We start from the raw sequence: 72,089 nt of genomic DNA on the forward strand, positions 1-72,089 counted from the left end.
CATAATACAATGTGTCTCATCCTTAAATAAAAAAGTTAGCTCCTCTATCCCTTTGCTATTATTTTGATTGTACCATTACAAATCACATGTAAACAACTATCACCATAACAAGATAAACTGGAAACATCAAGCATAGAACCTCCATGAGCTTTTATCATTTCTTCTAAAGGATATTTTTCCACGTATAAGCCAATAAAAAGTGATAACATGATTTAAAAATTACATGAGATTTTTTTTTGGCTTACATGTTTCCAATTACTATCTTTGATCACCATTAGTTATAGAGTTGAGATTTGACTCTACTAGTTAGCCAAGAGGCTCTTTAGTCACATAAAGGACCCCAAATTTGTGAGGGACCAAATTTTTTTGAAATTAATTCACCTTGAAACTCAGGTAATATTAAATTTCCAAAACAATTTGGTGGTTTATTATTTGATTAACTAAAGTTAAAATAAAATTTAATTGTCAATTTGAACTTGGTTATTAATGTGATACATAATACTTGTAATGAAAATGTAACCAATTTAAAATTCCACATGAAATCATATGGTAACTATTTGCAATATATTGTTTCAACATTGACTAGAAAAAAAAGAGATCCACATTTGGTGGAAATATTTGGATGGGCAGGTCCTTCCAAACCAAGTCCAAAGATGAATTTGGTGGGATTGTGTTTCATAGATTTGGCTTTAGAAATTTTATTTTCCATGGTTGGGCCATCAGGTTACCCAAGACTTCTTGATGTACCTCATTTGGTTAGTTTTTTTTCCCTTTCTAGATAGGGTTCCATTATCTCTGATCAATGTGCTCCAAAAGAATTATTTATAGTAGTATCATAATTCACAATAATGAAGACTTCCCACGATCATCCTCTTCTCCATAACACACTTGGGACATCTTTCATGGTTTCTTCTATTCCTACAATTTTTAAGGAATGCATTCAAATTTCTGAAAAAGGGGGCTCATCAAAATTGAGTTAGCTAGGTGTATGCTTGCATCTCATTGTTTGTTACTTTACAATGGATCCTATCTGGAAAACAAATGCTTGCCTCTTACATGATTTCTCAACCAGAACCAGTTATGTTAGCTAGGGGTATCAACCTCCTTTTAATCCCTCATTTCTAAATAATATTCCTTTAATGATCTTTTTCTATGATCTATTGTAGGTAAGAGATAGCTTGTAACTTATTCTTGTTTTATCAAATATTTCAATCTTCACTCCACCCATATAGATTAGTTGTTTTATAAAATATCTTCATCTTGGTTGTAGGAATTTGTAGTTTGTGTTTTACTAAATTCTTCCTCTTAACAAGATTTTCATACTCTTGAAATAACCTTGTTATACATTAAAAGGGGGTAGAGAGAGAGTAGGTAGAGGAGATATTTCCACATGATAATTAGGGGAAAAGAGATATGATAGAGAAAATCATAGAAGAGGGTGAGAGTGAGATGTATGAGGTTAGAGATAGAGGGTCAATAGGGAGAACTAATGGTGAGAGGAGGGAGGGTAGAGACTGAAAGAGATTAACTAGAGTGACAAAGATAAGAGGAAAAATGGGGATGGGAAGATAGATAGGGTATATGTTGAGTTGTCATTTTGCATGATGCTTAACAACAGGAATCCTTTCGAACTCCTCTCTTGAAAAGCTAATCCGAGGATCAATTCTAAGGTCCTGGGTGATCTTATGACCTACTAGAATCCATTCAATTGTAGATAAATGTGTTTGTTCATAAGGAGGCCTTTGTTGGTTTGTTTTATTTTGGATGAGATGTAGAATCTACAAGCTACTTCAAAACAAACACACAAAAAAGAACTATGTTTTTGTATTTTTTATATTTTTCCAATGAATGCAATCTAACAATGCAACTAATATGAATTCCTAATCTAACAAGGGCTTAGTAAAGTAAATAACAAGAACTTTAAAGAAAATAACATGAAATCAAAATCCTAAAGGACATAAGCTACAAGAAATAACACATATATGAGTTTAGCTTTCAAAGAAATCGGTGGGTAACCAATGAAAACCAGAGAAACACTTCTTCAATTCCACTAATGCAATCATCAATGGGAAACTTGATAACCATGTGATGTTTCACTCTTCATCAAATTGAAAGGCCATAGAAAGTGTACTCATGCGAAACAAGGAGTTATGCAAACAAAATTTGATGATTTCTCCTCAAGCTAGATACATTAGTGGCATTTGTTAAAATTGTACCAAACACCAGAACTAAAAGATTGCACAACCAGAAAAAAAGCAATAAAATTTTGGCTCAATCACAATTCCATGAACATAAATTCCCAAAACAATGACACATTTAGGAAAGAATCACTACACTCCAAAAGCGAGCACCAAAAGCATAATTTTATTGCAAAATAATGATGGCCCCAATTACATATTACAATGGAGTATTTATAAGAAATCATCTCCTCAAATTGTGTTGAGAGTGAGAGATATATTCATGCAATAATATGCTTTTAATTTAATAAAACAAACTAATTATATATAAACTAAGAATCTAACTGGTGCTTAGTAGGACTCCATCCATTTTGTATTCATTAATTGGATGCATGAGCCTTTACATGCAATAGAACAAAGAATTCATGAGAGAAAAAAGAACAAGATAGCCTTCAGACAAAGTAGAAGTGTTTGGAAGTGTCAAAAATAGAAGCCAATCCTTCATTGGGCATCTGTCAGAGTTAAAATTCTATCAAAATGTGTTTTTGATGCATGGAAAGCTCTAAATTTGGAACTAATAGTTAACTATCGGTGCTCCTTCAAAAAAGTGCACTAGCTCACCTACATACCTATGCACCTACGTACCTATGTACTTGTGTACCTACTCACTTGTGCACCTTAAAAGGTCCAATATCAAAAATTTTTACTGAGTCACAATGGAACTTCTCCTCCTTTCGTGCTCAATGGCTCTTGTTACCCATGTTCATTTCTACAATGGAACATCTTCCTCTTCTTCTTTCTCCCCTTCCAGAATGGGTTTTAGGATAGACGGGAAAGTAACCATCCTTCTAAACACCCTTTGCCTCTTCTTCATGGGGGTTTTGATCTACTGTAGTTTCTTAGAGGTAGAGGGGATGTTGGTTCTACCTATAAAGGATGAGAGCTTTTTGTGGTCTCCATTTCTATCTGATTAGGTGTAGTGGTTGGTGGCAATAGTGGGTCTTCCCAAACTTCTTGTGCCCTAGTGTCCTCTGGCCCTTGCACATTTTCTTGTTGTTGTGGAGGTGCCAAAATTTCACCCTCCTCTGATTTGGCTCTTTGAGGAGAACTCCTCTTTCTTTTTTCATTTCCTTTTTTCTCCGAAGGGTGATAGTATCCAACTAGTTGGTCAAGTTGGTATGTTGTTTTCAATCTTATTGATGACTAAGCTGCAAAGGTAGGGATGGTTATCTTCTTCCCTCTACCTTTAGCTAGGTGAGCTTGTGCATGGAAGACCACTGTCTTAGGTATTGGATCAAGTCTGAATGGTTTCTTGATCTAATCCTATGTCATCTTGATGATGTGCCTTTCTCGATGATTGATCTAATCATTTTCTTCCTTGTCATCCTCAACGTTCATTATGGGCCTTTCTCTAATTTCATTTGTGTTGAATAGAGGTTCTAGTAGCTCCCTTGAGTCCTGTTGCAATATCTCCTTAGGAATGTTTATATTTAGAGCCTTCTTAGCCAAATACAAAGTCATCTTACAATAATCCCTGATATAGACATCATAGTCGTTTGTAGCATTCATCCAATGATCTTCAATAGCTTCTTCATGCTGAAATTTTTTTCCTGCTAGACTCTAGACTTTCCCAATGTTGTCAAAGCAAGACCTGGGAGAATTGTACTTCTCAAGGGATATTGATCCCATTCCCATTCAAAAGAAGGAATATCCTACTTTTGCTTGGCTTGATATGGTCCTATGACTAGAGGTCATGTTCAACATGGCCTACATTGTTTCTTGACTCTATCATATGTGCATTCAATTTGTCATGTAATCTCCAATAGAATAAGGCTATCACTAGGATATCTTGGGAGCTTCTTTGGATTGACAATGGCACCAACTACCCTTAGGTATGTAAATGTTTTAAACTAAATGTAATAAGCCCCAAGTGTTGTTATCTGTGCCACTACATCATTAGATAATCTTTTTTCATAATCTCCCTCTATGAATTGGATGATAGAAAATATGAACGCATCATTCATGATTTTGTACTCCTTACTTTTCTCTGAGAGTTTCTTCCTTACCAACTGAGTGTAGACAATATATGATGAAGCATTAGGTTCTTGGATGCTACCTCTTTTGTATAACCTAGGATAATTTGTCACCCTTATAGCTAAAAGATACACCAAATACAAAGTCATGTAGAACTTCCTTTTTTTCTTCACTTCCTCCAATTGTTCACATATATTTTCACTCAATGTGGTGGTCTAGTCAAGTGGCATTCTTGCTATTTTGATAGTCTCGATGAAGCTTATCATGAAAGCATTCAAGTGTCCAACCAATAACAGACCCATTACTCTACTCAAAAGAATGGAGTATCCAATATCTTCTTTCATGTATCCTCTTATCATATCCAACTTTCCTATTATCTTCCCTAGAGGAGTCTTCTCAATAAGATAAGAGGACTAGATGATCTTAGTAGCCTCATTTAGGTGTTCTCTGTACCACCTTTTTGCTGCCTCATAGGTTAATTTGATGAATTGATCCACCTCAGGGAGATGAAATACCCCTTAATGTTTTTGGGTCAGTGGTCAAGGAAAACTTCTCCAATCACACTCTTCACTATCCTTTCCTTGGGAACAAAGTGTTATGCAAGTGTCATTATGAGTTCCAAGGCTTGTACTGACATTGGGTGTGAAGTTGTGTTCACCAATCCTGATCGAATTAAAGTGAAAACCATAGTAGATATCTTAGTTGGTTTATTGCAAATCCTTAGGAATTCCCTCAAATCAGTGTGTCCCAAGCCTATATCCTTAATCTATATTTAATCATCTTAGAACCTTGATTTGGATGGCATGCCTTGGAATTGGAACACAATAGGCTTTGGTGCCATTTTCTCACTCGATGAAGATGCCATTATATCTGCATGACGAAAAAAGATGTCCATTATTCAAAATCAAGAATAAGAAGATTATGATAATGCTTAGTCCAAAACATAAAAAGTTAAATGTAAGAAAAACACCCTATATCCACCTTTTCTTAAAACAATTTTTTAAATAAATATAAGGTATGCACTAGTGCATTAGATCAGGTGTGAAAGTGCACACCTCATTTTCCTCTTTTAATCTGATTATGGGTGCACACTAGTGCACCAGATCAGGTGTGTGAGTGTGCACCTTATTTGGCATTTTTCTTTAGTTATGGATGTGCACTAGCACACCAAATTAGGTATGCAAGTGCGCACCTCAATTTTTAAAATTTTTTTTCTGTGTATTATGTTTTAAATTGTGCTTTTGGGGGGAATGCTGTTGGAATAATGATACATTTTGTCATTAGTTACAACACTTATTTGATTATGAATGCTTACCAAGTTCATCAATCAGTTTACAGTTCATACCGAGCATTCGTTGGTTACCAAGTATGTTTAGCAGTGTTTATCGAGTCAGGAAGGTAAACGAAGGTTTTAGTGTTTACCGAGTCGGGAAGGTAAACGAAGGATTTAGTTTTTACCGAGTCAGAAAGGTAAACAAAGGATTTAGTGTTTACTGAGTTAGAAAGGTAAAAAAAGGATTTAGTGTTTACCGAGTCAAGAAGGTAAATGAAGGATTTAGTAATTACCAAGACAGAAAGGTAAAAGAAGTATTCAGTTCTTACCAAGTGAATCGAAGGAGTTAGTTTCTACCGAGTGACACAATGTTTACCGAATCACCAGTGGTTACCAAGTTCCAAGCTACTTAGAGTGATTAGTATGGACCGAGCCCCTACCTCTACCGAGTGCATGACGATGCCATGTGATGTAGTGGATACCGAGTGTCAGAAGGTCACCGAGTAAGTTTGAGGAACCTGAGTTTTCTACTATCTGGCCGACTCAGTAATGTTTTGTCCACTTGTGTTTGGCCGACCTTGTTGCTGAAAATATTGGAATGGTATATATGTAATGTATTGTGCCATTTACAAGAGATTAAAAAAAAAGAAAAAAATAGAAGCAGAAGCGAAGCAAGAGCGAAGTAAGAATGCAATTGAGTGAATTGAAAGAGAATTAGCAGCGAAGTATTCAGCAAGGTCATTAAGGAGTAGAAAAGATATATCCATCACATCAAGTGATCAGTACATAAGATCTAATCAGAAAACTAGTTGCAAGAAAATCCACTGCTTCATCCTAACAGGTGAATCAGTTTTGTAAATCCTTTAACAGGGTAGACTTAACAATCTTTTGTAAATCTCCTAACAGAGTGCATACTTCATTGTATGTTTGTAAATCCTCTAACAAGGTGGATCTAGCAGTCCTACTTGCTCCTAACAGGGCAGATCACCAGAAGTGATCATTGTAAGCCTTAACCGGCCAACTTTATACTGCAGTATTGAAGTTTCGTGGGCATCATCCCCACCCCAGTTTTACTTTCAAATTGAAAGGTTTCTGGGTCACCAAATCTGTGTGTTCATTGTTACAAATGTTTATCTTTCATGCATACAATAGATTAAATGGATGAATGGTGAATTTGTTTAAATTTTTCAAGTTACTGATTCACCCCTCCCCTCTCAGTAACATTGTTAGACCTGAATATTTCCAACAAGTGCACAGTAGCACACCAAGTTAGTTCTGCATCTGTGCACCCCTTATAAGTTTTGTGTTTTTTTTTCAATGTTTTTTGGCTTTATGAAGAGGGAGGTATGTAGTAGCATACTTTATTAGGTGCACACCAATACGTCACACCCCTACATTTTTATTTTAAGAGTAGGAGTAAACAGGGTTAGTGCACCTCACTGGGTGTAGATGTGCGAGCAAACTCAATAGATGCAAGGATCTACAAAGCTCATGAATGAAGGAGTTACAGTGTAAAAAAAAAGTGAGGTTTGAAAGGGATGGGGGGGCCTTATAGGCCTCAACTTGGCCATGTGTTGCACAGGTGGTTAGATGTGCACCTGTGTAGCTGTGCATTTGTGCATCAGCATAGGAATTTTCTCCCTTGCTTGGTGTATTAGCACACCCAATTAGGTGCATTGGTGCACCCTTTAATTTTGGCTCTTTTTTGAAATTTTTTACTTTTGTTAGCTAAGCCCTTTTGAGTTAGGACCTGGATAAGAATTAAGACACTAGGTAAGACCTCAAAAATTTCCCTAGATTCCAAATTGGGATTCCAAGATCAAAAAAATAAAATAGGGGCTCCCCATTCCTACAAGGGAATGGGGCATGCATTGTGGAACCACAACAAATAGCCCAGACAAAAGGAAGAAATGACAAAGGCATTTTTTCACTAGCACACATTCTTTCAATGTGTGTCAAACACCAACTAAATCTTGAACATTTCAAGAAAATTTTGAATGAATTCATAGTCAAAACTTTAGGATCCAAAAGCTTCAAGCTCAATCTATGTTTAGTGTATTCATTTCCTTCTATATCTCAGGATACGGACTATCAAAGTTTTCCATCAACTTGGAAACAATATTCCACCCCTCTTGGCTCATTCATCAAGAATCTTTATGGAGGTTGCTTGTCGATCCTTTGCTTGACCAGTTGAGAGAATTAGTTTGAGGGCTCTTAGTGGGGTGCCACTTTTCTTTTAAATTTTGTAGAAAATCCTTTGTATAATTGCTCCATGTAGTTCATAATGTCACTATTTGATCTTTAGATGAAGCAATTTTTGGTATTTAGACAACACACTTTGAAAATGTATATTTTTGCCGCTTTAGATCTTTTAGAATCCTCCAGTCGTAACACCTTTTTTAACCTTTTTAAAAAATTATATATCCTCACTATGCTTAGACCATGTAGCCAGAACATCAGTGTCATTTCTTGGATTTGATCATTTGTGAACATCCCTTGCATTCCTCTTTTAGAACATTTTAGAAACTCTCGTGCCAAACAATGATCTTAGCAATCCTTCGAGAAGACCCCTTCTATTTGAACCAATAGGGTTTGGATTGTCCCCTTCTCTCTTCAACCTTAATTCAACAACACTTGAGACAATCAATTTTTTTAATTTTCAAAGTGTTGAGAACTTATTGGTTTATAACTCTGAATTGAAGACTAAAAGTCCTCTGATTATTGCAAGTAACATCCACTCTCTAGTTGATATAAGATACACCATCATCCAAATGTTTTGACAAAGAAATACCTCTTCCTAAAATTAGAACCAAAAGAGTAGTTAGTAAGACATATCAAGATAAAATCCCAAGTGCATCTTACCCCCTTTCGGCTAACACAACTTAAAAATAAAAAAATGACTGAAAGTGAACACACTTGCATAAATAAAAGCTAACTAATTTTTAATTTTTTTTTTGCATTTTTTGGGCTTCAAAATAATGTTTTAGAAATTTCCCATTGACTCGAAATAGAAGAAATTTCCCCTGTAAGGAACTAAGCTTGAAAGTATTTTCTTCAAGAACCTTCACAATCTGATAAGGGCCAGTCCACAAGCATTGAAACTTGGTATGACTACCTATCTTTTCTTTCGCCTTATCCCAAAGTAGAAAAAAGTCAAAAATTCTAAAGGATTTTATCATGGCTCTCTTGTCTAATCACCTCTTTGTGATAGCTTGATGTTTAGCCATGTGATCCAATGTAGCTATTTGTTTCTCATCCATCTCTAAAAAATTCATCAATTTGATTTATACTTTGTCAGCATCTTCAACATACTTGCTCATGAATTTCAAAATAGGAATCCTGAAGTTAAGTGGGAACACTAGCTCTTGTTTGTAGATAAGCAAGTATGGAGAAGTCCCCAAAGCATTTTTTACCCTTACTTGATCTATCCATAGAGCATATTTGAGTTGTGTATGCCAATCTCGAGGGTTATCCTTCAATAATCATCTTATTACTATGATCAAGTTCTTGTTTGTAGATTCAGCTATCCCATTTCCTTTTGGGTAATAGTTTGAAGAAAAATTAATTATAACCTAATTTTCAAATGTCCATTGATTTAAAAATACTATTGTGAAAATAGATCCATTATTAGACACAATGGTGAATGACATTATGAATCTAGTGACAATATGTTCTTCCATGAAGTTCTTCACCACCTTAGCAGTGAAATTTTTGAAAGTTTTTGCTTCCACCTATTGCATACAATAATTAGTGGTTGTGAAATATAAGTGTGTCCAGTTGACAATGGTGGATTGACTGGGCCAGTAAAATCTAGGCCCCACTTTGCGAAGGGGTATACCTTGTATATAGGTTGTAGCGATATTGCCAAGTGTCTTTCTCTATTAGCAATAGTTTGGAAAACATGACAAGAACACACACATTCAAAAGTGTCCTTGAATATTGTTGGCCAAAAATAACTCAATCTTAAAATCATATGAGTAGTTGCTTCTACTAAACCATGTTGTGTACCATACTTGTCATGAAATTGTTCTAGAACTTCCTTTGCTTCCTCATGTCCTAAGCACTTCAAATAATTTCCTTCATAATTCCTATTGTACAACTTTCTATCATGTAGTATATAGGATTCACACTTCATTCTAAGTCCCCTATGCTATGAACTATTCATCCAACTGGGGCACTAATTTTGTAGAAGATAGTAAACAATATCCCTGTACCAAACATCTGTCACTACACCTTGGTCAATATCAACTTGAGATACTATCATAATTTCTTGATCTTGTGAATTTGTTTCACTGTCAAATCTAAACTTCCTTTCATCCCCACCCTAGTTATCAGCTATCATTCTTGGAAATCCTTGACCTCTAACTAATTTCATAGGTTGGATCTCTAGGTGAAACTCTTGAAGTATCACCATCCATTTTACTTGTCTTTTGATAGGTTCATTTCGCATCAATAATGTCTTTATTGTCAGATTAGGAACAATTGCGTACACTTTAATTCTTAGAATATAATGATGGAATTTGTTTATGAATTTGATCAATGTGAAAGACTATTTATCGAGGTTGGAATAATTCAACTTGGCATTCTTCAAAGGGTAACTCATAAAAGAAATTGGTCTTTCATCTTCCTTTTCCCTCTTCTATATTAAGATCCTAGCACATGAATGTTTTGAAGCAAAGGAATATATCTTGGAGGGTAATTCATAATCAGGACTCACTAGTATTGGGGCCATGGAAATGGCCACTTTGATATCCTCAAATGATTTCTTAACTTCTAGACCCCATTTTGTCTTAGCTCCTTTTTTGAGTAAATTGTTAAGGGGATGAACTATTTTTGTAAATCCACTTTTGAATTTTTACAAAAAAATTATCTTCCCAAAGAAAGATTTAATTTCTTTTCGACTATGAGGAGGTGATAGTTTCAAAATAGCTTCAAATCTATTAGGATCAATGGAGATTCTAGCTTCAGAGATAAGATGTCCAAGGCGTTTTCCTTTGGTGACCCCAAATGATCATTTCTTGGGATTGAGAGATATACCATACTTACGACATCTATTGAATACCTACTTTAAATTAGTGATGTGAGTACTTTGATCCTTTGAGAAGACCATAAAATCATCCATGTAGATCACTATGAACTTGTTTATCAATCCCTTAAAAGCTTCATGCATGGCTCGCTAAAATGTAGCTCCTGTATTAATCAATCCGAAAGGCATTCTCCTATAAGCAAAAGTTCCCCATTTAGTTGTAAAAGTTGTCTTTAGTTGATCTTCTTCATCAACCATCACTTGATTATACTTGGAATATCTATCCAAGAATAACATCATCTTTGAACCATTTATGATTTGTAGAACCTCATTTAATGAAGGTAAAGGATAATTGTCCTTTTGAGATGCTAGGTTCAACTTACAAAGATCAACACAAAACTGAATCTCTCCAATCTTCTTCCATATTGGAACCAAATTAGCCACCCATGTGGAATGATGAATAGGAAAAATGATCTTGGAATCTAGTAACTTCTTAACTTTTTTCATTATCAATGGTTCAATGATAGGATTAACATGCCTTGTCTCTATTAGAAAGGTTTGGCACTTGGTTTCAATGGGATATCATGTGCAATAATCTTAGGATCATATGTTTTTAGTTCTTTGTAGCTCCAAGTAATAAAATCCTTGTACTCAGTAAAAAATTTAAGCATGTCTTCCCTTTCTTGTTCATTTCATGCTTTTCCTATATGTACCATTCTTGGATCTTCATCAGTACCCAAGTTGTACAAGTCACATTCCTCAATTCCCTTTTCTTGGGCCATTCTTCTATTAAGTGCCAATTCATCATGATCAAAAGTATATTCTAATTCAACCATCCCTTTTGGAATAGTATTGGTTTTTAGATTAAAGATCCCATCTTCATCTGTAAGCTCATCACTTTGAAGTTTTTCATCCAGTCTGTCATCAATTTCTTGTCCTTTAAAGTGGCCATTGCATATGATACATTTGAGTACATTTTGGTCATCCTGAAAGACTTGAAAGTTTATAATATTGTTAGGAATAGATGGAGCAACAACCAGTTCTACTAAATATCTTTTCAATTTTGTTCTCTCAATTGGTTGTAATGCACTAGCCAAAATTGTGAGAGCATCTGCTACCAAGTTTTTCCTTCTTCATATAGACTTTATATTCAAAGCTTTAACATCATCCAATAAATCCCCATACTCTCTTCCTGTAAGCAACCTTTTATTGTTGTAAGAGTATAATGATTTCCCTATCATATAACCAACTAAAAATCTCCTTTGGTTATGAGAGTTGTGACTCCTTTCTCAAATACAAAGGGAAGTCCTCAGATCAATGCTTCATATTATGTAGCCTTGTTAGTACACTTGAATTGTAATCGATATGCTACATAATAAGGCTTACCTTTTGGGTGGACCAATTCAATACCTGCATCGACTCATAATTTTCATTTGGAACCATCAAAGCAAAGTGTCCAAATTAGATCTTGCTTGGGTTTTCTGACCTTGTGTTTATTTGTCCTTAGCTTCTTTCACTTGGGCTTTAAAGCATTGTTTCTTAGGAAACCATTGTAATTTTTCATGAGGCAGACTTGATGATTCTTAATTGTGAATTCCTGATAGAGGAGGTGTGTACTTTTCTTTTTTGTCTTGAACCCCTATTAGTTCTTTAATTTCTTCAACTTAGGTAGAGGATGAACAACCACTGAAGTTCATCCCTAGCCTTTTATGCACCATCTTCTTCTTTGTACTTTGATCATTTTAGGTGGAGAAGACAAACCTCCACCATTTGAAGAGGTATCACTATATGAAGCATTCAGATCTTCAGTTTCCTCTTCAATCTCTTCAACACCATTGGGTTTGTTTGTAAGACTTTGGTTTTTTGTAGGTTCATTTTGTGGGTCATTGACTTTCTTTACTCCAACCATTTGTGTTAACACCTTAGCAATTTCTTCTTGGCATGATGAACATTCAAACTCTAAATGGTTCACTTTATGTAATTGACAAAATCCTAGAAGAAGGAGGATATTGGGGTCAACTTCTTCTCCTAGACATTGTAAATTAGCCATCATATGATCTATAAATTGTGTTACTGTAGACACTCAAAAATGGTTCGCATCTATGGTTTCATCACTTCCTCATACTAATTCATCCAATTTTCTCATTCTACTAATTTTGATCTTTTGGCCAAATTGATCATATCTCAACAGTGTCTATCATCATCTGTATACTCTTTTACATCAATTTCATATCATTTTGAAATCATTTCATATCAACTCAAGACCATTTCATATCAACTCAAAATCACCCATAATGAACCCAAAATCACCTAAAATCTATCCTAATCATCACGAAACATATCAAACATCCCAAATCAATTATCATTTGTCCAATCCTAGGCATTGTTGTGGCTTTCAATGCCTTGAAAACCTATCAATCTATCAAATCTTATCAATCTAACCTTAGTACTATCATGACTCTCAGTGCTAGGTCAAAATATCATTCATGTCATCCGATCTCTGACATCATTAATTCTTTCAATGTTTGATCATGGCATTGTCAACCATTTTAATAATATTGACTGCATCTATTGACATTACTATGATCAACCCTATCAATCAATCTCGATCTTGTAGCATTTACGATATCGATTAAATGTTACGTATCTTTAATTCATGTCATGTATCCTTGGCATGTTATCAATTTCAATAAATTGATCAATTTGACAAGGGCTTTGGTATAACTGTCATCATCCTATTCAATTCATATTATCATCACATTTTCATCAAAGGATACTATCATACTTATTTAATCAAATTGGACAATCATTAACTAACTCTCCTTATAGGATTAAATAACCCATAATTTAATCCTATGTCATTATCAATTATTCTTCCTAACTAACATCCTCAATTAATTGATATTTTATTAATTAATTGGTTCATCATTCACAAACCATGGAAATTCTTAATTTCCTAAGTCACATTTTCCACCATTAATTCCATTTTACTAATTTTTGTTTTTGTGGAATAATGGATTTTTAATTCAATTATTCTACATAATATTGACATCATCATGACACATGGGTGTGACACCTTGTGGATTCTCCTTTGACACTAGGCTAAGATATGTCATAATCCAATATTCTTATTTCCTTACGCACATCCATATTTGGCTTCCTTTTTCATAGATTCTTGGCTTCAAGTGGGCTTGAGGTGTCACATGATGCATCATAGATTCTCAACCATATTTAGCTTTGTTTGACTTCCAAGTGTTGTAGAATCCTACACTTGGCATTTTGTGTCATATGTGTCATGGATTCTCAAAGTAATCTTGTGCCAAGTCACATATCTAAGGGTGACAAATCCAATTCTCTCACCTTGTGTGTTGATTATAAAATGAGCACTCTTTCTCTCATTTCCAGTCCCTAGTTGCTTGGATTTTTCATTTCTTGCTCTCAGACTAAAATCACATCTTCTAGTATTCTCATAGCACCATCACTATCATAGACTTTTGCTTCATAATTTTGTGCACTATAGGCAATTTTGGAGCTACATCATATGGAGAAGAAAGAAGGACATGGGAGTTACAAATGAAAGAGGGAGTTTTAGATTTTCTTTCTTGTTTTGTCATTTGGCTTTCATGGTAGACTAGAGGGTGTTAACATATGCTTATTGGGTTTGTGATTTTCTCATAGTATGTTAGACATTAGCCCATTTTCTAGGTCCTACATTTTGGTTTAGTTTGCATCCTTTAATATTTGCATTCATTAGGGTTTAGTTTGCATCCTTTAGTCTTTGCATTCATTAGGGTTTAGTTTGCATCCTTTAGTCTTTGCATTTCAACTCACAAAACTTGCCTTTTGCATTGTCCATCTTGTATCTTTGCATACCCAAACCTCATCTTGAAAATTTTAACCATCATTCTAAGTGTTTTAAACATCATTATAAGCCTCCATTATGGTCTTAGCATTGTCCTCTACTATCTAGCTCACTATGACATCAATCTGGAAACCATAGCACCTAAAATTGCCTTAGTTTTAGCCCAGCTTCCCAACTATGCTTTGAAACTACCAACTATGCTCAAACTAGCCCCAAATACACCATAGGTGGAGTTGGTATTTTCTAAGCACACTTGGTAGTCTAAGAACCTAGTTTGGGCTTCCAAACAACATTTTGAGGCTTCAACAGTGTCCTTAGGTACCTGGATAGGCCACTCTATCTCAGCATGCCCTAATTTGCATTTTGCATCTCCTAACCTTCATTTTCTTCACTTAAGACATCATTCCTTAGGTCATAACCTCCATTCTACATCTCCTAACCCATCCTAACATCAACCCTTGCATCCAAGCTTCTTGGCATAGCAACTTGACAACCACCTTGTTCAGAATTAGCAACCCTACAACCCAACTTCCCGACTACGCCCAAACTAGCCCCAACTACAATATAGGCACAATTAGTACTGTTGGAGTGAACTTGGTGCTACTAGGGAATATTTGGGCACCTATATGACCATTTTGGGTCTCCAAACAACATTTGAGGACCCTAAAATTGCATTTAGGGGCCTCTGTAGGTCCTCATTCTGCACATGACCCAAAATTGCATCTTGCGCCCAAAATATTATTTTGCATCTTAGGACCTTTGCATATTTCATATCTAATCAGCATAACCACCATTTTGAGTCCCCTAAATATCATTTTCAACCCCAAAACCTTTGAATTTAGTTAAAAATCTAAACAAATTATGACTCTTAGAGTATCTCCTAGTGTTGATAGATGATGGATCTTGACTAGGCTTTTTATCTCTTCTTATCATTTTCTTTGGTCAATTTTTTTTTGTCTTGATATATTTGATCTTATAATCTTTATCATTTTGATCTTTTTGTGTTTTATCACTTTTTGGTCAAGATCCAAAGTCCATTATCACAAGGTTAAACTCCTAGAAAAAATACTTTCTAAAGATTTAACCTAAGTTCAAAACCTTCCATATACCCTTATCATTAGCATAGTCAAATCCTTGTATCCCTAAACATCACTTTGACTTACACTAGTGGTATATCCCCCTCATCTTGCATTCTTCAAAACCTTAGCATCATTTCCACTATCAAGCCCTATCAACTTGTCTATCAACCAAATTATCTTCTTGATCCCTTATCCTCACTTTTCATAGTCCAAATGTCATTATCAACACCTAAAAATTAAAAAAACACTCATATCTTGCACACCCATATGCTAAGTATCAAGGTTTGACTACTTTTAGCAATTGCACCCCTATTTTGCCAACTGCACACTTTAGATGCATAGTTGGTAGTTTCAGAGCACACTTGGTAGTTTTATAGTGCACTTGGTAATTAGGAACTTCATTCTAGGTTCTAGAACCCTAATTTGCACTTTCATAGACTTCATTGCATCCCAAAACCTTGCAAAACACTCTAAAACACTCAAATCATTCACATTTTTCATTTTAGGCACCCTAACACCTCTATTTACCCATTCCATACCTCCTACTTACCAACTGGTTACCTTTATGGCTCCACATGCACCAAGGGTGCACTTGGTACTGTCTGAGTGTAGTTGGTAGTTTAAGTGCACACTTGGGAGGTAGAAAGTCCATTTAGGTTTTCCTCCACTTCATTTGCATCCTCAGGTATCATGCCAACACTCACTAGGACATAATTAGCTCAAAGACCTAAAGAGCTTTATTAACCTTTGTTTTCTGAGGTACCAAGACAACTAAACCCTCATCCAAGACAAAAGAATAGGAAAAAAACCAAACAAACCTTTGATGAAAACCAAATTGAGGGATCATAACCTTTATTTGTAAACCCCTTAAACATGTATCCACAAGATCACCATAACCAAGAGATGATGCAAAAAACCCTAAATAATGTACCTACCATGAGGTTTCCTTCAAACACCTACCCTATACATGGAATGGTTCAATGGAGTCTCGATTTTGAACCTATATTTATGCCAACACCACTTGGAGGTGGAAGTGTACCAACCACACCCGAGGATGAACAAACACACTCCTTTGAATTTAGCAAACCCAATGCAAGTACATTCAACTATAATATGTCAAACACACAACAAGGAATTGTGCACCTAAGTGATGACTTTGACACTGATAATGGCATCACTAATGAAGAAATGGCTAGGACATGTCAAGAAAGTTTTTTTTGCAAGAACTTCAAACTTTTGGCAGCCTAAGAAATTGTCAAATTCAACCCAAACTTGGAGAGACCTAAGTCAAAACATCAAACCAACACAACCATTAAAAACATACAACCCATGATCAATTTGGACTTAGATAAGGGAAAACAACCTTTGGAGTTCAAACACAATAATGGCACCTATAAGGTCCTATCAAGAATCAACCATTGAAATCCTCCAAAGTACATTTGAACACGTCAACATTAATCCATTGTTTGATGAACGACAACCTATGAAGTGAAATAAGACTCTTCATAAGTACCCCAAGAGGACATTAAGACTTGATCTCAATCACATGGTCCAACAAAAAGATTTTCCTAAAGTGACTTGTGCTCTAGAGATACCAAACATATCTCCTTTGGAGGAGAATCAACAAAGAACACCTTTTCTCCTAACTTTACCAAGTGTTATGACATCAAATATTATGGAGCCTCCCACAAGTACATCATGTGAAATGTCAACTACAAAAATCCCTATTGATACACAAAGGAAAAGTCTTATTGACATTACACCTATTCCCAAAAGGAATGCACCTCATTGTCAAGTCAATATGATGTCCCAAGGAGAAACCTCTAACACCCAAAGGTGCCAAAATAATAATACCAACATGGTGGTCAATCCTCAAGGAAACAACAAACCACCCTGACAACATCAACCTACAATAGTCCAAGGACTTAATGCTTCCAACACACATGCAACATATCAACATCAACATCAACCACAACAACAACAACCTCAAGTGGTGCAAGCACCCAACATGTCTAACACAAAATCCAATGTAAACCCACTTGACTTCTATGTAATGTATCAACAAAAAATCCAACCACAACAAGCCATGTTTTTTGAAAACAAGAACAACTCAAAAAAAAGTTGGAATACCAAAGACACCTTGAGCAAAAAATTGCATACCAAAAACATTTGTTACAACAACAACATGCACCACAACAACCTCAATAGATACCTCTACAAAAACAATCATATACATGGTCTCACATACAACCAATAGAGATATCCCAAAAACAACCACAACAAATGGCACAATAGCAACACATGGTACATCAATCGTAGTCGATACTACAACAAGTGCCACATCAAATGCAGCAATAAGTATCCCAACATGTATCACAATAGGGACCTTTCTGTCTTTGAAGTACTAACATACCTTTACCACCTAGTGACACATCACTAGACTCATTAGACACAGAAATGTTAGAACCGAGTAGACATAGTTCTCACCATAGAAAACAGTCTACTCATAAGAAAAAAAGACTTGAACGGAAAGCTATCATGCAAAACCCTAATGAAGAGCTATTTCAACAATTTAAAAAACTTTACAAACAAGTCGAGGCATTGGGAGTAAAAAAGAAATAGGCTCTATATACAGAAAGGGATCTACATCCTAATCCATTTGACAAAAGTTTGTATATGCATCCATTCCCAAAACAATTTGAGGCTCCAAGATTTGAAAAATACCAAGTAAAAGGAAACCTTTTTTACCACATCCAAGAATTTTTTGCCTCTTGTATTAAACTCAGTGATGAGCCCACTTACCTCATGAGATTGTTCCCTCATTCTCTAGGTGGGTCCACACTTGAATGGTACTCCAAACTTCCTATTACTATCAAATCTTGGTCAGATCTTGCAAACAAGTTCATCTCCCACATTTCCTTTAAAATTATGAATGAGGTTACACTTTTAGATTTGTGCTCAACTAAACAAAAGATAGGAGAACCATTTATCACATTCTTACTATGCTAGAGAAGATTAGTCAGTCAATGCTCATTAGACATTCCTGAAGAACAACAAGATAACTTGTGCATTTAAAATCTAGTCTTGACTTAATGTATGAACTCAAAATCAAGAGTCCAACCACCATTTCTAAACTGATGAAAAAAGGGGCTAGTATTGAAGATGCTCTTATCCATAAGGGAATCCTCAAGATAAGCAAGGAAAACACAAACACCAACTTGTCTAATGACAAGGAAATTTTTTTCTCCAAAAATAAGAATTTGACCAATGATGGCATTGTGGATGCCTACATGATTAGCACAACACAACCTCAACTAACTTTGAAAGGTGAAAACCCTACGAATTCACAAACTCCCAATCAAACATAAGCCCCATAACAGAAGACAAAGACTTCCACATAGGAAAAACCCTAAAGACACCCTAGAACCAAGGAAAAAAAATTCACACCATTGGGGATACCTCTTGAGATTTCACTCCAATAGTTACTCAATAATAACTTCCTATAGTTACCCCTGATCAAAGATGAACCATTAACTAAAGAAGATTGGTGGGATGACAAAAATTCTGTGATTACCACCACACTAAAGGACATAAGAATTCATCATGTTTCCAACTAAAGAATGCAATACAAGACCTTATTGATGATGGTGTAATCATAGTTGATCCATCATTGCTAGCATCCAACTCTGATCACACTATTTTCAAAGATCACTTGGTAATCATGACAAAGAGAAACCCTCTAGTTCAAACTCTAACTCATAAGGTAATGTGAACTACATGGACACTGGATATGACTACACCATTAGCTATTTCAATGATTCAAATTCCCACATATCCACATTCACCTTAAAGGTTGAAGACCTCGTTGCACTGTCACTACATGTCACACCAAGATCACTCTGCCTAGAGCCCCCTCTAGACCTATTGCTTCTACTAGACCTACACCCCCTAATAGACCTATTGCTCCTACCTCATCTAATTATAGCCTTGTTGAACAATTCAGCAAGACCCCTGCACAGATATCCATCTTGGACCTACTACGTGCATCTCCCCAACATCATAAGATCTTGGATCAAGCCCTTAAAGAGTCAGTGGTCCTAGATAACATTGATGTTTCCCAGTTCCAAGCCATGGTTGGGAACCTCTCTACATTACAACATATCACCTTTTCCCATTAGGATATTCCTAAAGATAGACCAAACCACAATGATCCCCTTCACCTTGAGGTATTTGTCCACAATGTTAAAGTTAGACTTGTCTTGATAGATGGAGGTGTAGGGCTAAATATCTATACACTTAAAGTAGTTAAAGGTTTGGTTTATTCTCAAAATGATGTGGATCCCTCTCGAAGAATCACAATAAAAGCCTATGATGATGGTGAATGCTTCTCTATGGGGGTCATCATCTTACTTATCATAGTTGGTCCAGCTACTAAAGACACATTATTCCATGTCCTAGATATCAAAATGAATTGCAACATGATACTAGGATGCCCTTGGCTTCACGCTATGCAAGTAGTGCCCTCTACATATCATCAATGTCTAAAGTTTTCCTACAACAATGTGGAGGTTACCACCCCTAGTGATCCAGATCCTTTCTAGTTTTGTACATATTTGAGAGATGCTACTACATACCAAGTCCCAACAAATAATGAAGCACAACCCACAAATTCCTCTAAGTATGTGGATTCTGATATACTTCTTAGTAATGCCAAGGAAAAGATGAAGATTGAAGATAATGGGTGTGAAGAGTACTTTATGTCTCAAGTATTCCACATTAGGGAGTCACCACTTTCTCCCCAATCTAATGGTAAATCACATCCACTACAAGACCAACACTTTGGGTCTAGTACAAAAAATGCCACTTCTATCAATGAGAATACATTTGTATGTATTGAGAAAGAACAAGAAGAACAAAAACCCACTTTGATATCTCCTAGCAAGTATGGACTTGGCTTTACTATCATGTAGAAACAAGGCTATGATGGCTATAGTGGTCTTGGATGTTAGAAACAAGGAATAATTGAACCTATCACCGCAAAAAGATGACCTCCTAGTTTGGGGATTAGATTCAAACCATTACGAATAGGTCCTCCTAGTACTACGGTACCTATGTGTAAGACTATGGATGTTTTGAATGATGAAAAGGCATCTGAGGATATCCAACCTAAAACCAACAGTCCTCCAGCTTTTAAGCATGACCCCAATTATACCACTAAATCAAATATCCATATATATACCTCCAATCAAAGCCCATTCAAGACTGATGATGACTTCCCCTCAAGTTATCCTAAATTGTTGGATTAAGACCAACGTGGACCACAGATCTTTGATCGATTTGACAATGATGATGATCTCACAACAAACTTTGAAATCTATAAAGGCATTAAAATTGGTGATCATAATGAACCAATTTCTCCTAAAGTGAACACATTTGCATGTTTTAAGGAGCCAAATCTACATTCTAGTTGCAAAGAAAAAAGAGAAAAAAATGACAAGAATAGGTCTCTTGGTGAAAACCGAAAGGTACCATTAGACCATGAAAAATAAAAAACTAAGAAGCTCCCAAGGATACAAAATGAAAAAGATGATGCCATGAATATCAATGTTCTAGTGTTCAAAAGTCCTTTTGAGCACTCTCGATCAGCCATCATGTGGGAAGACATTGGTCTCAATCCTCCCAATCCTTCCTTATATCTAGATGCTCATCCCCAAATTCTACTACATAACTTATCCAATAACCAAAATACAACCACTATCCAACAAGCCCTTGAGCACATCATCATCGGTGACATCCCATACAAAGAATCCTTTGATCCATTTATCCTCAAAGGCCTTGATTCATAAGAGGTAGACACTATCTTACATTTGGTACACAATGGTATATCTCGAGGTCTTTCTAGTGGTTTGATCTTAGCTACAAACTCAAATCAAATCCTACATAGTTATGGTCAGTTACAGGTCCTAAGATTATTAGCTAGCAACACCAACAACATTTTTCTTCTCAATAGTCATCAGCAACATTTGTGATTTTGTCTACAAGTCTTGAAAAATATTTAAAAAATAGAAAAAAGTCATGAAAAAAGAAGTGAAAAAACTCATGAAAAAATGGATGCCTTAATGAAAACCTGGCTAATGGGCATCTTGGCACAAAAATTTGATTCAAGAGAAAAATTCCATCCAAAAGTGAAAATTTGACAAATAGGCACTTCGGGTAAGTACCATGGTGAAAACCTAGCAAATAGACACCATGTGTAATCAATTGTTGCTCTTCCATCTATCAGGATTCCATTTGGTTTTCTCCCCTTTTGTTTTTCCTTGATCATATCTATCATCTTGCAAGACATCCTTGGAACCTTGACCATGGCTCATGAACTAGTTAATATCCATTGTTATCTTACCTAACGCATCACTAGTCTATACATACTCTGTCATTGGCCTTTGTACATAGTTTGCATCTTGTCTCGGGGCATATTACCTACATGGTGCATGAGTTTGAACTTGAACTGAGGGCATATCTCTAAGAACTTTTTATCCATTGAACTTATTGCATAATTGATTGTAGTTAACACTCATATATTCTTTTATGATCCTAAAAAAATCCTAAAAATTTAAATAAGATCTTGAAAAAATTCCTAAAAATTCAAATACGATCCTGAAAAAAATCCTAAAAATTCAAATTTGATCTTAAAAAAATTCTAAAAACCATAAAATGTCCTAAAAAAAGTGTTAAAAATTATAGAATGTCCTGAAAAATGCTAAACACGATAAAATGTCTTAAAAAATACTAAAAATCAGAAAATGTCTTGAAATAAACCCTAAAAATTGTAAAATATCCTAAAGAAACTAGTCACACAAAAAACATCAAATATCCTCAAAAACCCTAAAAATAAAAAAACCCATTAAAACCTTGTAATAAACCATGTCAATAGTCATTGTACATAATCACCCCTTTTGTGTGAACACTTGGGCTTTCGCAGACTAAAACTCAAAGCACTGCACTTCCATGACAATCACAGTATTTGAGCAATGTGACTAACAATCAATCGAACATGTCACTATGAACCTATTAACTAAATCAACAACCAGGACTATTACATGATCAACCTATCAAACACTATGTGAAGGCTTAAAACACTAAAAAGAAAGTAATAATGGACAAGAATAGCTATTGGCTCATGTTGTTTAGTGAGTGATTTATTTTTGCTTTTTTTTTCTTCGATCATGATCATATGCTACTCGATGATATAAATTGATCTATGAGAGTGGCCAGAATGGTTCATGGTCATCTTTTATTTTCTATCTTTTAACATGTACCTTTGATAGTCTAAGGCATGTATATATGCCTTAGGAAGGACAAGGTCATTTTATGTCTGCATTGTCCTTATTTATGTAAAAGGTTTGCATTTTGCGCTCTGGCCCTTTATACCATGATGCATTGCATTCTATTTGCCATATCAAAATAAAGCTCCATTTGACATTTAGTGCACTTTCTAAAAGAAAAAGTCTTCAACTCATTCTAATTGTCCCTCATCTCATATCCTTGGTCTTTTATTATTCATCTCTTCATCTATCACCATGTTCATGTATTCTGACACACCAAATCATCTTTATCTTGCATTCTTGCATCCCTACATCATCCTACACTATCTGTCAACCTTCTAGGGCTTTCCACCTAGTCTAGCCTCACTCTGACCATTGTATAACCATATTTGACCAAATCTAACCATGTTTGATGATCTAACTCATGTTATGAAATCTTCCCATCATTTTGGGCATGTACACAGAGTTTCAGGTTGTTTCGAGTCCAATTAGTCTATTTTTGGCCGCCAAAGCCTTCTAGGGTGCACTCTACACTTTTAGAGTGCATTTGGGCTTCCCAAGTGTGCCCAAGGCACACTTAGGCTTACCATGTTCACACTGGGTGCAACATTAGGGTAGCAAGATTCCTAGAATTACTCTCAGAGACCCTATGTTGCACTCTAGAGGCCATAACTTTTGTGTTTCAACTCTGATTTGTAATCCATAAATTGAATTGTATTCATATATTTGTTGTGAAAAAATGAGCTATCATTTTCATCATTTTTTTACTTTATTGAGTGGTAACTCCTAAAATTACTCTTGGGCTCTTGATTGACCTCATTCTGCACTCTGAACCTCATAACTTTGACATTTTAGCTTCAATTTGTGATCTATCAATTGCTATGGTTTTGTGTTCTTGTCATCAAAAAATTGACTTGTCATATGCTTATCTTAGTCAATTTCTTGATGGGACACTCATATATATCATCCCTACTGGGGCATGTTGTAGCTTTCCCATTAGTTATTCTTTGACACAACGTTCTAAATCACATTGTATCAAAGAGGGGCAAAATGTAGATGCTCAAAAATGGTTCATATCTATGGTTTCATCACTTCCTCATACTAATTCATCCCTTTTTCTCATTCCACTAATTCTAATCTTTTGGCCAAATTGATCATATCTCAACAGTGTCTATCATCATCCGTATACTCTTTTACATCAATTTCATATCAACTCAAAACCATTTCATATCAACTCAAAATTACACCAATTCAACCCAAAATCACCCAAAATTAGTCCTAATCACCACAAAACATATCAAACATCCTGAATCAATCATCATTTATTTGATCCTAGGCATTGTTGTAGCTTTCAATGCCTTGGAAACCTATCAATCTATCAAATCTTATCAATCTGACCTTAGTACTCTCATAGCTCTTAGTGCTAGGTCAAACTACCAGTCATGTCATCTAATATTTGACATCATTAAGTCTTTCAGTATAGATCATGGCATTACCAACCATTTTAATAATATTGATTGTGTCTATCGATATTATTATGATCAACCCTATCAATCACTCTAGATCCTGTAGCATTTATGATATTGGTTAAATGTTATGTATCTTTAATTCATGTCATGTGCCCTTGGCATGTTATCGATTTCAATAAACTAATCAATTTTACTAGGGATTTGGTCTAACTGTCATCATCCTATTCAATTCATATTATCATTACATTTTCATCAAAGGATACTATTGCACTTATTTAATCAAATTGGCCAATCATCTACGAACTCTCCCTATAGGATTAAATAACCCATAATTTAATCCTATGTCATAATCAATTATTCTTCCTAACTAACTTCCTTAATTAATTGATATTTATTAATTAATTGGTTCATCATTCATAAACTATGGAAATTCTTAATTTCCTAAGTCACATTTTCCACCATTAATTCCATTTTACTAATTTCTATTTGTGTGGAATAATGGATTTTTAGTTCAATTATTCTACATAATATTGACATCATCATGACACATGGGTGTGACACCTTTTGGATTCTCCTTTGACACTTGACTAAGATACGTCATAATCCAATATTGTTATTTCCTTACACACATCCATATTTGGCTTCCTTTGTCATAGATTCTTGGCTTTAAGTGGGCTTAAGGTGTCATATGATGCATCATAGATTCTCAACCATATTTAGCCTTTTTTGACTTCCAAGAATCATAGAATCCTACACTTGGCATTTTGTGTCATATGCGTCATGGATTCTCAAAGGAATCTAATGCCAAGTCACATATCTAAGGGTGACAAATCCAATGCTCTCACCTTGTGTGTTGATTATAAAATGAGCACTCTTTCTCTCATTTCTAGTCCCTAGCTTCTTGGATTTTAATTTCTTGCTTTTATACTAAAATCACATCTTCTAGTATTCTCATAGTACCATCACTATCATAGACTTTTGCTTCATAATTTTTTGCACTATAGGCAATTTTGGAGCTACATCATATGGAGAAGAAAGAAGGACATGGGAGCTACAAATGAAAGAGGGAGTTTTAGATTTTCTTTCTTGTTTTGTCATTTTGCTTTCATGGTAGACTAGAGGGTGTTAACATATGCTTATTGGGTTTATGATTTTCTCATAATCTGTTAGACATTAGCCCATTTTCTAGGTCCTAAAGTTACGACCTCATCTTTTGGGGTTGAAATTATGAGGTCCATATCTTGATCATCTAGTTTTCTAGTTGAATTTGTACCATAAACCATCACCTTGTAGGATCCTAAATCTTTTTATAAGAAGGATACCTCATTAGGGGAGTTGTATTCTATGATCATCTTTTTTAACTTTGGTTCTGGATCTATTTTGATTTGATTGTTCAGACCTTTCCATGGTAACCAAAGTTGGGTGAAGTCCATGGAAAACCTTCCCCTTAGAAACTTCATCCATTCTCTACTAAGGAGTAATCTATATGTTTTTGGGATATCAACCACATGTATATCAATGACATCTTGAATTTGTGGCTTGACTGTTAACTGTATCCGCACATCCTTTAGTACGTTGATGACTTTCACCTTTGTTTTGTCCAACTATATCACTATTCAGTTGGTAGGTTGTGGGCTAACTCCTAAACTTTGTGCTATTGATAATGGCATTATGTTATATGAGGCTCCTAAATTGATCAAGCAATTATGAATATTTTTTTCCAAATATTCTGATGCTAAGAAAAAATGGGGGTACTTCCACCGTGTCCTTAAACATAGTGGGCATCACCTCTATAGCATTCACTTGTTTAGAAGTTGTCTTTTGAGGGGTAACATTCATATTATGAGAAGTCTTGGTATGATCCAGAGTCTTCATTAATGCTTCTCATTGTTGTGGAAAATTTAATAAAATGTCTAACATGGACATATTCGCCTTGGTTCTCTTTAGGTTGTCTACCATGCTATATTTTTCAGTAGACCAAGCATGATTTTTTAATATTATAGGTACATTTGCTTGGTTCTAATTTTTTTGTCCTCCATATGGTGGTTTAACTAGTTTCAAATTGTTTCTTGCCCTTGGATCTAGAGGAGTTGGTTGTAGTGTTGGGGGAATTCCACCCATCAAGGGCTCTTTTCTACTTCTCAAGTTGTATGTATTCTGATTGTCATTGCAAAAAGAAAACATCTCTTCATACAAAAGTTTAGGTTTGTGGCTAAATGGAAATGAGAATTGCTCATTGACTGGCTACTCTACCTCTTTGTATAGAATCATAGGATTCTAATACATAACATTAAACTGCACAAAAGGAACATTGTTGTTTACTAGAAAATTCTAAGTCATTTCTTGATTTCCATCACAGTATGAACCATCGTTGTTTGATGCATTTTGACCATCATCATATTGATTGATATTTGTGTACTAAACATTACTATTGTTATTATCTATAGGAATGCTCCTATTATTTAGATGAATATTCCACTTTTGGTTCTGCCTTTGGAAGCTATTATTGTGATCAGGAGGATTGAAGTTATTCCTCCATTATTGTTTATCGTATTGTTGTTATCACTATTATTGTTATAATTTTGACCATAATTTTTGTTGTAGGGGCTAGCATTATTCCTCTGAAAACTATTATTCTATCCCTTTGACAACCTTAGATGAGTCAACTCATTGTTCATTTGTGAGATAGTCTTTTTCATCTGACCAAATTTGGAAATAAAGCTATTTTTTGCTTCAACAGGTCCTGTTTCCTTTTTTTCAAAGAAGGTGGCCTTCGAAGGTTCATACCCTGATATGTTAGAGAAAGGTTTTATAGAGAAGGTTCCTATCGTAATGGAATTGGATTCATAGGCATGAATTGAATAGGAACAGTGGGTACTCTGATAGGGTATAATGGCATTGTCATGATAACTTGGGCTAGAAGCATCAATCCTCCTCCATGAGGATTGGCTTGCTTAGTGAAAGTTATTACTTTTGCAAAGACCTTTTCCAATGTATTGATATTTGCTATAGGAAGCCTTCTCAGAAAGATAGCAATAAAAGGGTCCATAAAATTTAGATAAATCTGAATAGCTGCTCCAATTGGTATAGTATATGGTGTATCCAATCTGTGATATGCCATATAAAAGAAATTATTGAAGCATGAAACTATCTAAGTTGGATCCCTTTTGATCGATATGAATTGTTGATGTATCACTACTAGGTTGACAAAAGTTTTAAATTGTTCTAAGAACAAATTTTCAAAGATAACCCAATCTCCAATACACCCAGGTGGCAAATTGACATACCAATTGTAGGTAACTTCCCCAAAAGAGTAGGGGAATAAATGAAGAACCACATCATTTTTCGCAATCTATTTTTTCTTGCAAATTTCTTTGAATACTTTAATGTGGTCTTTGGTAGTTTGTTTTCTCTGTAAATGAATCTTCGAAAAAACTTCTCAAGATTTTTAGGGAGGTCATAAAGTGCACCTCTCAAATTGATTAGTGAGTCTACAATGTTTACAAATAAGGCCATAAGAGGATTTGGTAGACCTAAAGCTGGTTATTGAGGTGGAACTATTGGAATATATGGTGGTCCACAAGGTTGTTGTAGTAGACGTGGAGTTGAAGAAGATGATGAAAGTTCAAATGGAAGTGGTTGAATTCAAGGTATTTATTTATCACAATGTGGTTTGTGGAAGTGGGTAAGCTCAAGAAACTCATGTGTACTGGGCAAAGATCTTAATGCTTTCTGAAATGGAGATTCTAGATCAAAACCCTCTAGTTTGCATCAACTTTGGAAAAAACACACTTCTACAGAAGCACACTTTCTCACAAAATGAAGTGCACCATAGAATTTTGAGTACTTATGTGTAACGCCCCACCAAGGGATCCAAAAGAAATAACCTAAAGTTTGACTAAGTTTTCCACACATTTTTTTTTAAAAGCATGAAAGGTAAACCATTCACATCAAACACATGGTAACAGAAACAATAACATGTAATCATCTAAAACCATACATAATAGATTAAATTCCTTAAGGATCCCAAGACATTGACTCACATTTAATTTAATTAAAACTAAGTGTAATACTACTACAACCACATGAGAGAATAATTAAAAGTCCAAAGTCCATAATATACATTTGTTCCCAATGCCTCTTGGCAAATTAAATTTGGATTGCCCAATCATCCACTATACATGTTATAGGGTATGAAAAACTTAAAAGAATATACATATGTAAGAATAAAGGTACATCATCCTTATTGAATCCATGATACCAATGCCATAAAGTAAATGAAACCATCCACCATACATGGTACATCTATCCATCAATAAGGATATAACAATCATCGTAAAAGATAACCATCCATCATGAAACACAACTAATCTAAGTGCATAGTTCCTCCCAACTGTTAATAACATCATTAGACCATCATGGGCCCTAGCCATCTGCCATGCATACCATCCCAAGTCACTGAAGAGATCATCGATACTATAGTAATAGGGACGTCACTCCTAAAACATGCTACAACATATGCATAAAGAACTCTAACATACAAGAATAAAGCATAAGATGATCCTTCAAAGTAGATAACATCATATATCACATGCTAATCATCAATATAAAGAACCATGTTAGAAAATAACATCCATCATAATTATCCAAGAATAGAATTAAAGTAAATGCCAACAAGAATGCACTAGAGGAGACAGTCTCAACTCAAAAATCCACATGTTGAAAGTACATCATCCAAGAATCACCAATCATCATCAATGAAAGTAAATAACTACAATAATCAGACCCAACAATAAGTACACCACTAGAGGTACACCAAATCTATAGAGGAGATGTAGGCTACATTCTAGAGAGTGTCATCACATGGTCAAACTACTTGAGTTAACCTAGATTGGTCTCTCAATAGACCCTAGACCCTAAAGTGTTGAGTTACCCTAAACTAGTTACTTTGAACCCTAGACCCTCAATGTGACACATGTGGAACTAGAAACCCCACTCAAGAACATGAGGCAACTAGGATACTGTCATCCCATTCCCATCCTTAGTCTATACTAGCCCTCAAGGCATGGGCGGGGCAAATATCCCTAACTTATCTTTTTATTGTGTTTCCCCAAAATTATTAATTACTAGATTATCACTTATTACATAACTTGCAATAGGTTACCCTAGTACTAACCACTTTGGGCCCCAGAACCCTACTACAAGCCACTCCCAAGACATGTACCTAGACAACCTCTCTTAAGAACATAAAACATAGTTGTGTCCCATACCTCAACACCCATAATGATCAAACTAGGTTTCTTAATAGGTAACCTAAAAATAAGCTGATACTTCCACCCAAATACACATAAATGCTTCACAAAGTAAATCTCATAAATATAATTTTTAGTTTGAATCAAAGGACATATCATGACATCCAGCCATGCAAATAGTATAAAAGAAATCTTAAAAAACCTCTGGTGTGTGCTCATGAAATCAAAGAATCAAAGGAAAAATACACCTCAGTCCTATACAAGTGACTAGAAAGCATCAAAAGATAATCCACTATATTCACATCAGTACTCCATGAGCAACTGAAAGAAATCAAATAATAAATCACAATATCCATCAGTTCTCAATGAGCAACAGGAAAATATCTCAAAATAATATTGATCAAAGACTCCAAAATGACCAAGTCAAACATGTCACAATGTGAAATCACTAAGAAAAAATCATTTAAAATACATCAACTTCACACAAGAAAACTAGAAAGCAATAACAATCAATAAACCACATACATCATAGACCATGCCATTGCATTACCATGGTCGGGTTCTAAAAAGATCGAGATTAAAATAATTTAGCATCGCAAGCACACAACCCAAAGTCTCTAGTAACAACTCGAAGTGGTCAACATCTAACCAACCCCAAAAACCCCAAACACAAATAATAGAGTAGTCTTATAGTTTGGGTTTGTTTTTGAATCACATGGTTAAGTTACACACGAGGCTTCAGTTTTCATTTCACATGATTGGATTAAAGACAAGGGTTTCTAGTTTAGTTCTAGTATATGTTTTAAGTAAGTAATCTTATAGCTCACCCCTATAATTAATCCATTCTTGTTTCCAAAACATTCACAAGTTACCTCTATTCAATTTAGGTCAATTTCCAAAGCAATCAAAGATTAGAAATTTACTATAATACCTTCCATTTTCAATGAAATAATCTATGACTTAATTTAAAAAGTTAGTATTAAACAATTTTCATGCTTATTTGAACATTTCTCATTATTAATTAATTCTAATTAAATTTAATTTAATTTAATTAATTAATTAATATATATATATATATAATTCATATCAATACCAAATAGATTTCTTTAATAACAATTTAAATCATAATTTAAAACATTATTAATAACATTCATTAACATTTAATAATTTAAAACCCAAATTAACACATATTAACAATAATCTTACATTTAGTAAATAACATATTTAATGTTTAATAACTATATACGTATATTATCAAATAAAACTATTAATTAAGATTTTAATATTAAAACTTAATAACATTAAGAAAAAAACAACTTTAATAGCAATTTAAATGCCGTTTCCAACCTTCATAGGTGTGTGGCTATCTCTGCACATTGTAGGTGTTGTGCAGTACAACAACCCGTGGACATTATGAGGAGAGTAGGGGTAGGTGAGTCTTGAGAAATTGGTACCCAAGTTAGTTTAAACCATTCTGAAAGTGGTATCATGTTTTTGAGTATGGAGATTTGAATGCGGATTTGATTTGTGTAGGGGCCATGCTCTTGGAAATAAAGAGATCTTTTAGAGACAAAGACAACATTCTGTATGATTGGATTGACGCCAATTGTAATGACTATTGTTCCTAGACCAGCATAACTTGTGATAATGTCACCTTTGATGAGGTTGCACTATAAGATGGATTATAAAATGATGGAAGATTAGCTAGATAAGGGATACTTGTTGTCCACACAATGATCTTAGGATTGTAGAATGTGGTCTTGAATGATCCTGCAAATAAAGCATTGCAAGAAGCTACACCACCCACAACAATCCATACCATTTCACCCAGTGATTTAAGGTCTAAGAATGTTGCAAATATAACCATGGAGAGTATGAATGTGACAATGGATTCTTGAGTTTATGTGGGTTATGCTTCTCACAATAATTGATGCATGAATTGTTGCTACTAAGAGTATAGGCAAGTTAGACCTTAGTGAATGTGGAAGATAGGATGATTTGGACTATTTCAAATTCTTAAAATGGACTCATCCTTGCAAACATCATGAATAGTAGTTATGAACATCGACCATGCCTTTGCATGCTTTGAAATATTAAATTAATCCATCTTTGTGTCCAATGTCCGTACTACAATGGCCAAAGCAGGAGATATTCTTGGTTCAAGCCCTTCTTTTTAGAAAGTGGTGATTGTAGCTACAAAAATCTCAGACAAATTCCATGATTGGATTATTAGAGTTAATTAATACAGTACATTAGAATCACATAATGCACTTCAAGTCTCCACATACTAGCACTTTTTTGCTAATTCTCAACATTGTGGGTTTCAGTATGATATTAGGAAAGACAACAAACCCATGGAGCACTTTTTGTTGAACCGTTTAGTATAAAGTATAGTGCATTTGCATCTTTAGACTTTTTGCTATTTGGGAAAGGTGGTAAAACAAGATAAAAAGGAAAATAATTGATGTGGTGAAATTGAACAATGAGATTTTCCTACAGCAACTAGATCTGCATGTTCTGACTCTCCATTACTTGGAAATGGTGATAAAGCGAGACAAAAGGGCTTTAAAATGTCAAATTTAGGTGGTTCTCCTTATACAATCAATATGGTCAAATTAAAAATTAATGTGGGAATCCTGAGCCTACTAGGCTTGGTACTCCTAATTTGAGAATTCAAACAAGCATTCCTACATCCATATTAGTAACTATACACTCTCAAATAGTTTTGTGCCTTGTTCTTCATTTCTCAAACCCAGTATATAGTAATAAAGATCTGTGACAACATTTTGGCCATGAAAACACTAGAGTGGAGGTATTTAGAGTTATAGTGATTTGCTGAGCATTTGAGTTTTGTTCTGCATCTATCATTAGAATGCAAAACCCGTATATTGGTAATATAGAAACTAAATTTTCATACAGCAATGAGCCTATGAAAAACAATAATGAATGCGTCTATGCCAATTAATGGTAAAGATGATGAATATCATTTAACCATATTGAAGATTCCTAAGGGGGAGATAAACCATCGTAGAATATAATCTACTCTCAATTCAGTTGGAATAACATGCATGTTTGAATTCTATATTACAAGATTAGAGATTCATTCCCAAAGAATTATTCAGACATGCATTAGCAGGCACAATGAAGACATGAAGGAGAGAAAGAGTGTAATAGAACATGCAAAAATCATGAGTGTCTACTTGGACATTGATGCTAAATTGCTACTCAGAATCTATAGATTAAAATCCCTTCCTTCTCCAACATTCACAGTTCTACAGAAAATTGAACCCCCCAAAGTGACTAAGAGTTGTTGAAGATGAGGACCTCTTAGGAAGCATGTAGAAGCCTATGAGCCTATAGAAGCATATGAGCCTCCCCCAACACACTAGTTGAGCCTATATATATAGACCTCTAAGATGCATCTAGAATGTCTCTAGAAACAACCAAGAGATAAGATGAGCATTGACAACTCAGCACAAGCCTTATCCAACCTTCTAGATAATGGGATAAGAATGATAAGGTTGTAAACACCATGTGCTTAATTAGTACGCTAATTCCTGTGTCGTACACAACATGTGCATAAAAGAGGTGTGCATACTCCTAGGTGAATAATTATTAAAATAATTCACATTACTTTATTTAATATTCACCTAACTCTTTTAAAATAATTTATTAATTTTAAATCTCATGCACTTATCATGCAATCATGACATTTTTAATAAATTAATTTCTTTTCCACTTTAAAATTTATTTTCAAAACTTAATTAATAAAATATTTATTAACTTAAATAATAATATTATTTAACATTTATTTAAAAATGAACTCTAAACATATTATTATTAAGTTAAATAAATATTATCACATTCCAACTTTGAACTTATAATTTTCATCTCCAAATTAAATTCTTTTATTTAATTAATTTCCCAATTAATTAAATAAAATTAATTAATAAAATATCATATTCATTTTCCATTTAATTAAGTCATTAATTAAATCATTTAATTAGACTTAATTAATAGAAAATACACCAAAGACTCACAAAGTAAAATATGAAAATACATCATAGCAAACTGCAAACTAGGGTAGGCACTACACTGCGCACCTGTGGACCTATGCACTTGAATTTCTAAAAAGCTTAGAAATTTTTTTGAACTCGCAAAAAGTGTAGAACTTCAAAACTTTGGTAGATTTTTCTTCTATTGTGAAAATCAAAATATCAGCCCTCCTTCTAGTGCCACTTCTATTAAGTTGTCATTTTGCACGATGCTTAACGATAGGAATCCTTTCAAACTCCTCACTTGAAAAGCTAATCCGAGGATCAACTCCAAGGTTTTGGGTGATCTTGTGACCTACTAGAATTTGTTCATCTGCAAATAAAAATGTTTTTTCATGAAGAGGCATTTTTTGGTTCATGTGATTTTGAATGAGACATAAAATTTGCACACTACTTCAAAATATACACACAAAAAAGAACTATGTTTTTGTATTTTTTATATATTCCAATAAATGCAATTTAACAATGCAAGTAATATGAATTCCTAATCTAACAAGGGGTTACTAAAGCAAATAACAAGAACTTTAAAGAAAATAATGCAAAATGAAAATCCTAATGGACATAAGCTAAATGAAACAAAACGTCTGCGAGTTAAACATTGTCATGTCCCCTTTTCAAATAATTAAAAAATAATAATCTTTGCTAAGGCAGGCAGGCCCAAGAAAGTGAAGTTTCAGAAAAAGGGGGTTAATCTTTGGAAACCGTTGGACTAATAAATGAAAATTATTATTAAAATATTTTTCATTAACCTCTCTTGGATGTGAGTTACAGTTATGCCCTCTTTTAAGGGGTTTGGAGGCATTTTGGGCAGATTTCAGAACTGGATTTTTGCTCATTTCTTTGTTATTCTTCAGAGGCTGCCAAACCTGTGGAGAAGGAGACCCAAGAATGGGAGTTTGTAGGTTTCCAGGGAGACCCAAGAATGGGAGTTTGCAATTTTTTAGGAAGGCTAAGGATGGGAGTTTGAAGCCATTCCATGTGCATGCTCATGCAGAGTTTGCCTTTGTGCTGAACAGTGTAGATTTGTGAGTTTTTGGGTGCATTTTTTGTAAGAGTTTGGTGTTTCCGGTTGAGTATTTCATATCAGTTTGGGTTGCTGCTGTATATTAGACTTTTAAATTTTAAAATAGAGCTAAAAAATTTTATTTGGATATGATTATACTTTTGTGAAAGATTATTAAGTTTTGTGGTGATTTCGGGCTATTTTGTGCTATTTTCGGGAGCCCAATGAGCATTGTTTTTGTCCTCCATTTGGGAGCTATTGTGTGCATGTTATACAGATATAGAAATTTCATTTTATAGGCTGTTATGCTGCTCAAATTTCTGTAAAAATTTCCACTTTCAGATTTATTAATAATAGGTGAAGCTGTGAAGCTTTTGGCACTATTTCCGGCATACCCGATTTGGGTTTTATTGAGAAATTGGTGGATCTTTATCATATTGATTGTTTGATTTTAAAGATCTAATTTGAGGCTTGAAATATCATAAAAAATCAAGCAAGGGACATTTTAGTGGTATCAGAGCCATGATCTTGCCAGCCTGAGGGTTTGTAGAAGTTTTCATGTCAGTTTTGACAACTACCCAGATCTTGCATGTCATAATTTATGGTTGCATGTTGCTTCTAATCAGCTGCATGTCAAAATTTATGGTTGCATTCTAATTCTAATCATTTTCATGTTAGTTCTTGGTGAATTTGGTGGTTGTAGTAGTTTGCATGTTAGTTTTGACAACTACTCAAATCTTGCATGTCAGTTTTGACAACTACCCAGATCTTGCATGTTAGTTTTGACAACTACCCAGATCTTGCATGTCAGTTTTGATAACTACCCAAATCTTGCATGTCAAAATTTATGGTTACATTCTACTTCTAATCATTTGCATGTTAGTTCTTGGTGAATTTGGTGGTTGCATGTTGCTTCTAATCGGCTGCATGTCAAAATTTATGGTTGCATGCAACTAAGTGAAAGAGAAAAAAAGATATTTGCAGCGAGAAAAGAATAAAGAAATTTTGATCAAACCTCCAGTTGAAAGTAAAAGTACAAAATCCAAGGAAGGAAAATTATGGCTGATCCAGATGAGATAGCGAAGAAATTCTTCCAAGACATCCAAAATACTCAGAAGCAAACAGTGGATAGTTTGGCAGAAACTAGAGAGACTTTGCGAATATTGACAAAAAAACTACAAGGAGTTGCATCTATTAATGAGAAAGGGAGCACTTCAGAGGAGCCAAGAAATCTGAAATCCACACTATCTAAATCAACCAAAACTATTTTCTTGCTTACAGATGAGCCACCAGTACCAAATCCAGCCATTAATCCTGTAGAAGAGGTTACAGGTAACTTGATTACATTAAGAGCTACTTACAATGGCTTAGATGATGACTTTTGTAGTTCGGTTCTTTTTAGAAAATACGTGGATATGATGAACACTTTGATGCCAAAGAAAGAGTATAGAAGGGAGCATGACATAAGTGGAAGAAAGCTCAAAAATAAAATAAGCAAGTTTATAGCACCTTCTTTTGATGGAACAAATAAACTTTCAGCTAGAGCATGGCTACAAAAATTACATACCTTCTTCACACTTAACCCCATGAAGGAGAGTGATGTTGTTCAAATTGCAAGTCTACACTTGGAAGATGTAGCCTATGATTGATGGTATCATGGAATGACTACTCAAGGTGATGATCAGGTAACTACATTTGATGATTTTAGTCAAAGAGTGATAGATAGATTTCACCTCAAGGATGATGATTATGAGGATGTTGTTGTGCATGATGGTGAGATACTTGGTAGAGATGAGCAGACATTGAGCATTTATGACTTTTATGTGAGAGAGTACCAGGCACAGTTAGATGCTTTGTCACATGAGGTTGAGGCTAGTAGTAATTCACATGATTTATCCCACCAGCTGAAGGTGAGTGAAGACAGTATTGTGACTACATTATCTCATCATGAAAGGTATGTGAAATTGGTTGGTATTGGTGATATTACTCAAGTGAAGATTTTTCTTGAGTTACCAGCTGATTATAGTTTGCGGATATGGACTCAAGATTGTTATATTGGCATTTGGGATTCAGTTGACTGAAAATCTTTAACACTTTTTGGTAGCAGTGATTGTTTGGGTGCTATCATGGATTTGATTAGCAGATTGCACGGTGTTGTCTTTTCTTGTGCCAGGAGCTTATTTGATGTTGGTATTAGTTTTTATACACTGGTGTTGGGCTTTGTTCATATATCTAGTCGACCATACTTGCTGGAATGTGTTGATGATATTTCATATTTGGTAGTGTGTACAGATGAGTCCCAGGATCATATTGGCATTGATGACATCCAGGAGGATGCAGTGGGAAATTTTGAAGACTTAGTTTCCTTGGGTACAGAGGAGTTGGACAGCAGTGCTAATGTTTTTGATACTTCGTATGTTGATATGAGCTTTAGATTTGATTCACAGGATATGGATGGTAATACTCTAGAGACTAGTAACTTTGAAGATACTCCTTTAGATAGTGCATCAGAGGAGGTTTGTACGAGACAGTCAAGCCAGTGCCATCATGTGTCTAATCAGTTGAGAGTTAGTGATCAAGACATTGCTATCACTTGCCAGCATTTCAATGCTGCTCGTCAGTTGTTAACAGTTTATGGATGGGGTTCTCCTACTAGTGATGAGCAGGAAGGTAGTTATCTTTCCTTGATAGAGATCCACTCTTTATGGGAGGCTATTCGATTTTTGAGACAGAATTATATGTAGTTGGTAGCCAATAGAGATTATCTTATGGAGTGGGGTAGTACAACATATGATGCATTGTTGGCCAAGGAAGATGAGGTGAGTGAGCTTACTAAGCAGCTTGAGGTAACTTCTGAGATTCTTGAGAGTACACAGTTGGCTTTCAAGGAGTCACAGTTTCATTTGGCTAAGGTGACCATGGAGTTAGAGCAGCTACAGTCTTTACCTGATTCTATACAGTCACAAGCTATGGTGTTTGGTGATCTGAGGATGTCCATGGCTGAGATTGTTAGAGACAGTGGAGATGGGGATGCATCCATCCTTGATACTAACATTGGCATATCAGGTTCATTCCCACTAGAGTCAGGTTCAGTTGAGTTGGGTGTTGTAGCAGATTTTTGTATGCCTGACGTGGTGGTGGCCTCTAGTACTAATGGCATAGAGACTAGAGATGTATCAAAGATCTTGTGTGATGTTGGTGAGTCGACAGTTGGCATGGTTCCTGCTAGTAATACTACTCCCTTAGTGATATCTTTGGAGGTAGTAGTCAGTTCCAACATGGTTAATGATCAATTGCAGTTAGTTTTATCTAGATTACAGTCTGAGCCACTGACTAAGATTGGCAAATTCTATCGGCATTACACTGTGAGGTATGCTCATCAATTTACCTTTGATGACCATGTTGATGAGATTATGATATAGAGATGTAATTTGGTTCCTAGTGCTTATCATTAGTTATGGAATAGTTTGATGCCTCAGGATGAGAGTTGTGATGGGCACGACATGGCAATAGGTCCTGTAGTTGATAGCTTGATAATACATGACTTAGAGTAGGAGTTTTGGAGTGATGCTTCAGCAGGTGTTGTTATTGATTCTACTCCTTTGGCTATGACATCTCCTGACTTAGCTAGTGATCAGTCACAGTGGGTTGTATCACTTGTTCATGGTGAGTTGCTGACTGAGGTTGGTTTTTTTAATCAACATTATATTGCAAGGTATGTACATCAGTTAGCAATTGATCCTTGTGTTGAGGAGTTGATGGCAGGAAAATTTGGTTTGGGTTCCATTTCTTGTTGTTTATCTTGTGATGGCTTTTCACCATCAGGGGTGCATGGGAGTTATGGTTATGAGATAGTGGTCGATGATCTACAGAGTCATGTTGACTATAGGAGTTGTACAGTGTGTGGATTCTCCATACTTGGTATAGTTTCATTTGAGAGCATTCACCATTGTTGCAGAGTTGGATTGTACATTCCGTATAGGCCAGTGGAATGCATTGATGGTATTTACTGTGTTGGTAATCCACTTTACTTGGGTTTTGATGTTCTAAGAGTTTGTGTCTCATGGGTTTTTGACTATGGAAGTTGTGATTTTGGAGTTTGGTTGAGCTATAATTGTCAGTTTGATTATTGATTCCTCTTGGTCATATTGCAGAGGATATTGTAGTAGCCTGTGTTAATTGGTAGTAGTATAGTTCATGACTACATTTGGGATCCAGGTGGATTGATTGGTTTATTGTTCAGCCATTTCTTGAGGACAAGAAATGTTTGGGAGGGGAGGACTTTTCATGTCTCCTTTTCAAATAATTAAAAAATAATAATCTTTGCTAAGGCAGGCAGGCCCAAGAAAGTGAAGTTTCAGAAAAAGGGGGTTAATCTTTGGAAACCGTTGGACTAATAAATGAAAATTATTATTAAAATATGTTTCATTAACCTCTCTTGGATGTGAGTTATAGTTATGCCCTCTTTTAAGGGGTTTTGAGGCATTTTGGGCAGATTCCAGAACTGGATTTTTGCTCATTTCTTTGTTATTCTTCAGAGGCTGCCAAACCTGTGGAGAAGGAGACCCAAGAACGGGAGTTTGTAGGTTTCCAGGGAGACCCAAGAATGGGAGTTTGCAGGTTTCTAGGAAGGCTAAGGATGGGAGTTTGAAGCCATTCCATGTGCATGCTCATGCAGAGTTTGCCTTTGTGCTGAACAATGTAGATCTGTGAGTTTTCGAGTGTATTTTTTGTAAGAGTTTGGTGTTTCCGGTTGAGTATTTGATATCAGTTTGGGTTGCTGCTGTATATCAGACTTTTAAATGTTAAAATAGAGCTGAAAATATTTATTTGGATATGATTATACTTCTGTGAAACATTATTAAGTTTTGTGGTGATTTCAGGCTATTTTGTGCTATATTCGGGAGCCCGATGAGCATTGTTTTTGTCCTCCGTTTGGGAGCTATTGTGTGCATGTTATACAGATCTGAAATGTCATTTTATAGGCTGTTATGCTGCTCAAATTTCTATAAAAATGTCCACTTTCAGATTTATTAATAATAGGTGAAGCTGTGAAGCTTTTGGCATTATTTTCGGCATACCCGATTTGGGTTTTATTGAGAAATTGGTGGATCTTTGTCATATTGGTTGTTTGATTTTAAAGATCTGATTTGAGGCTTGAAATATCATAAAAAATCAGAAAAGGGACATTTCAAACATTCAAAAAAATTGGTCAGTAACCAATACAAATAGGAGCAACACTTCCTTGATTCCACTAATGTAATTGTCAATGGGAAACTTGACAACCATATGATGTTTCACTCTTCATCAAATCACAAGGCCATGGAAAGTGTGCTCATGTGAGACAAGGAGTTATGCAGACACAATTCGATGATTTGTCCTCAAACTAGATATGTCAATAGAATTTGTTAAAACTATAGCAAACACAGGAACTAAAATATTGGATAAATAGAAACAAAGCAATAAACTTTGGGATCAATCACAATTACATGAACATAAAATCACAAAATAATGACATATTTAGGCAAGAATCACTACACTCCAAATGCAAGCACCAAAAGCATAATTTTATTGCAAAATGATGGCAGCCCTAATAACATATTACAATTGAGTATTTATAAGAAATCATCTTCTCAATTTGTGTTGAGAGTGAGAGATGCAATAATATGCTTTTAATTTAATAAAAAAACTAATTATAAACAAGCTAAGAATCTAACTGGTGCTTAGTAGGACTCCATCCATTTTATATTCATTAATTGGATGCGTGAGCCTTTACATGTCACAGAACAAAGAATTTATGAGAGAAAAAAGAACAAGAAAGCCTTTAGTCAAAGTAGCAGTGTCTAGAATGTCAAAAATAGAAGTTGATCCTTCACTAGGCATCTGTTAGAGTTAAACTGCTATCAGAATGCATTTATGATGCATGGAAAGCTCAAAATTTGGAACTGGAAGTTAACTACTAGCCCACCTCTAGAAAAGCACAACAGCTCACCTACGTACCTATGCACCTACATACCTAAATACCTGCACACCTATGCACCTAAATAGGTTCAAAATCATAAAATTTTACTAAGTGTCAAAACTAAAATTTTGGCTTCTGGGTTTTGTCACCCTTTATACCAGAGCTATGTCTAGATGTTTGCCTTTGAATTTCTCAATAATCTTAGTAATCTTAGCTGAATCCATAAGATCTAAAGCATCATTTTTATCTTTGACCTTTTTTCTGTAGTTGTCTACTTCAATACAGGTATTAGCAAAATCCCCAAGCTTTGTATCCAACTCTAGCAAGGCTTCTTCTATTTTGAATGCTTGCCAAATGTCATCATTGGAAAAAGCTTCTTCAAAAATCTTTCAGAACTTCTTTACCACTACCTCCATGGGCATTAATTTTTCTTGTTCGTCATCCTTAGACATAGCTAGACATGCATCACTATAATGCCTCTTTGCCTCCAAAATTTTCTCTTGGGCTTGGTCCTTGAGCTGATGGAGTTCCACATGTAAAGTTTCCATTACTTTATTGCTATCTGCTATCTTCTCAATCCAATCATCAATTAAATCTTACTCTTCTTCTATATATAAATCTACCAAAATCCTATACCTCTGCCCTTTAATAGCTTCTAATTCATGTAAATCTTTACTCCAAGCCCACATTTCATCCATTATGCTGAAATCCTACTTCAAAATTACTACCATTTTGTTTACATTTTCCTATGTAGCATGTAGCAGCTTAAGATTTCCTCAGATGATTAGGACACCCTTTTCCTTAAAACTTTCCCACCATTGCTAACAAGCTTTGAAAAATGGATCTAGATGTACACCTCCCTCTTCTTTGAGTGTAGCATTAAGAGTCTCCTCGAGGTGATTGGGATCTAAGGGACCAACAACTTCTACTAAATATCCTCATAGGATTTCATTTTTCCTACAAAGTGTTCTGAGTTCAACCCCTTCTTCCTCTAAGCTTTTGAAGACTTCCTTTATTCCCATAGTAACCATCAATCTAGCGATATCCAATGTAGGCTTCCCGAGCATGACCTATCTAATTTGATAGTCCTGTGGGCCTAAGTCTTCTACATCTATATCCTAATGAGGGATAGCCACTTGAGAAAATAAATCTTGGTTTTGAGTACTATTGATCAAAGTCAATGCTCTCGCTTCCTCTAATGGGGACTCGAGTTTATTCAAAACCTTAGCCAACTCGATCATATCATCTTCATCAACATAGAATTATGGCTTCCTATTTCTCATCATTTCCTTCCTCAACCACCTTGAAACTTTTCTATTGAAGGCCTGTCTCTTAAGGATGGAGTGTGTTCAACTACTACTTTCCCCTTGTCACTCCTCTCCAGGGTTCTTTCTTTCTATGATGGCTCCCCCTCAGTGGTCTCTATTTCAGTGGAGCCTATGGTTTGAACCTCATTGTCTTGGGAGGCTTGCTGAGGATATTCAACCATTTTTCCTTCTTTAGACACTTCATCGGTATCCATATTCTATGGTTCCTCCTCTTGTAAAGTCTCCTTTTGAACCTATTCTCCTTTGGAACTTGGAGGCAAAGAAGTAATAAAGCCTTTATCCACCATTGTGACTTGTACTAGGGATGGAGGAGTAAAATCAAGACCCTATGATTTTGGTGGCATCGAAATCTAGTCTTCCTGTTGGGGCTCACCTATTAGGGTATCCTTGATCTTATCCCTAATTAGCTCTATTCCTATGGGCAAGTAGTCAAAATCTAATATTTTGAATACATCATCATCCCCTACATCCTACTCATCCACCCACTATTGTACTTCATCCTTTGAAGTACTTATTTTTGAAGGTTCTCCTAGGGCTGATGGTTGTGTCACAGTGGAACCTCTCCTCCTTTCTATCTTAGAGGCTCTTGCTAGCCATGTTCTTTTTTGCAATGGCACATCTTCCTCCTCATCTTCCTCTTCTTCTTCCTCCCCTTCAAGAATGGGTTTTAGGATAGATGGGAAAGGAATCATCCTTCTAATCATGCTTTGGCTCTTCTTCTTGGGGGTCTTGATCTTTTTCTATTTCTTAGATCCAGAAGGGGATGCTAGTTCTACCTGCAAAAGAGGAGAGTCTACTATGGCCTCCATTTCTATCTGACTAGGTGTAGTGGCTAGTGGCAATAGCAGGTCTTCCCAAACCTGTTGTGGCCCAGTGTCCTTTGGCCCTTGCACATTTTCTTGTTGCTATGGAGGTGCCAAAATTTCACCCTCCTTTGATTTGGTTCTTTGAGGAGAACTCCTCTTTCTATTTCCATTTCCTTTTTTCTTTAGAGGGTGATAGTATCCAACTGGTTGGTTAGGTTGGTATGCTATGTATGGCTTATTAGTGGCTGAGCTGTAAAGTTACGGATGGTTACCTTCTTCCCTCTACCTTTAACTGGGTGAGCTTGTGCATGGAAGACCACAATCTTAGGTATTGGATCAATTCTAAATGGTTTCCTTATCCAATCTCGTTTCATCTTGATGACATGCCTTGCCTGATGATTGATGTCATCATTTTCTTTCTTGTTAACCTTAGTGTTCATTATGGGCCTTTCTCCAATTTTATCTATGTTGAATAGAGGGTCTAGTAGCTCCCCTAAGTCTTGCTGTAATATCTCCTTAGGAATGTTTATATTTAGATCCTTCTCAACCAAATACAAAGTCATCCTACAATAATCCCTGATATAGACATCATAGTCATTTGTGGCATTCATCCAATGATCTTCAATGGCTTCTTCATGCTGAAATTCCTTGCCTACTAGACTTTGGACTTTCCTAATGTTGTCAAAGCATGACCTAGGAGAATTGTATTCAAGGGGATATTGATCCCATTTCCATTTAAAAGAAGAAATATCCTACTTTTTCTTCACTTGATATGGTCCTATGATTAGAGGCCATGTACAACATGGCCTACATTGTTTCCTAGCATTGTCATATGTGGATTCAATTTGTCATGCAATCTCCAACAGAACAAGTCTATCACTAGGATATCTTGGGAGCTTCTTTGGATTGACTGTGGCACCAGATGCCCTTAGGTATGCAAATGTTTTAAACTAAATGTAATAAGCCCCAAGTGTTGTTATCTAAGCTACTACATCATCAGATAATCTTTTTGCATAATCTCCCTCTATGAATTGGATGATAGCAAATATGAATGCATCATTCACAATTATGTACTCCTTACTCTACTCTAATAATTTCTTCCTTACCAGATGAAGGTAGAAAATATATGGCCAAGAATTAGGTTCTTGCATGCTGCCTCTTTTGTAAGCCCAAAATAGTTTGTCACCCTTGCAACTAAAAGATACACCAAGTATGAAGTCATGTACAACTTCATTTTTTCCTTCACTACCTCCAATTATTCACATAGATTTTCACTCAATGTAGTGGTTCAATCAAGTGGCATCCTTGCTATTTTCATAGTCTCAATGAAGTTTATCTTGAAGATATTCAAGTGTCTATCCATTGGCAGACCCATTACTCTACTCAAAAGAATGATATAGTATCCAATATCTTCTTTCATGTATCCTCTTATCATATCCACCTTTCTTGTTACCTTCCCTAGAGAAGTCTTCTAATAAGATAAGAGTACTAGATGATATTAGTAGCCTCATTTAGGTGTTCTCTATACCACCTTTTTGCTGCCTCATAGGTTAATTTGATGAATTGATCCCCCTGAGGGAGATGAAATACCCTCTCAATGTTTTCAGGTTGGCGGTCAATAACAACTTCTCTAGTCATGCTCTTCACTATGCTTTCCTCGAGAAAAAAGTGTTGTGCAAGTGTCATTATGAGTTTTAAGGATTGTACTAACATTGGGTGCAAAGCTACATTCACCAACCTTGATCGGATTAAAGTGCAAACCATAGCAGATCTCTTAGTTGGTTTATTGCAAATCCTTAGGAACTCCCCCAAATTAGTGAGTCCCAAGTCTGTATCCTTAATCTTTGTGTAATAATCTTGGAACCTTGATTTTGATGGTACACCTTGGAATTTGAACACAATAAGCTTTGGTTCCATTTTCTCACCCAATGAAGATGCCATTATATCTGCATGACAAAAGAAAGATGTCAAATAGTTCAAAATCAAGAATGAAAGGATTACAATAATGCTTAGTCCAAAACCTAAAAACTTAAATGTAAGAAAAATACCCTATATCCTCCTTTTCTTAAAACAATTTTTTTTAGGTATAAGGTACACACTAGCACACTAGATCAAGTGTGCAAGTGTAGACCTCATTTTCCTCTTTTAATCTAATTATGGGTGCACACTAGCATACTAGATCAGGTTCACAAGTGTGCACCTTGTTTGGCATTTTTCTTTGGTTTTGGATGCGGACAAGACACCAAGTTAAGTATGCAAGTGCACACCTCATTTTATTTTTTCTATATTGTGTTTTAAATTGTGCTTTTGGGGGGGAATGTGTAGTAGCACACCAAGTTAGTTGTACATCTGTGCACCCCTTACAAGTTTTGTATTTGTTTTTGTCAAAGTTTTTTGGCTTTATGAAGAGGGAGGTGTGTAGTAGCGCACTTGATTAAGTGTGTGGTTATGTACCACACCCCTATGTTTTTATTTTAAGAGTAGGAGTAAATAGGGCAGGGATAACTTTAAGAAACCCCTCCCAAGAAAAATATGTAAAATGCTAGTGAATTCAACATTTTGTATGCATGAAAAATTTCTAATTGATGGTGATTTTTTCATTTGAGGCAAGGGAGAAATTTATTTTCTATTGGCAAAATTTTCCTTTCTGTATCAAAATTTAATAATAGTTGTGGCAAATTAATTTTATTTTTTTGGTACGCAAATAAATGTGGGACATTTTTTTTTGTTGCTCATAAATATTTTTATAATGTAAGAGGCGAATTAATTATTTCATATAACAAAAAATATTAATATAATTGGATAATATGTCAGTTTCCAAAGAGAGATTATTTATTTTTTCAGTGAAATTATAGTCACAAGTGGTCCATGGCCCACATGCCAAGTGTACATTATACAGTGTACTTGTAGTATGCTAATCCATTAAGATTCAATTAATAATGTGCCCTTTTTTATTGCCAATTTGGTCGTCGTCACTTTTAATGTTGTCATTTTATGGTGAAAGGAATTAATTTGGACCATTGATGCAATATAGATCAATGTCTTTAGCTCTATTTCAGGACCAATTTTAAATGGCATACCATAAAATCTAAATCTTCCCAGAATTAGGACATGTGTCCCAAAGACCAAAACATAAAATAGTTGGCTAAATGGGGATAGTTAGAGACATATGTCAATAAAATGGTAGGCGATGCTCAACCCAAGGGAAAATATTATCTTATTTTAAGGGCGAAATAATATTTTCCAATAAGAAAACATTACGAAAATGTTGGCAAAAATTTTAAAATATTTGTGTTTTAAATGTAGATTACATTGGCAATTGGACCGAGATTTGGGACCAATTATGTGTAAACTAATAAGCGATTAGCCTTGGATTTTGACCCAAATTATTTAATATATTGGCGACATGGTTGACCCCATATGTAGGTTTTATTAGCCAAATCATGATTTCCCAAAGAGACGGAATAGCCAATTGGCAAAGATTTGCCACTAAAAAAATCACTGAAATAGGGTTAGCACACCTCATTGGGTGCAAAAGTGTGGGTGAACTCAATGGATACAAGGGTTTGCAAAGCTCATGAATGAAGGAGCTATAGTGCAAGTGGACTGTGTGAACGTGAGATAAACAAAGTGAGGAGTGAAAGGGATGGGGGGGGGGGGGGGGTGGGGTCTTATAGGCCCTAGCTTGGCTATGTGTTGCATGGGTGGGCAGATATGCACCTGTACATTGGCACAAGAATCTACTCCCTCACTTGGCACATTAGCACACCCAATTAGGTGCTCTGGTGTGCCCTTTAATTTTTCCTTACCCGTTCAAATTTTTTAACTTTTTTCAACTAAGGCCTTTTGAGTCAGGACTTGGATAAGAATTAGGACACTAGGTAAGACCTCAAAAATTTCCTTAGATTCCAAATTAGGAGCCCAAGATCCAAAAATATAAAATAGGGGGGGGCCATTCCTATTAGGGAATGGAGCATGCATTTTGGAACCACAATAATATAGAAGAAAAAGAATAGTTAGGACATGGAATATACAAATGAAGAAAAAGATATTATGAATTATTCTATATGAAATATAGAATAATTAAAGAAAGTTATTTTATATCATCGATGCATGACTTTGATAGTTAGTTTAGGATTCGTGAGCTAGATATTTAATTTAAAATAGCAAATCGATAAAGAAATTTGGTGTGGAAACAAGATTTTAATTTTGGCTATGTTTGGAAAAGAAGAAATCAATTCTCCATGTATAAGTTGGGTTTTAATAATCCCAAATCATAAAGCTTAGTATCAAGTTTATTAAAAAGAAGAATATGAACTTTTTAATAGTATCAATTCCAAGAGTTCAATCTTATAAATTAGAATCTCTGTCTTAGAATCTATGTCTTTGAATGGAGAATTCAAATTTGTAGAAGATAGTATCAACTTTAGTATACTATGGCATTGATGCTAATAAGTGATCTTTTTAAAATTGATTAATTGGTTCTACAAAAATGGTGTTAAGTTTTTACTTATACAATGATTTGGACATCAAACTTACATCACATGGAAAGAGGTTCTGAATATGGACATCAAATACATTTGTTTTATTGGCTTTTGATAGAGTCAATGTTCAATAAAATGATGCTATGATTTTTGGAATGGAAAGTTCAAAATTTGGGGAATACATAGAGATACCAAGTTGCTTCTAATTGATGATTTATTGTTAGTGAGAGAAGAAATGGGTCTGCCTTTGTTTTGTAGTGAAATGCAGGAATGTTACAGATTTGGTTTACCCTAATCATAAGTGTTATATCCTTAGTGTTAAAATCTAATCTCAAAATTGAATATAAGATTAAAATGCTAGACTAAAATTTCATTTTACTTTTATATTAAAAAACATGATCAAAATTACTTCTTTTGAATCATTGAAATATGAAAATGAAACTAAATGACCCATACAAATTTAAAAAGTAATTATATTGTGAAAGATATTTTAAAACTAAATAAAATCTACATTATCTTTTATGAGTGATATTGTACTCTTCATATGTTAATTTATAATTTTTAGGAGTGATATGAAATTTCTTGTATTTTAATTTATAAAAATAATTAAGTTATATTTTTGAAAGATAATATAGAACTTTATACAAAAAATATTAGTCATATCATAATAAAATTAGAGTAATCTTGGTAAGAGAGGTGTCATAATTAAGAGGTTTCTAAAAGAATTTTGAGAGAAATATTTTTTAATTTATAGTATGGTAAAATTTTAATATTAAATAAACTTTATTTAGTTTTAAATTTTTATGCATGATTTTTTTAATATAGTTAGAGAGACCGGTGATACACCTTTTTCTTTAAATTGGGCTCTATATCTTCACTAATATTTATTCTCATGCACATTTGCACAAATTTTACTATTTTTTCTACCTTGTTTGCATCATTCCTAAAAATTCAAATTATATTTATCCTTAGTGTTCATACAAATTATTGATCATCATACCCTACATTCCCTATATAAGTGTTTGTTGTTTGTGCAAAATCAATTATCTCCACTCTATTTATATTTATTCTCATTTTTAATTATTCATAATTTTATTCTATCAAATTTTAATTATCAAGTTTTTCCCTTCTAAGTAGTTTAGAGATCTAATTCAGTTGTCAAATATTTAAAAAAATGAACCAATTCTTACCCTTTCCTCATAGCCATTGGAAGTGGATTTTGTATACATTTACAAAAGTTTGGGGAGAAAGAATGTGAGATATCTAGGCTTTAAATAAAATGTCAGTGAATAACAATAAAAATTTCCTTTGACATGCATTTAGAAAGAGAGAGTTTGAAAAAACCATTTGGATAGGTATAAACAAATAGAGAGGGGTAGGGAGGGAGGGTGATAAATGAGACATAAATAAGAGTGAAATAACTCAATATGTATAGCAGGAGATATATTAATCTGGAGATGGAAATAGTTGCTGGTTATTTCTTCTAGGATACAAAACCTTGAAGAAGCATTTGAAGGTTGGATGCAAACCTAGCCTTCTTATAGGTTTCATCTACATTTCCAATATGACTATCATTTTTGTTTATAAGATTGGGTTACTTGAATTGTTGCACATTATTGTATTGCTATTGTATAATACAATAATGCATTTTTTTTTATTTGTGTTAATTCCTGATTTATATATCTACTTTCTGAATATTGGTGGAATAAAACAAAGTTTTCTAAATTTCCTTGTATGTAAATCTGCAAGTTACAAGTCAGATTAAGGTTTTGGAATTCATATTAAATATTGGGTTACTATTCGGATTTAAATCTACACTTTAATATCAAGGGTTTTGGGTTAATATATAGAAAGGGATATTATAGTGGTATTGAAGCACAAAAAATCTCAGAAAAACCTTGTAGATTGGATGACATATAAGGTGAGAATGATCCACTATGTCTTGATGATTTGTTACATAAAATGGAGAGTCAAATAAAAGGATCTCAAGTCTAAGTTTATCTTGGTAGAGGTCATGGATTTTCTCACCATCTAGAGTCTCTTGAAGAAGATAAAGATGTTGAACATGCATTTGCCATTGTAATTACTTTTGATGAGTGCATGATTACCTTCAACCATGCGATTGGAACTTAATAAATCTGACCTACTATAGCACAATAGCAATAATATTACACAAAGACATGGATGCATAATAATGGTTTGACAAAGGTCCCATTGGGTTCTAAGAAAACCTTATTTCAAAATACCAGCAGAGAAATATTATAGTGTTTCTACAAAATACCTTCAACATTTAGACTTAAATAGCAATTAGCAGTCAAGGGAATATCTCAGTAAAAGTTACCCATAGGTGATAGTTTAGTAGCTATTTCATACAAGCAACAGTACAATGTATCTTTCAATATAAGTATAGGAGATAGGAAGTTTTGGAAAACAAAAGACATGGCTACAATAGACCTTCAAAGAAATAAGAATTCAGGGTACACTCATGATGGGCAAGTCAAAGGTCCTTATGCTTGTAAAACTGAAGTAAGGAGACTGTACAATGATTATATCAAATTCCTATCAAAGCTTTGAAAATAATTTCCTTTCATTGATTACATGGACCTCTAGCTAGAGTTGTAAAACAAAGACAAATTTGATAAAAAAACAAATACTATGAATTGGTTTGAGATCATCTTATAGAGGATAGTTATAGAAATTTGCATAGGGAAGATACCAATCAACTTGATAATAGGATAGATAATATGCAAAACACTAATAATGGCACAAGTTTACTAATAGGTAATTGGGAGACAAAAGTATCTTATGGAGCTATTTACACTAGTCCTTCTGATGAGCAGCTTAGTGGCCCATGTAGTAGAGTTGACCAAATTGCCAACATTGGCAACTCCAACATCTTATTTGGTAACATGGAAATTAACTTGGATGAATTTTATGGTGACACCACGCTAGAAATTATTTCAAATTTTGAGGAGCAAATGGACAGCGATGTTAGCAGGATAGATGATCTAGCACATGTTGAGTTAGAGGATATATTTGAAAGTGCTGTTTCCCAAGATGCTAAAAATTCAAAAAATTTAGTGGAGAGTAGTCCACTTGTGTTTGAAGGAGATGGTCAAAAACCATTTTTTCTCCTTGACTTATTGGATATGCCTTTGGTCAAAGAGGACAAGATTGTCCAAGTGTTGACAAGAATGGATGATTCTTCCAAATTGGTTGAGGATCTCATGTAGAAGGTTGTGATAGAAGAGAGACATGGTAGTGTATGTGGGGTCACAAGTCCTCTTTTACATACTATTTTTGAAACTTTGAAAATGATAAAACATGAGTACTTGCAACTATTAATGGATAGAGATCTAGCAATAAAATTTGGAAGGGATAAGAAGAGTGAGGTAGATGAGCTATGCCTTGAATTGAGCTTAACACATTATTCCGTCCACAAAATTGAAATTCAAACAAGTGAGGCAACCACTTATGAAGAAGATAATTGGGGTTCAAGGGCACAAGAAATCACGTAAATCATTGATGGAATTCATAAAGTGGGTACATGTGAAGGAAAACAATGTGATTCAATCACATGTTCCTTGTTTGAGACTTCCTATGGTGAGAAAATTTCTATTGATCAGCAAGTTGATGAGTCTGAAAAATTCTAATTTTTATGACAGCATTTGTACATCTTCACATGAGCACATGGTTAGTGATACCACAAGTGAGGATAGTTCAAAAATTTCAAGTAATGGGAAACCTTCCTTTAATGAAGACCTTGACATGAGTGAGAGTATTTATGGTGGAGTAGGAATTTCAAATTTATCCTTAGCATAATTTTTCAGCTTGCCTAGAGTTTTACCACCCAGCTCTTACAAGATGGGCATGGCCTACTTGTTGATTGGTGATTTTTCTTGTTGGTATATTTCCACTATCAGTGATTTGCCTATGTATGTTGGTAATATATTCACTGATTCTATTTGGCCTTCCAAGGTCAATAAGTTATTTGTAGGTGAGTGGGGAGATCACACATTATCCTATGTTTCACATGAGGTGTCTATATTTTTTATTCAGCAGTGTATCAAAGATAGTGTTAGCACTTATGATGTTGGTGATTCACCAACCACTCTTTCATTTACCCAAGATCATGTTGATTGGGTAGTTGGGGATGCAGGTGTTAATGGTATCTTACATCTAGTAGATTATGTTGTGTTGCTACACAGCCACATGTTATGATCTATGTGTTCCAGCTTTTTGAAATATCAGAGTTCCAGAGATTAGGATTACTCCTTTTCCACTTGATTGATATGGTGGTGGAGTTAGATTGGCTAGATCTATCATTGTCATCGATACAGTTATTGTAGGAGTAGTACAATAGTACAGTGGTATAGATATTACATGAGCTACTCAGTCAAATCTTAGTTAGTGCATGAGTTCTCACTTGGGATCCAGGGGGAGCATCCCTATGCATTGCCTTTAATCAGGGAGCTAGGAGGATAGTTTGGTCATTATCATCTTGGGGTGGATATTTGTATATTGCTGAGCTTCCATCTTCACTTGATAGTTGAGATTCATAGAGTCAATCATGGAGTGAGGCCTTCATGCTGACTGAGGGTTTTGGCACATAGGGCTATAGCACATGGTAGTTGGTGTCCATTTATGGTGAGACTTGGGATCCTGACATTCAGTTATTTGGCACATCAATTCCTATTGTATTGTTTTTCCATTCAGGATTTGGGATGATGCATGTTGGGTTACATCAACTGAGGAGTAGAATCTCCTTCATAAGGTGAGTATGGGATCCTGAAATTTGGATTCTGTAGGTATGAGAGGATTTCTTGAGTGCAAGCAATCTTTGAGAAGGGAGGCTTTGTAATGTCCCCTTTTCTGGGACATTATAATTCTGTTTGTTGGCTCACTTTGCCTAAGTTTTAGGGGCAGAAAGGTTCTTTATAGGGTTCAGTTTGAGGTTTGGCCTATGCATTTTTAGTTTCAGACCCATCAGAGTAGTTTTGACAGGTTGTCAAGATATTTACTATTTTTAGTAAGTAAAAAAAGCATAGTATTTTTGGTGCCTTAGTGTTGGTTTGGAAGCATCTCACTGAGATCTTTCCATTGAGCTATTGCATGTGATTTTCTAAGTTCATTTGGTCAACTATTTTAAGGCCTGATGATTATATGGTTTCCTGACTAAGTGACTATTAAAGTCATTTAACTTGTCACTTTATTTTAAAAAGTTACTATATTCACTTAAGTGACTAAAGGACAAAAAAAGTGTTTTATCCCACATTGCTTAAAAGAGCATGCATCACATTGGAAAAATTGATAAAGGTACAATGGACTCCCCATGGGATGATATATATATATATATATATATGAAGATTATAATATTCAAAACAAATATTAATTTGGTAGCTGGAAATAGTTGTTGGTTATTTCTTCTAAGATGCAAGCCCTTGAAGAAGCATTTGAAGGTTGAATGCAAACCTAGCCTTCTTATAGGTTTCATCTACATTGCCAATCTAAGTGTCATTTCTATTTATAAGATTGGGTTACTTGAATTGTTGCATGTTATTGTATTGTTGTTGTATAATACAGTAACACATTTTTGGTTATTTGTGTTAATTCTTGATTTATATATGTACTTTCTAAATATTGTTGAAATAAAAAAAAGTTTTCTGAGTTTCCTTGCATGCAAATTTGTGGGTTATAAGTTGAATTAAGGTTTCGGAATTTGTATTAAATATTGGTTTACTATTCAGATATAAATTTGCACTTTAATATCAATGGTTTTGGGTTAATATCCATAAAGAGATATTACATATATAGAGTGATTTTTACGGAAAGGGGAAGGGATAAAGAGAAGGGACAAAGACATATAAATGAGGATATTGAGATACAAAATGATATCTATAGTAAGAGATAATGGTCAAAGTGAGAGGGATATAAGAAGAGATAGATATTAAAAAAATCCTAGAGTAGTTGACATGGAGTGGATGAAAGAGATATTGAGATATAGATTGAGATTGTGATATAGAATGAGAGAAATAGGGAGAGGGAGAGACATGGGAGAAATAGTGGTATAAAATAGGAGAGATAAATATAGTGGGGTAGATAGAGAGTGGAAAAAAAAGATGTAAGAAGAGGTAAGATGATAGAATAAACTAAATATTAAAAATCAATATTAAACCCAATAAAACACTAATATTAATATATATGGTTAAATAAATAATAGATGTGAATTTTGAACCTAATATTTGATTTTAACCTTTAAATAGATTAAACAAATAATCAAACTAAGAATAAACTAAATCAAACTTTAGTCTAAAAAATAATATTGTAAAATAATAATGTAATTCTGAGCCAATAATCGATACTAATTAATAATTGGTATTATGTATCTATGGATTTACCCTTACAAAAGGGAAAACTATAAAGAGGTAGATAGAGTGGTGAAGGTAGATGTAGGGATTAAATGTGTATGCATATGAGTGAGAGATAGAGCTGGTAACAAATATAGAGAGATATGATAGAGAAGAAGAGGAGAGATATAGGAAAACATATTGAGATTGCAACATGATAAAAATATAATTATATATAAAGTGATATATAGAGATAGGGGGTGAGTACATGTATAGATAGATAGACTATAGAAGAGTAGATGAAATAAGAGAGAGACATAGATATAGAAAGTTGTTTATATGGGAAGATAGAGATAAAGGGATAAGAGTGGTAAAGAAAGGAGTTGATGGAGATAAGTAATATGTAATTAGAGGCAAGGAAATATATAGGGAGAGAGAAACATAAAATGTGCATATATGTCTATGATAGAGGGAAACAATTAGAGAGATGGAGAAAATGTGATGAGCCAAATATAAAGAGAGGCCTTATGACCAATATTTGAAAAGAAACAATGTTAGGTATATTTTAGTGATAGCAAGGAGATAGATACATACATGTATAAGAAGGTGCATAGATAGGGGCAAGGAACACATATAGTGAGATGAACAAAGATGCTTAGATTAAATATATGTGATATAGAGAGACATGAAGTATAGAGATATAAAGGAAAGAGAAAAAGGATAGATGTAAATATTTAGATAGAGAGAAAGAAGTATAAGGATATACATAGAGAGAGGGAGAGAGGTGGAGAGAAATTGTGAACAAAAAGAGAGAATTCAATTAGATATAAATAGTGGGATAGAAAGAGTTAGATTGAATGAGTTATATGAATGAAGAGAAAGAGAGAGAGATGGAAATATGCAGGAAGAAAATGAGAAAATGAGGTATATATAGAGATATGGGTTGGAGAATAAGGAGAAAGTGAAGGGAGGAGATATAGAGAGAATGAGAAGGAGAGAGGAAATAAATAGAGATATATAGATATATAGGTAGACAAGAGTGGATTGGGGATGAGAAAAGAGTCATAAGAGTTGGAGGTATATAGGTGGGGGAGAAAGCTTGGAATGGAATACACACACACACACACAGATATATATATATATTGATTGTGTGTATGTGTGTGTGTGTGTGATTTGAGGGAAATGAAAAGATATATATAGTAGAGATAAAGATAAAGAGATAAGAATATTGAGGTAGAGAAAGATATGTATAGCAAGATATAATATGGAAATTATACATGTACTCATTCCCTATCTCTATAAGACACTCCATATATAATTATATATTTATCATGTTTCATTCTCATCATTATTTTCTATATCTATCCACTTAGTCTCTCTGCTATCTCTCTATATCAACCTCCCTCACTACCTCTCACTAATTTAAACACATATAATTTTAATTTTTTCTCCCTATGTCTACCATCACCATTCTATATACTTCTTTAGAGTAATAATTATAGTTTAGTTTGTTTAGATTTAGGGTTTAATTTAGTTTATTCTTAGTTTGATGATTTGTAATCAATTTAAAGTTTAAAATCAAATACCCCTCTCTCTCTCTCTCTCTCTCTCTCTCTCTCTCTCTCTCTCATTCAATATCTCATTATATCTCTCATCCAATCCATATCTTCCTCTACCTCCACCACTTTATATACACATATAGAACATATAGAAGAAATTGAGAGGGAAAAAGATAGATGTTAAGGATTTGACAGGAGAGAAATACGAGAAGATATGGTGAGATTGTTAAAATCTAATTGAAAATATCATTTGAAAGGAGTATTGTTAAGAAGGAAATTGTTGAAGAAGACTATGTGTTTCAATCATTTTTTTGTCACTGAAGTCAAACTTGCTATTTGCTAGCAAGACAATTGCTTATATGAATCAAGTACTATCACTTAGTTGATTGATGAGGAGGATTTTATCTACAAGATGTAACAAAAGAACCTAGAGGAAAGGCTAAGTTATGATTATGTAATGAAGTACAAGGATCAATTAAGACAGTGATAACATGATGCATTGATGATCTACTTAAGGTTACAAAATGGATGGCAACACTTAGAAAGTTTAGAAGAAAAAGTTAAATAAAGTTTGTCTACCAAGCTTGACTGGGTGGATAGTAGGTGCCGAGGAAAGTCAGTGCAAGTTGAGTCAAAGGAAATTTGAGTGGATGCCAAGCAAGATAGTAGATGTTGAGTGAATTTTAGTTGATGTTGAGCACTAGTAAAATGAAGTTGATGTTGAGTGATGTAGTATCTGTCGAGCATTAGAAGATTGATAATGCCAAGCTACTGCATTATGACAAAGATCTAAGATTTTCCAAATAAAAGCTGACACATTTTTTTTCTTGGAACTTGTGAACTAGAAGGAAGATAAGATTGATGAGCTAGTGGCACAAAATTTTAAGTAAACTATTTTTGGAGGTGAATTCAAATGGATTTTAAAAGAAGTTTCTAGAGAAGACAAAAATATGGAGTAGATACATTGTATCCTACCTAATCCATCCAAAACCATAATTTAGACAATGGATAATGATTGGGAAAATATTCTAATTTCTTGTATATAGGAATGTTTGGTCATAAAGAAAAATAGTTAGAGAGAATGGTGTCATGTGTGAGAACCCAAGGAGGAGAAGGAATTAAGGGTTTTAAAGAAGTGTCTGTAATGGCATACTAAAAAAGAAGGCTCAAGGAGATGAATTCTTGAAGGGTGAACAAGCTATTAGAGCTACAAGGAATCAAATCCAAGCAAAATTGTAGACTAAACAGAGATCTATAATCTGTAAGTGAAGTTGTAAGTTGTATCAGATCAAAGCTCTATTGTTACTCTCCAACAATTGTATCAGTCTAGGGTAAATCCTTTGGATTAAGGTTGCCTTAACAGTCATTGGAAAATCCTTTAATAGGGTGGTATAGTAAGTGAATGGTCTAAATTCCTCTAACAAGGCTCACTTTTAATAGGGTGATTGAAATGCCTTAACTGGGTCCCATTTAACAATGTGTACTATAACCTTTAATAGGGTTGGCCTTTTACAGGGCATCACTTCATAAGAGTGAAAAAGGAGTAGCATGTTACTGGTGGTTTTTCCTAAATCAGATTTCCACATTAAATCATTGTGTTAAGTATGTTGATGAATGTGTTATGTTTCATATTTTACATTTTTGCAATTTGATTAGACAGTAACCTGCAAGTTTTAAGTATTTACATATTCATTTGGATGCATGCATGAATATGAATGTTTTATGGGTTCACTAAGATAAGAAAAGTTTTAATTGGACATCTAGACCTTGAATAACTGATTCACCCCCTCTCTCAATTATTCTATAGAATTCCAACAATTGGTATCAGAGCCATTTACTTAAGAGGACTAGTTTGAAGGTACTAGAAGCACAAAGATCAAGATGCCTTAAAGAGATGTACCCAAACTCAATAGAGATAAATTTCCTACATGAAAATATTTGATGAAGCTACACCTTAGAGGGCTTGGAGATCATCCACAATCTTCTATTTTAGTGAAGCATGTTGATCCAATAGAAGCCCTAACTATTGAAGAAATGAAGAAAAAGAAAGAACACAATTAGGCAATGTTGGAGATTGCCTCTACCCTAAGCTATCTCAAATTTTATGATATCAAAGGATGTGACACTACAAAGAAGATCTGGGATTCCCTAACTACCATCTATGAAGGACATAAAAATGTTCAAAGAGCCAAGTCTAAGAAGTCAGAGGTGAGTTCGGTGACATGAGAATGGAAGAAGTTGAGAATAGTGCTCAATATTTTGCTAGAATAAAAGAAGTTGTTAGTGCAATAAAAGGTGCTATTGGTAAAATAGATGATGATACTATGCTAAGTAAAGTCTTGAAGGTCTGGTAGGTAGACTCACTACTTTTGCACTATCTAAATTTGACAATTACAAACCAGAGAGTCTTGAATTAATTTTCAATGCTAAATTGTTATTAAAGGATTCTAAGGAGGTAAAGCAAAAGAAGAAGAAGAAGAAGAAGAAGAAGAAGAAGATAAAGCATGCATCCAATGATCATAATATAGATGAGAAAGACATTGAACAATTGGAAGCACTTTGGTAAGAAGATTTCACAGAGGAAAAGGCAAGTTACCCTTTATTTGTTTCAATTGCAATGAAGTTGGTCATATTACTACAAGATGTACATAGAAAAATAACTACAGAGAAGAAAACAAGCACAAAAATAGAAGAGAAGATGATGGAAGAGATCACATAGACAAAAGCAAGAAGTCATGCTACACTACTAATGAACATGACTCTAATGAACATGATGATGAAGTGGTATATATTGCAATGAAGGATGAATCTGATGAGGATAAGTCAATTGCATTAGTAACTTGTGTGAAAAAGAATGATAAGTGGATCATTGATAGTGGATGCTCACATCACATGACTGGAGACAAAAGTAAGTTCATTACCTTAACTTGTTATGATAGAAATTGTGTAAGGTTTGGTAATGATGCACCATGTTTGATAAAAGGAAAAGGGTCTATCAAACTGATAGACAAAATTTCATGTAACAATGCTTACTATGTTGAAGGATTAAATTATTAATTGCTAAGTGTGTCACAATTGAATAATTTGGGATGCAAAGTTGAATTTGAAAATAAAACTACTAAGATATATGACACAAATGGGAAGTTGATTAGAAAAGGTGATCAAACTAGAAGTAATCTGTTCTATCTAGATATAGAAGATGCTACTTATCTTATTGGAAAATTTGATGATGTATGAATTTGACACAAGAGATTATGTCATGTTAATTTTGATAATTTGGTTAGTATTAGTAACATGAAAAGAGTTAGAGGTTTGCCTAAGTTGAAGAAACTAGATAATATATTATGCAAACAATGTTAGCTAGGAAAAATGACAAAGTCAAGCTTTAAGAGTACATCTTATACCTCTAAGGAAATACTAGAAATTGTTCATACTGACTTGTGTAGACCTATTGAAGTGCAAAGGTATAGAGGGGATAAGTACATAATACCATTTATTGATGATTACTCTAGGATGATGACAGTCATGTTTCTAAAACAAAAATTTGATGCTTTTCAAATGTTTAAGTAGTACTTGGAAAGAGTTGAAAAAAAAGAAGGTAAAAATATGAAATGCTTGAGATCAAACATAGGAGGAGAAATCATTTCAAATGAGTTTGAGATATCCTGTAATGACAGAAGAATCAAAAGATAGACATTTGCACCTAGGACCCCTCCACAAAATGGAATTGTTGAAAGAAGAAATAGGGTCTAAATGGACAGTTCCAAAACACTTATGATGGAGAAGAATGTTGCTTTGAAATACTACATAGAAGCTGTAAGTACTACTATATATACTTTGAACCATGTACAAGTCAAGAAAGGTACTCATTCAACACCTTTTAAACTATGGTATGTATATCCACCTAATGTGAAATACTTTAAGGTATTTGGAAGCAAATGTTATATTCTTAAAGATGTTAGGAATCAAAAGCTTGATGCAAAAAGTGAAGAAGGAATATTCCTTGGTTACTCCACAAGAAGTAAAGCTTACAAGTGTTTAAATACTAGCACTAAAAAAATTGTGGAAAGTACAGATGTGAATTTTGATGAATTTACAAAAGTACATCAGGCTAAACTTATGAAAGAACTAGAAGAATACAAATCATTTGTATACTTCTATAAAGAAATGCCTACTAAAGAAGATGCTTTAGATTAGCTTGCAAACCAATAGAAAGTTTCAGTGACTGCCAAGTCACAATCTGTGAATGCTGAATTGCATTTAGGAACCAAGCTATATTTAGATGTTGAGCTACAAAATAAAGAGAATGCACATTCTAATTTTGAGGTTAGTATACATGCAAGAGATGCAAAAATTCCTGACAAAGATATACTCAGTGACACTGAAGCTGAAAGACAAAATGTTGAAACAAGAGCTAAGCCAATAATTTCCAAATATGTCAAAAGACATCATCCTACCAATCAAATCATTGGAAACAAAGATGCAAGGCCAATGACAAGAAATAGATTGAGAAGTGAATCATGTTTGTTAAGCATGAAGGAAACTAAGATAGTAAAAGATGCATTAGAAGATGATGACTCGTACAAGGCTATGAAAGAAGAAATTCAATAGATAGAGAAGAACAAAACATGGAGCCTAGTTCCTAGACCAGAAGACAAGAATGTTATTGGCACTAAATGGGTATTCAGAAACAAGATAGATGAGAATGGTGAAGTGACAAGAAACAAAGAAAGATTATTTTGCAAAGGATATGCACAAGAAGAAGGAATTGACTATGGTGAGACATTTTCCCCTATTGCAAGAATGGAAGGAGTGAGAATTTTACTTGCTTATGTTGCATACAAAGTTTTGAATTTTATCGAATGGATGTTAAATCTACATTTCTGAATGGTATACTAGAAGAGGAAGCCTACATAAAACAACCATAAGGATTTGTTAATGCTAAAAATAAAAACATGGTATGTAGGCTGAACAAAACTTTATATGGCTTGAAGCAAGCACCAAGAGCATGGTATGAGAGACTTCATACTCATCTTGTGAAGATTGGATTTGAAAGGACTAATGATAACAACAATCTGTAAATGAAGATAGAAGAAGGAAAAGGTATACTATTATAAAAAATATGTGTTGATGATATCATATTTGGAGGACAAGATGCTTTATGTAAGGACTTTGCAAATTAGATGAAGCAAGAATTTGAAATGTCTATGTTTGGAGAGATTGAATTCTTTGTGGGATTACAAGTATACTAGATGAAGTATGGTATATATATCACTCAATCAAAGTACATCAAAGAGATATTGAAGACATTTGGACTAGAGGATTCCAAACCAGTAAGTACAACTATGGTGATAGGACTCAAACTATCAAAGAATGATGATTCAGCTAAGGTGAATCAAATATTATATAGATCCATGATTAGCAAATTGCAATATGTAGTACATAGTAGACTTGAAATTGCATTGTCTATAGGGATAGTTGCAAGATTCTCTATTAATCCCAAAGAGAATCACTTGATGATTGTGAAGAGAATAATGAGATACTTAAAAGTAATGGAAGAGTTAGGTTTATACTATAAGAAGAATGAAAAGTTTGAATTGAGAGCCTACACTAATGTTAATTGGGCTGGAAACATTGATGATAGAAAGAGAACTAGTGGAGGAGCATTCTTCTTAGGCAAAAGACTAGTTACATGGAATAGCAAGAAGCAGAGTTGGACTTCCCCATCTATTGCTAAAGTAGAATATGTTGCTACTATTATTAGCTACACAATCATTGTATGGATCAAATAGTTACTTAAGGGAATGAAGAAAGAAATCAAGGAACTAGTGATACTTTATTGTGATAATACAAGTGCTATCAATATATCAAAGAATTCAATAATGCATTCAAAGACAAAGCACATTGCAATCAAGAATCATTATGTAATAGAGTTAGTTCAAGACAAGGAAGTGAAGACGGAATATGTTAATAAAAAGGAGAAAATTGCTGATATCTTCACAAAAGAATTACCTAAGGATGCTTATGAGTATCCAAGAGGTAAACTAGGGGTGATACCCCTATCAAAGGCTATGTAAGAGATAAAGGGAGTGCCCTGCATCAAGCAAACTGATGTTCATATAATACAATTTGATGCAGTGGATCTTACTTTAGGAATTGCCTAAAGTAATCACATAACTGAAACTACAAATTAGTCACAAGTAAGGTGAATGAGGGAGAAATTGAAGAGCTTGCAAAATCCTATATTTACATGTATTAAAGATGCCAAGTGTTTAGTATATGTCTTTGTCATTGTTGTTAAAGAGGGATACAGTACATTAAACTAATCAAGTAGAAGAGGAATAATGGAGAAAATACATTATTGGAAGATCAAGAGAAAATTGGAGAGCCAAAAAGAAAGAGGGAGAAAAGTGCAAGAGAAATAGTGGAGAAAACACATCATTAGAAGATCAAGAGAAAATTGGAGAGCTAGAAAGAAATACAGAGAAATAGAAAAAACTGATCAAAAGCTAAAGAGGGAGAAATAGTAGAAAATCATCAAAAGCATCAAAAGCTAAGAAGGAGAAATAAGCAAAGATTAGAGAGGGAGAAAGCAATAAGAGAAAGGATCAAAACAAAGAGGGAGACATTAATTAGAGAGTTAGAAGGATCATTATTAGAGGGAGATATTCTACTGATCAATTTAGTATGAAAAGAGTGGCATAAGAAGTAACTCAGAGGAAGTTATATTTTGTAACCTAATCAGAAGACGAAAGTTGTTGATAGAGGGAAAAATTTTAATACAAGTTTTCTTTTGGGTATTGTCTTACTATTTTAACATAGTTTGTTTGGTTGAACAAAATGTTCATCATTTGATTGACTTGATTGATCAGTTTAGTTTTCCATCAATGCCAAATAGGAGATTGTTGAAATCTAATTTAAAAGATCATTTGGAAAGAGTAGTGTTAAGAAGGAGATTGTTGAAGAAGACTATGTGTTTCAATCATTTTTTTTTCACTGATGTCAAACCTACTATTTATTGGAAAGACAACTGCTTATATGATTCAAGTGCTATCACTTAGTTGATTGATGAGGAGGATTTGATCAACAAGATGTAACAAAAGCACCTAGAGGAAAGGTTGAGTTATGATTATGTAATAAAGTACAAGGATCAATTAAGACAGTGATAACATGATGTATTGATGATCTACTAAAGATTACAAAATGGCTAGCAACACTTAGAAAGTTTACAAGAATAAGTTAAATCAAGTTTGTCTACCAAGCTTGACCGACTGGATAGTAGGTGCCGAACAAAGTTAGTGCAAGCCAAGTGAAAAGAAATTCTATTGGATGCTGAGCAAGATAGTAGATGTCGAGTGAATTTTAGTTGATGTTGAGCACTAGTAAAACCTAGTTGATGTCAAGTGATTTTATAGGTGATGCTAAGTGATGCAATATGTGTTGAGCATCAGAAGATTGGTAATGCCAAGCTATTGCATTGTGAAAAAGATCAAAGATTTGCCAAATAAAAGTTGACAAGTTTTTTTTCTTGGAACTTTTGAACTAGGAGGAAGATAAGATTGATGAGACGGTGGAACAATGTTTTATGTAAATTTTTTTGGAGGCAAATTCAAATGGATTCTAAAAGAAGTTTCTAGAGAAGACAAAATAAGGGGTAGATACATTGTATCCTACCTAATCCATCCAAAACCCTAATTTAGAAAATGGATAATGAGCAAGAAAATATTCTAATTTCCTATTATAGTAATGTCTAGTCATGAAGTAAAAGAATTGGAGAGATTGGTGTCATGTGCGAAACCCAAGGAGGAGAAGGAATTAAGGGTTTTGCTTCATCAAGTGAGCCAAGAGAAGTGTCTGCAATGACATACGAAGAAAGAAGGCTCAAGGAGATGAATTCTTGAAGGGTGAACAAGATATCAGAGTTGCAAAAAATGAAAGCCAAGTAGAATTGAGGACTGAATAGAGATTTGTAATTTGCAAGTGAAGTTGTAAGTTGTATCAAATCAAAGCTCTACTATTACTCTCTAATAATTGTATCAATCTAAGGTATATTCTTTGGATTAAGGTTGAATTAACATTCATTGAAAAATCCTTTAATAGGGTGGCATTCCAAGTGAATGGCCTAAAATCCTCTAACAAGGATCATTTTTAACAGGGTGATTGAAATCCCATAACTAGGTCACATTTAATAGTGTGTATTGTAACCTTTAATAGGGTTGGCCTTTCACATGGCATCAATTCAGAAGAGTAAAAATGGAGTAGCATGTTATTGATGGTTTTTCCCAAATTGGGTTTCCACATTAAATCATTGTGTCAAGTGTGCTAATGAATTTGTTGTGTTTCATACTTTACATTTCTGCAATTTGATTAGATAGTAACCTGCAAGTTTTAAGTATTTACATATTCATTTGGATGCATTCATGAATATGAATGTTTTATGGATTCATTGAGATAATAAAAGATTTAATTGGACATATGGACCTTGAATAACTGATTCACCGCCCCTCTCAATTATTTTAAAGAATTCCAAAAGAGAGTATATAGAAAAGAGAGTCTAAGAGGGCAATTTTGGGGGGGAGGGGGGGGGGGAGAGAGAGAGAGAGAGAGAGAGAGAGAGAGAGAGAGAGAGAGAGAGAGAGAGAGAGAGAGAGAGAATGAAATGATAAACAAAACTATATTAGGTCTAAAATATGACTAAAACAAATTAAATTAATATATAACACTAAATAAAAAATTAAACATAATTCTACAATAAGAATTAAGATCCAACTCTAACAATAAATGAAAGTATATCATATATGTAGAAAAAAGTGAACCTAAACACATTTGAGCATTGCATCTAACTAAATTTTAACTATAATATTTATTTCATAAGATATTACATTTTAATTATTATAATCTTAAATACATATATCAAGATGAATAAGGAATAAAGTATTGGACATGAAAATTATCCATAAATATTTAATTTAATAAAAGATAAATGGAACTGTATAATTAAAAAATTAAACCTTGATAACTCTTGGCTTCCCTATATATATTTTAAGCTAGTATAGTGAAAACATATGAATCACTATCATTTATTTTTGGAAAATCTCTATAAGAAGTCATCTATATTGACTGTTTCCTCATCCATACCTTCTAATTGGACACTGGCTATTTGACCAAATATTTGCACCAACCTCATAGCCAATACTAGGCTTATAGTTGTTAAATCAAGCCACTAAATGCCCATGCAATATACTACTGACTAATCATATTTGTCCATATTTTTAGACCAAATAAGTCATGTGGGATAGAAAGTACTACTAGTAGGTGCACGTTTATGTATGTGCAGTGATTAAGCCGATAGGATTTATTTGTATTGGGCAGAGTGAGTTAGTTATGAAATGTATACAAAAAATTAATATTTATTTATCTTGATAAGACTATGAAGGTGTACATAATTTACATGATCAAAATGTGACATATAATATCATGAAGCCTATGTTACTTATTGAACTACAAAGTGTCATCTAGAAATTAAAAATGTTTAGGTATATCTAGAAAATAATACTAATAAATTACCTTACTAGGCATTGTTCATTGACCATGACCTTGTGATCATCATGCACTTATATAATCATATATGGATGTAGATATAATAAATATTAATAATAAAATTTATATATTAATATTTATACCAAAATATTATTTATAATAACTAAAATCAATATAATTAAATAATGCATAATTACAATGAAGATTTAATTTTTTAAAAATTGGTTGTTGTATATAGAAATATTTTCATCATATGTAAGATATATATGGCATACAATAAGCCTTTTTAAATTTAAATTTAACTAAATAAAAATCTTCATGTGACATAATAGATGTTGATAACTATAATGTAATTTTAATTTTTTTTGCTTATGCACAAACAGGCTTGTAATTATTTGGGTTAGTGTAGAGTGTTAACAACATCACTTTGCATAGATCGCCAATCATTCAACTTCTAATTTCAATTGGCATGTATGTGTAAATGAAAGAGTGAATGTAGTTTATACTCCCAAAATGTAATGATCTCTATGTAGCTTAAATTTCAAAATGTCTGGGAAAAAGTGATTAAAAATATTAGATAGGAGCAATTAAAAATTGAATTCAAGCTTAAGTGTTAGTGGAGTGCTATAGAAAAGAAAAGGAAAATTTAACTGTAAGTTGAGCAGGCCCACAATAGACTTACCGAAGGTTGGTTAAGTCCAACTGGGCTCTACAGGATACTATAACCAAGGCACCCAAACCATTTATGGTTGGGGATGGGCAGTGATGGGTGTACCCGTTGCATTAGAGAGTGGTGAGCCTGTCATTTTGTTTTGTGGTGTCAGCCTTGAAGGTCTAACTCTACAACTTATAGGAGAGTGACGAACTTATGGCATGGGAGTGGAGGTATTAGAGGATTGGAGAGTGGGTGAGGTGAGCTGTAGATATATAGTAGATATATATAGATACATATATATATACATATGAGATATATACATATGATAGAGTAGAGACATAGTGGTGAGAGTACATAGGGTGATAGAGTAGTGAGACATAGATGGGTGATATGTAGAGTAGTAGTGGGTAGTGTGTGAGTAGTAGTGAGTCTTAGTGTATATAGTAGAGTATATAGTACATGTACATACATAGTATATATATATACTATACAGACAGTAGAGTAGATATATATATATATATATAGATATATATATATATATATATATATATATATATATATATATATATATATATATATATATATATATATATATATATATATATATAAACACGTTAACAAATATGCAGCAATTGTTCCTCAAAGGCCCATTTATTTGCTAACAGACTAATCAATGAAACTAAAAAATTTGGCCAAAAACTTACATTGAATATCACACATTTGCAACAAATGAGCAACTCAGTTCAAGAAAAAGGCATTGAGTTTTCTCACCATATAAACATATTGATATAAAACTATATACTAAAATGTAAATGTGGAAAACTCACCAAATATGTTGGCACCCTAAAAATATTATGCACGAGAAAGGAAAGATCAAGTTCTAGGAAATGTTTTGATATAGGGAATCCTGTGGAAGATGAAAAAATTAGAGATATGAAAAAATTAGAGATATGAAATAGGAAGAAATCTCAAAAAATAAAAACAAATATTCTAAAATTAAAAAATGTAAAATAATGGAAAAACAACATATGATAATCATAAATAACTTGGCTGTCAATTTTCCAGCAATAAATTGTAAAAATTGGTAACAAAGTTCCCACATATAAGCCTATCAACTTAATTAAAACTAGTAGTTGCATGTTTGTGTACATGCAACAATAAGCCGATAGAAATATATACATGTCACATCCTAAAAAAATGTTAAATAATAAATAGACTATTAATAAGATCAAACATAAAAATCTATGATTTTTTATTAATAACTAGTTTCTATTAAGAATAATATTTTATTTTATTTTTTCACATAATTTTTAAACTAAAATAGAAATAAAATTATTTACATTTTATAGAATAAGGTAGACTTCAATATAACTTATATAAATATGTTGGTTGTAATTTAAGAATTGAAATTGGATCATCTAAGAAGAAATTATATTACTTATTATATGCATTTTTTAAAAATGTGTTTTTATTAGAATTAGAGGTTTAGTAAATATATTAGAGATAAAAAAGTGGTTTTTATTTATTTAAATATTTTGTTTATAATTAATTCCTATCCAACCTTATGTTCTATTAAACTTCTACTAAAATTTTGGTAATAAGTTCTATTAAATTTTTAGGAAATAAATATATATAAAATGTGTTGTTAAATTTTTTTTATAATAGAAGAAAAATAATATATGCATATCATATATAATTTAATTTATATTAAATTTTAATTTATGAATATTTTAAAGAAATTTTCCTTACCTATCAATTAATTCATTTATATTATTTACTTTTGAAAATAATTAAAATAATAATGTGAATAATTATATATGTTCTCTACCAAAATAAATTTTTTTATTTTTGCACTATTCTTAAACTTGGATCTCAAATGATTATGTTAATACGATTATGATACATGTTTTCAAATAGAACACCCTTCAAATAGAACACAATATAACTTATATAGATATGGTGGTTGTAATTTGAGAGTTGAATTTTCAATCATCTAAGAAGAAAACCTTCATTTACTTACCATTTAAAAAAAAAAAAAAATTGTTTGTATTATAATTAGAGGTTTAGTATTAGATATGAAAAAAAAGATTAGAAAAAAAATTATAATTAGTAAGTATTTTTTAATATTTAAATTTCATTTTATTCTATGTTCTACTAAAACTTTGGTAATAAATTCTATTACTTTTTTAGAAATAAATATGGAAGTAATATTTTGTCAAAAATATATATAATAGAAGAAAAATAAGCATATTTGATATATTTTAATTTAGATAGAAATTTTATTTATAATAAATTTTAATTTATGAAAAGCAATATTTTTTTATCTCCTCAATTAATTCATTTAGATTGTTCACTTTAGAAACTAATTAAAATAATAATGAGAATAAATATATAGGTTCCCATATCAAAAAAAAAAATTATTTTTTATTTATCATAAAATAATTCTCAAAAATGGTCTATGTGTTTGCAATAATTATTTGTCTCATTTCCATGGTAAAAGTTAAATTGAGAAAAAATTGTAAAGTACTTGCAACAAATGTCAAACCTAACTCTTGGTGAAAAGCACAATTTTTTTAGGAAACAATTTATTTTTTATAAATGAAAGCTAATTAATATCCATAAAAGTAGAAGCAAAAAGAAATTGGAAACTAAATTAGAAATATAGAGTATAGTGTGACATTCAAAAAGTGGAAAATAAAATAGTAAGGTTTATTATGAACAAACATATAGAAAAACATAAAAAACAAGAAGGGTGACAATTTTCTGGCGAATATTTACAAAAATTGGGAGCAAAGCTCCCACATATAAGCCTATCGGCTTAATAATTATTTAATTTCAATTATTTTTATTGTTGACTTTTGTTTTATGGTAAATCTTTTTAGTTGTCTTATGTTCATGCTAGTGAACGCTTTATTTAACATTGTTGGTGAATGCTTTACAACTATTTTTAAAGAATATAATTGTTACATTTATTATTTGCTTATGATAAAAAAAATCTATTTTTTTAAATTAGCAAATGTGAATTTTGAAAATATTAGAATAAATCAATTAATTTAGTTAATGCAAATGAAATGACTAGTTCAATATTTAAATGATCGAAATAGAAGAAAATAAATAATATAAATCTATGTTCAATAAAATATATGGAAGAAAGAGTTGACAAGCTCAATGTATTTATTTGATATTATTATTATTATTTAAATAAAATTATAATCTACTTAAAAGATTTCAAACTTATCATTGAAATTTTTCTATAATAATCTTAAAATGAAAACACACTTAAATAAATAAATGTTATAAAAAAGTTATTTAATGAATATAATTTAATCTTCAATATTAAATTAAAAAGTATTAAAAAAATAAAACCATACACATTGTTATAGCTTTAATTGATTGTAGTTATTCTAAATTTAAATTAAAAACTAGAACACTAAAAATTACCTGTTTCAAACCTAAAATAGTAGATAATAGTAATATTTGTATATTAGATTAAAAAAAGTTTAAATAAGTTTTTCAATAAAACTATTTATTTACAAAACTTTAATTACATACATTCACAAGTTAAATTCTTTATGTACTTTTAAAAATAAAGAAACTTACATAATATTTTCTATGTGTTTCACTTTATAAAAATGTTAATAAGTACAATTTATTAAACTCACAAAAAATAAATGCATTTATTTGTTTAGGTTTAGATAGATTATTAAATCCTAAATTAAAATTTATTACAATACTTGATTTGTTAATTTAATAAAATTAAATATTAAAATTAATTAATTTATATGTTTATTATTAAAGATTATTAATCAGATAATAATATGATACTATTAAATCAGTTAAGATTGGATTTGAAAGGATAGATCATAACAACAATTTGTACATAAAGACAGATAAAGAAAAAGGTATATTGTTATCTGAGATATTTGTTGATGACATAATATTTGGAGGACAAGATGCTTTGTGTAAAGATTTTGCAAATCAGATGAAGCAAGAGTTTGAGATGTCAATGTTTGGTGAGATAAAATTCTTTGTGGGATTGCAAGTATATCAAATGAAATATGGTGTATATATCACTCAGTCAAAATATATCAAGGAGATATTGAAGACTTTTAGACTTGAGGACTCAAAACTAATAAGTACACCTATGGTAACAACACTCAAGCTATCAAAGAATGATGAATCAGTTGAGGCCAATCAAACATTGTATAGATCTATGATTGGCAAATCGCAATATGTAGTACAGTGTAGACCTAATATTGCATTAGTTGTGGGGATTGTTGCTAGATTCTTTGCTAATCCTAGAGAGAATCACTTGATGGTAGTTAGAAGGATAATGAGATACTTGAAAGGAATAGAGGAGTATGGTTTATACTATAAGAAGAATGAAAAGTTTGAGCTAAAAGCCTACACTGATGCTGATTGGGCTGGAAATATTGATGACAGAAAGAGCACCAATGGAGGAGAATTTTTCTTAGGCAGAAGACTTGTTACATGGACAAGCAAGAAGTAGAGTTATACTTCACAATCTAATGTTGAAGCAGAGTATGTTATTGCTCCTATCAATTGCACAAACATTGTATGGATCAAACAATTGCTAAAGGGAATGAAGGAAGAAATCACTAAACTAGTGACACTATATTGTGATAATACAAGTGCTATAAACATATCAAAGAATCCTGTTATGCATACAAAGACAAAGCACATTGCAATAAAGTATCATTATGTAAGGGAATTGGTTCATGACAAAGAGGTGAAGATGGAATACATCAACACAAAGGAGAAAATTGTTGACATCTTCACCAAAGCATTACCTAAGGATGCCTATGAGTATTTGAGTGGTAAATTAGTGATACCCCTACCAAAGGCTACATAAAATATAGAGAGAGTATCCTACATCAAACAAACTAACATTCATTTCATAAAAAATGATGCAGTGGATCTTACTTTAGCAAGTTGTCTAAAGTAATTACAGAGCTAGAATTTCAAATCAGTCACAAGCAAGGTGACAGAGGGAGAAAATTAAAGAGCTTGCAAAAGTTTATATCTGCATATGTAAAGATTCCAAGTGTTGAGTACATATCTTTGGCATTGTTGTCAAAGAGGGAGAATGTACAGTAAACTGATCAAGTGCTTACTGATCAAGAGGGAGATGATCAAAGAAGACAATCAAGTTAGAGAGAGATAGTATAAAGAAAGTAAATTAGCAAAAGAGGAACAATGAAGTGAGAGCAGATCATCAGAAGATCAAAAGACTAAGAAAGAAAGAGGGAGTTAGCAAAAAACAAGAGAGGGAGATATTATGATATTCTACTAATCCATGAAAAAAGAGAATGTTATATTTTGTAACTAAGAGGGAGTTGTTGATAGAGGCATAATTTTTATTCACAAACTTTCTTTTTGGTATTACCTTGCTATTTTTTAACTTAGCTAGTATTGATAGAATAAGATGTTTATCATTTGTTTGACTAGTTGATTAGTTTGGTTTTCTATCAATGCCAAAGAGGGAGATTGTTGATATATGATTGAAAAGATTATTTGAGTAGGAAAATAGTTATTGTTGAAGAAGTGTTTTCAATCATTGTTTTGACACTGATGTCGAACCTACTATATGTTGGTAAGACAATTGCTTATATGTTTCAAGCACTATCACTTAGTTGATTGATGAGGAGGATTTGATCAACAATATGTAACAAAAATATCTAGAGGAAAGGTTGAGTTATGATTATGTTTTGAAGTGTAAGAATCGATTAAGACAGTGATAACATAAAGTATTGATGATCCACTTGGGGTTACAAAAAAATTGGCTACACTTAGAAAGTTTAGATGAAAAAGGTTGAACAAAGTTCATTTGCTAAGCTTAACTAAGTTAATAGAAGGTGCTAAGTAAAGTTAGTGCAAGCCGAGCAAAAAGTCAGTTGGAGCCGAGTGAAAGTGTTCTCTAGTGGACACCGAGCAAACTAATAGGTGCCAAGCAAGTTAGTAGATGCTGAGTGAATTTTAGTATGTGCCGATCACCTATAAAATCTAGTTGATGCCAAGTGATTTTACAATAGATGCCAAGTAATACAGTATGTGTTGAGCATCGGTAAATTGATAATGTCGAGCTGCTACATTATGAAAAAGATCAAAGATTTACAAAATAAAAGCCAACAAGTTCATTTTCTTGGAATTTGTGAATTAGGAGAAAGATAAGATTGATGAGCTGGAGGCACAAAATCTTATGTAAATTGTTTTAGAGGTGAATTCAAATGGATTATTGGAGAAATTTCTAGAAAAGACAAGATATGGGGTAGATACATTGTATCCTACCTGATCCATTGAAAACCCTAATTTTTGAGATGGATAATGATTGGGAAAAAGAGTTCTAATTCCCTATATCTAGGGATTCCTAGTCATGAAGAAAAGGTTGAGAAGTCAGAAAGTTTTTGGATGCAAAAATTAGATAAGGTGAATGAAGAAGTTCTTTCTTCATCAAGTGACCTAAGTGAAGAAGTTAGCAATGATGAATTAAAAAATAAGGCTTAATGAAGATGAATGCTTGAAGAGTGAACAAGCTGTCATAACTGCAAAGATAAGAAGCCAAGCATAGATGAGGACTAAATAGTGATCTGTAATCTACAATTAAGGTTATAATTTTTGTTAGATCAAACTCTACTGTTACTCTCTAACAACTGTATCAAATTGGGGTAAATCCTTTGGAGAAAGGTTGACTTAACAGTCATTTGAAAATCTTTTATCATGGTGGCATTCCAAGTGAATGATCTAAAGTCCTCTAACAAAGCTCACTTTTAATAGGGTGATTGAAATCCCTTAACTAGGTCACATTTAATAGGGTGTGTTGTAACCCTAAATAGGG

This window comes from Cupressus sempervirens, chromosome 4, assembly GCF_028749045.1.
Source record: "Cupressus sempervirens isolate cs-2001-9-10 chromosome 4, ASM2874904v1, whole genome shotgun sequence".
Lineage (NCBI taxonomy): Eukaryota > Viridiplantae > Streptophyta > Pinopsida > Cupressales > Cupressaceae > Cupressus > Cupressus sempervirens.